The 60,948-nt window shown below is 38.1% G+C and overlaps 2 protein-coding genes and 2 long non-coding RNA genes across 4 annotated transcripts; 3 read left to right on the top strand and 1 right to left on the bottom strand.

The window, feature by feature from the left end:
- Positions 1-558: 558 nt before the first annotated feature.
- LOC139135163 (uncharacterized) lies at positions 559-9,404 on the top strand. The gene is made up of 3 exons (XR_011552938.1): positions 559-822; positions 5,523-5,624; positions 7,765-9,404. It is a non-coding gene; the product is annotated as an uncharacterized lncRNA (long non-coding RNA).
- Positions 9,405-13,652: 4,248 nt separating this feature from the next.
- Positions 13,653-22,558, bottom strand: LOC139134298 (uncharacterized). Its single transcript, XR_011552774.1, has 5 exons — positions 22,310-22,558; positions 18,347-18,378; positions 17,904-18,028; positions 14,378-14,532; positions 13,653-13,679 (listed from the first exon to the last, which is right to left on the bottom strand). It is a non-coding gene; the product is annotated as an uncharacterized lncRNA (long non-coding RNA).
- Positions 22,559-29,969: 7,411 nt separating this feature from the next.
- Positions 29,970-39,886, top strand: LOC139135164 (uncharacterized). The gene is made up of 6 exons (XM_070702424.1): positions 29,970-30,226; positions 33,694-33,736; positions 35,301-35,453; positions 38,176-38,305; positions 39,130-39,262; positions 39,776-39,886. Exons 1-4 carry the CDS (start codon positions 30,032-30,034, stop codon positions 38,289-38,291), a joined length of 507 nt encoding a protein of 168 aa, XP_070558525.1. The 5' UTR covers positions 29,970-30,031; the 3' UTR covers positions 38,292-38,305; positions 39,130-39,262; positions 39,776-39,886.
- Positions 39,887-43,233: 3,347 nt separating this feature from the next.
- Positions 43,234-60,620, top strand: LOC139134386 (uncharacterized). The gene is made up of 9 exons (XM_070701247.1): positions 43,234-43,458; positions 44,172-44,219; positions 48,285-48,345; positions 49,182-49,345; positions 49,519-49,540; positions 52,918-52,964; positions 53,300-53,396; positions 53,654-53,926; positions 55,524-60,620. Exons 1-9 carry the CDS (start codon positions 43,306-43,308, stop codon positions 56,087-56,089), a joined length of 1,431 nt encoding a protein of 476 aa, XP_070557348.1. The 5' UTR covers positions 43,234-43,305; the 3' UTR covers positions 56,090-60,620.
- The last annotated feature ends 328 nt before the right edge of the window (positions 60,621-60,948 follow it).

Raw genomic sequence — 60,948 nt, forward strand, 5'->3', positions numbered from 1 at the left:
AAACTTGTTCCTCTTTTGGGCATTTCAATATAAGTGGAGACCAAGGCGAAAGTGATGTCAGAGCCCTTATTTGACTGAGAATGGGGAAGTGGTGTTGCTGATCGAGCGCCGCTGTTTTCCAAGGACCGCATTCACTTTTGCGCCCTTCACTGGAACGACATTTATGATCGTCGTACACCCGGAAAAAGCATATTCAACATATTCTTGATACTTTTTGTTATAAAGAAATCACAATCGTTGCTTTGCATATAAAACGGTCAACGCTGGAGAGATTTGCTGCGTCTGCATCCTGGCACATTTCTTTCACTACGAGGACCAATCATTTGCGTGTACGACAACTAGGGTGCGTATTCATACGTTCTCTAGCAGATGGACGGCCTCTTGTAAACTCGCTCAATGGTGTCTTGTAATGCACCTGTATATTAATTCAGTAATTGCCAGCGACAGAACAGGAAAATTGTGTTCTGCTAACATATCTTGCTGGTGTTTTCACAAAACGTAATCGTTGTACGAGCCTGATGTAAGAACATTTTGAATTTCAAAATGGCTGTCGAAAGTTATCTGGCAGGCGGTAGAAGTTGCAACTGAAAAATGACCTGAGGGCAGCGCTGCCCTCAGGGCAGCTCCAACATCTGCACAACATTCAATGACGTCACAAATTATTTGAAAAATAGTCCCCGTCCGCGTAAGCGCGGCAAGTCATCGAAGTGCCGACGCACGCTGCAGAGAGCATACCTATAGTCGTACCTTACCCGGCACTGCACTGTGTCAGAACGATCTTTAGCTTGCTGGTGTGTTATTTCAAAAGGATGAAACGTTAAGGTAAGTCAAATTTCCCAAGACAAGTTGAAAATACATAATATATCAACACGTTTGCCATGATCACACGGTTAACTTGCAAAACGTAGTAATGCAAGGTGGTGTTACTCCGTCATACCTCAATGGTTGATGGTACGTACTCTGATCATGGATAGCTGCAATCATTGTTGCGGCGGTCGCTAGCAAGGCTTGATGACTTTGTACACGACTTTGTCCGCCTTTGTACGCGGAAGGGTCGCGTACGAAGTCATGCTGGCTAGCGACCGTCGATCTCTACATTAGCGGAGTGCCCTGATGCAAATGGCATACAAGGTGAGTGCAAACAAACAATTAAAACTTGTCCAAAATTGCATAATGTATATTCGCCTACGTCCGTAGTGAATATCTACCACTCTGCCCAGAGAGCAGCGATTTATCTGCTCTGCCCTCAGGGCAGACATACATTTTCTATCCTCATTGGATTGTGTAGTGTCTAGTATCTACCAATCTGCCCCAAGGGCAGTAATACTAATATATCAGAGCTGCCCTCAGGGCAGACATATTTCCTATCCTTACAGCATTGCATAATCTGCCCTGAGGGCACCAATATTTCAGAGCTGCCCTCAGGGCAAAATTATTTTTCCTATCATTACAGCATTGCATAGTCACTGTGTATATCTACCAATCTGCCTTGAGGGCAGCAATGTATCAGAGCTGCCCTTGGGGCAGACATATAGTTCTCTATCAACCTATCTGCCCTAAGGGCAGCAATATGTCAGAGCTGCCCTTGGAGCAGATCTATAAACATTCTCTATGCTATCTACCTATCTGCCCTGAGGGCAGAAATGTATCAGAGCTGCCCTTGGGGCAGACATATACATTCTCTATGCTATCTACCTATCTGCCCTAAGGGCAGCAATATATCAGAGCTGCCCTTGGGGCAGACAATACATTCTCTATGCTATCTACCAATCTGCCCTGAGGGCAGCAATATATCAGACCTGCCCTTTGGGCAGACTTATACATTCTCAATGCTATCTACCAATCTACCGTAAGGGCAACAGTTTATCAAAGCTGCCCTCAGGGTAGACGTGTACATTCCCTATGCTATCTGCCGATCTGCCCTGAGGGCAACAATTTAGCAGAGCTGCCCTAAGGGCAGACATACATTTCTTATCCTATCTGCCAATCTGCCCTGCAGGAAGCAATATATCAGAGCTGCCCTCAGGGCAAATATACATTTCCTAACCTTACAGCATTTGATATAAGTGTATATCTACCAATCTGCCCTGAGGACAGCAAATATCAGTGCTTCCCTTAGGGCAGACATATACATTCTCTATGCTATCTACCAATCTGCCCTAAGGGCAGCAATTTATCAGAGCTGCTCTTGGGGCAGACATGTATACATTTCCTATATATGCTATCTACAAATCTGCCCTTAGGGCAGCAATTTTTCAGAGCTGCCCTCAGGGCAGACTTACATTTCTTCTCCTATACCAATCTGCCCTAAGGGCAGCAATATATCAGAGCTGCCCTCAGGACAAACATACATTTCCTAACCTTACAGCAGTGGATAAGTGTATCTCTACCAATCTCAGATTGGTAGAGATACACTTATCCACTGCTGTAAGGTTAGGAAATGCTCTGAGGGCAGCAATATATCAGAGCTGCCCTCAAGGCAGACATATACTTTCTCTATGCTATCTACCAATTTGCCCTGAGGGCAGCATTATATCAGAGCTGCCCTTGGGGTACACATGTATACATATCCTATGCTATCTACCAATTTGCCCTGACAGTAACAATTTAGCAGAGCTGCCCAAAGGGCAGACATACATTTCTTATCCTATCTGCCAATCTGCCCTGCAGGCAGCAATATATCAGAGCTGCCCTCAGGGCAAACGTACATTTCCTAACCTTACAGCATTTGATATAAGTGTATATCTACCAATCTGCCCTGAGGACAGCAAATATCAGTGCTTCCCTTGGGGCAGACATATACATTCTCTATGCTATCTACCAATCTGCCCTAAGGGCAGCAAATTATCAGAGCTGCCCTTGGGGCAGACATGTATACATTCCCTATGCTATCTACAAATCTGCCCTTAGGGCAGCAATTTTTCAGAGCTGCCCTCAGGGCAGACTTACATTTCTTCTCCTATACCAATCTGCCCTAAGGGCAGCAATATATCAGAGCTGCCCTCAGGGCAAACATACATTTCCTAACCTTACAGCAGTGGATAACTGTATCTCTACCAATCTGCTCTGAGGGCAGCAATATATCAGAGCTGCCCTCAAGGCAGACATATACTTTCTCTATGCTATCTACCAATTTGCCCTGAGGGCAGCATTATATCAGAGCTGCCCTTGGGGTACACATGTATACATATCCTATGCTATCTACCAGTATACATATCCTATGCTATCTACCAATCTGCCCTGAGGGCAACAATTTAGCAGAGCTGCCCTAAGGGCAGACATACATTACTTATCCTATCTGCCAATCTGCCCTGCAGGCAGCAATATATCAGAGCTGCCCTCAGGGCAAACATACATTTCCTAACCTTACAGCATTTGATATAAGTGTATATCTACCAATCTGCCCTGAGGACAGCAAATATCAGTGCTTCCCTTGGGGCAGACATATACATTCTCTATGCTATCTACCAATCTGCCCTAAGGGCAGCAATTTATCAGAGCTGCCCTTGGGGCAGACATGTATACATTCCCTATGCTATCTACAAATCTGCCCTTAGGGCAGCAATTTTTCAGAGCTGCCCTCAGGGCAGACTTACATTTCTTCTCCTATACCAATCTGCCCTAAGGGCAGCAATATATCAGAGCTGCCCTCAGGGCAAACATACATTTCCTAACCTTACAGCAGTGGATAACTGTATCTCTACCAATCTGCTCTGAGGGCAGCAATATATCAGAGCTGCCCTCAAGGCAGACATATACTTTCTCTATGCTATCTACCAATTTGCCCTGAGGGCAGCATTATATCAGAGCTGCCCTTGGGGTACACATGTATACATATCCTATGCTATCTACCAGTATACATATCCTATGCTATCTACCAACTGCCCTGAGGGCAACAATTTAGCAGAGCTGCCCTAAGGGCAGACATACATTACTTATCCTATCTGCCAATCTGCCCTGCAGGCAGCAATATATCAGAGCTGCCCTCAGGGCAAACATACATTTCCTAACCTTACAGCATTGATATAAGTGTATATCTACCAATCTGCCCTGAGGACAGCAAATATCAGTGCTTCCCTTGGGGCAGACATATACATTCTCTATGCTATCTACCAATCTGCCCTAAGGGCAGCAATTTATCGGAGCTACCCTTGGGGCAGACATGTATACATTCCCTATGCTATCTACAAATCTGCCCTTAGGGCAGCAATTTTTCAGAGCTGCCCTCAGGGCAGACTTACATTTCTTCTCCTATACCAATCTGCTCTGAGGGCAGCATTATATCAGAGCTGCCCTTGGGGTACACATGTATACATTCCCTATGCTATCTACCAATCTGCCCTGAGGGCAGCATTTTATCACAGCTGCCCTCAGGGCAATCATACATTTCTTATCCTATCTACCAATCTGCCCTTAGGGTAGCAAAATATCAGAGCTGCCCTCAGGGCAGACATATATTTCTATTCTTACAGCATTGCACAGTGTATTCAAGTTACCAATTTGCCCTGAGGGCAGCATTATATCAGAGCTGCCCTTGGGGTACACATGTATACATATCCTATGCTATCTACCAGTATACATATCCTATGCTATCTACCAATCTGCCCTGAGGGCAACAATTTAGCAGAGCTGCCCTAAGGGCAGACATACATTACTTATCCTATCTGCCAATCTGCCCTGCAGGCAGCAATATATCAGAGCTGCCCTCAGGGCAAACATACATTTCCTAACCTTACAGCATTTGATATAAGTGTATATCTACCAATCTGCCCTGAGGACAGCAAATATCAGTGCTTCCCTTGGGGCAGACATATACATTCTCTATGCTATCTACCAATCTGCCCTAAGGGCAGCAATTTATCAGAGCTGCCCTTGGGGCAGACATGTATACATTCCCTATGCTATCTACAAATCTGCCCTTAGGGCAGCAATTTTTCAGAGCTGCCCTCAGGGCAGACTTACATTTCTTCTCCTATACCAATCTGCTCTGAGGGCAGCATTATATCAGAGCTGCCCTTGGGGTACACATGTATACATTCCCTATGCTATCTACCAATCTGCCCTGAGGGCAGCATTTTATCACAGCTGCCCTCAGGGCAATCATACATTTCTTATCCTATCTACCAATCTGCCCTTAGGGTAGCAAAATATCAGAGCTGCCCTCAGGGCAGACATATATTTCTATTCTTACAGCATTGCACAGTGTATTCAAGTTACCAATCTGCCATGAGGGCAGCAATATATCAGAGCTGCCCTTAGGGCAGACATACATTTCTCATCCTATCTACCAATCTGCCCTGAGGGCAGCAATATACCGTACATTTATGTTGTACTTCCAAGCATAAAATTCTCCCGAAGATCTTTGAGAAAATGACCTGAAGAAAGTTCAGGCTGTGTTTTTTATGACAGCAAGTCCAATTTTGCAAGTTTGATCAAAGTGAACATATTGTTTTCATGAACTTTCTATAATGTATATGCTTGAAGAAATGAATTGATATTTAAGTTGTTGCTTTGTTTTACAGATTTTTCCATTCCATGAAGTATCAGTTTTTGAAGGGAATTGCAAATAGGAGAATTGATGAGCTCTTGAAATTGATTTCTGCAAAAGTTAAAATCTACTATAGGTAAGCTCAATTGTTATATACATGGTAACTATTACCACAGACCATAGACAGTATAGTCTTCCCCCTCTACTGTCTATGCATGCACAGACCTTAACAAATTGACAAAGTTCTTGTTAAGTTACAGCTATTTGTTTCTCTGTTGTCTTCTTGATCTGTAAATTTTATTTAGAGGAATGAAATCAATATTTCTTAGGAGTGTGACACTTTCTCATCAATATTCTTCATTTTTTTCACCCAGTTCCAACTTTTTATCTATAGATCAAAACCCATTTTACATACAGCCATGTATCTTGTTATCTCGTTTAGCCAAACTTTTTAAGTTTAATACCCGGCTTAAGTCAAATGGAAATATAAGCCATGTTAGGTTCTTAATGGTAGTATTGTCCCACCACAGGTAACAGCCTGGTGGCACAAGTGGCCATGAACATTGGTCGTCACTTAGGTTAAGGGAAAGGTTACCCAGTGATCTGGTGTTCATCAATAAAATAATCTGAGGAAAAGTGGTGTGAAATCAGTCTTTTTTATTCCCTTGCAATTATCTATAGCGCAGCGGGCCCTTTTAGAATTCTGTGGTTATAGGTAGAAGTGACGTAAGGGCCTAGTAATTACAATAGTCAGCTGCTGGGGAAGCCCTATAAGCCTCAGTGCAGTGGGTATTACAAACTGAAGGCACTAGTATGTTACATCACTTCCACTTGTAATCAGGGTCTATTAAAAAGACACCATCGCATTATCACTATGTTAAAGTGAATAATAAAGACAGCTTTCGCTCCAGTTTTTCATAGATTTTGTCTTGATGAACACAGAATTGCTGGGCGTCCTTCCCCTTTGACACCTGTGAATTCCATAGGTTTTACATGTGCTCATAAATATGTGTAAGGTTTCCGTACTGTGTGACGTCACACGTACCACTTGTGAAATGTGTCTCAACTGGTTTTCTACACGTAAGCAAATTGAGTGTAATTTGAAGCCACCGTAATCAGGCATTGCAGGGATAAGTTTCCACAATTCTTGTTTGTTTGTATTCAGGGTTTGTGGTATTACAGTGTATATGACATGTTCAACAAAATTTTGATACTAAAAACGTTTATTTTTTCAGATGTGTGGAGACGCAAAATATTTTGCTCTCAACAGTATCTGTTTTCAGTCACTGTCTCTCTATCACTTGTCTGGAAACAGGTATTGTTAAAGGTGTCAATCACCTATACATTTTAAGTGTTATATGATTTGCTGTCACAATTATGCTCTCCTTTTCTTGCAATGTGGTGTTTCTTTGCATCAAAAATTGATGTAATTAAGTTCACAGTATACCATAGTTCCATTTTGAATCAAAATAATTCTAAATGTAGATTTCAAAATGTCTGCACTCAGGAAAATGTGTAATGTGTCTCTGTGAGATGCAAATAGGTTCTTAATAATATGCATGACTATTTGTCTCAACTTTCTGACACAAAAAGGTGTTCATCACTTGTTTGTCCATATGCTCTGTCACAAAGAAACCAGGCATGTTTCCAGACTGGTGGTAGAGAGACTGTGTTTCAATGCTGGATAATCTATGATTCATTGAACTGCATTGTCCTCATATCTGTCCCAGCTCTTATTTGTCACTGTACATTCACTGAAATTATATGCTTTAATCATGTCACAAACTTGTATTCCTTGAAAAATTTGCATATGTGCATATAATTCTTAAAAACACTGCCCCGCCCCATATTGTTTTCTCTCCGGCTAGGTTATTGTGCACTTGAACTTTGCTTGTATCGCAGTATCCATCCTGTCCTTTAGACACTAGAGGATACAGGACATCTTAGTAGCTACAAAGCAAAGGCTTGTTTGAATAGAAGAAATTATGCTGTTAGTTGATCATAGAATCATAGTGTTAATTCTTCATATAATACTTTAAAAAAAGATTCACCTGATGTGTAACTAATGTGTTTGTAGATGATAGTTTTACAGACAAGGCTAGTTATTCATTCCAGGCATGTTTCTATTTTTTGACATGAAACCAAATTGCTGAAATTTGCTGACATCATATTAGGTACCAGTGTAGTGTACACAAATCTTGTAAATGTACGAGAACAATGCATTCACCAAGAGAGTGGGGCCAAATATTCATCAATGTCTTTGCTTTATTTTTTAGTTACCTTGAGGGATTGCAGCTGGCTGGCAGACTATCTAAAGTTAATAAGAGCAGTGAGGATGTTGCACAAAGAATACTTGAATTGGGGTTTGACAAGCGTGTGAAGATGACCACAACAGATGGTATTTGGGAATGCCATCTGATGAAAAGTGTTAGTGTATACTAGCATTGGCCTGCATAAACATGTACAGTGAACCCATGTATTCTGCATGTACAGCTGATGAAGTGTGTCAACAACCACCAACATGTAGTGATGGGAAGCCGCTTCAGCTGACTTCAACAGATATGATCAGGGATTTGTTTGATTGGAGTTTGAGTGAGGATTTTGTGGATAGTCCTACATTGAACAGTTTGTTGGAAAAAGCTCACAATGAAGCTTTTTCAATATTTAAAGTGAAAAGTTAGGTTAAGCTCATAAAACTGCTACATCCATATAGGAAAAATATTAACAAGAATAACAGAAAGAGAAACTCAGCTGATCATAGCTATGACTTTTCTTGTGGAAATTCTAAAAGACCAGTCAGATGCGCATCTCAGGATGGAGACAGAGAATATGAAGTAAAGACAAATAAAAGACAAATTGATCTGTATTGAGATGCGAGAGGATGAAAATCAAACTTTTTATTAGCTCTGCTGTCAGCGATGCAGAGCTTGTCAAATAGGCTGATTGTCTGTCGTCTGTCAACAATTGCCTTCTCCTCTGAAACGGCAAGTCCGATTGCTTTGAAATTCAATTTGCAGTCCACTTGGGGTGACCTCACTTAATTTTGTTCAAATTGTGGTGAAATTTGCATATTTGTAATTTTTGTCATTTTGAGTCAAAAAATCTTTAAAAATCTTCCTCAAAAGTACTTGTCAGATTAGCTTTGATACTTGGTACATAGGTCCCAAGGGATGATCTACTTCAGGTTTGTTCAAATTGTGCAGAAATATGCAAATTTTTATTTTCAAGGCAATTTTGTCATTTTTGGTCAAAAAATTTGTTTCACAAAAACCACATATCTGACAGCTGTGATATTTGGTACACAGGTTCCTACAGATGAACTGAATGTGATATATTGAAATTATGATGAAATCTGCAACTATGTATTTTTTGTGCAATTTTTGTCATTTTTGGTCAAAAAATGTGTCTCTCGAAAATTGCTCATCTAATAGCTTTGGAATTTGTAGACAGGTTCCTACAGATGAACAACATTTGAAATATTAAAATCATGATGAAATCTAATTTTGTACTTTTTGGGGCAACTTTTGCCATTTAGGTCACAAAAATGCGTTTCTTATAAACTGCTCATTAATAGCTATGATAATTGCTATACAGGTTCCAAGGGGATATTTTAATGTGATATATTGAAATTATGATAAAATCTGCGATTTTGTATTGTTTTTGGCAATTTGTGCCATATTTGTTAAAACAATTTGATGCTCAAAGAACTGCTCGTCTGATAGCTTTGGTTGACATGTTCTTAGGGATGATCTTAATGTGATATGTTCAAATTATGATAAAATCTTCAATTGTGTATTTTTGCAGCTATTATTGCCAATCATGTCTGGCCACTGAATTGAACTATCAAAGATTCCAACCTTCTTTATCAACACTTGTGTCAAATATCGTTATTCTCTCAAGCTATATCGGCCTCTAGGTCGCTTATTTTCTTCGCCTTATTGCCAATTGTTGGCTTAGAAATGTACAAAATTAGCAGTGTTGGTATTAAAGTGTAAGTAGCTGTAACCTTTGATGAGTTGTTCAATATTTTTGCTCTGATTTTTGACAAGTCACTTCTTGTACTACCTAAAGAATGTTGAAATTCCAAGCGTTAAGCCTATCAACAGAACTAGTGTACATGTATGTGTAGCAAGCTACAGTTGAAAAGTGCATTTAGTCAGGACAGAAATTCATTTCTCATGGTAAATTGTTTAACGCAAAGAAACGACGTGGAGACAAAGGTCTGGCAGAAATCCAGGAGCGACGGCACATCCCAGCGTCATCACCACCTTTCCCTTAAGGCCACTCACAGATTTGAGTAGCCTCTGGGGAGGGTAGCATGTTACCCAGGGATGCACGTACTGCCATGATGTGGGAGTCGAGGCGTCATAGTGGCACAGCAATTACAGCTACTGTCACTTTAAGGATGAGATGCATGCTTAAAGGGATAAAGTCGGCCATTTTTCTGAATTTTGTTTGATGCAAGATACTACTTATACTGTTTGACATGTTGAAAGGTACTGACTGAATGGGTGACCACACATAGTTCGACCTCGGTTCTAGACAAATTAAATAAAACCATCGCAAAAATGAATTAATAGTCATGACCATTAATTCATTTTCGCGATGGTTTCATGTATCAGGTCTAAAACCGGGGTTGAATATATGCATGGTCACCCATTCATTATCTTTCAACATGTCAAACAATATAAGTAGTATCTCATATCAAATGAAATTCGTGAAAAATGGCCGACTTTGTCCCTTTACCGATACTTATGTTTCTATTTTGAATCCAGTATTTCTCAGTGTAAATGATGTTTTTGATCCAATTTTCTGTAAGCTCTATATCTGAAAATTATGGAAAATGTGTTTATTTTCTAAAATATATGAGCGTGTTTGTTTTTGTCAAAAACACATGTTTTTGACTTTTTTTACTTAAAAGTATAAGTATAAAGGGATCAGTTTGCCGATTGGTAATCTGTAAACTGCAGAGTATTCATTTTTATTTATTTATTTATTTATTTATTCAGCTTTGACATGAAGTCAGGATGAGTCGCACCGATAAAAAAGCAACCCTCCACAAAAGAGCAAATTTTACAAGTTACACATACAAATTGAAAACAGAAAAGACAATTGATATAAGATAAATCCAAAAATATAACAATAACAAAACTGTATGAAAAATTTCAAAAAAAACCCAGAGAAATCAACAGAGACAGCAACTTTTACAGTGGCACTTTCCCACCCCAGTGCAAGTGTTATCAGATAAAATTTATTGTTTAACAGACCCGTGTAATGTTTTAATAATATAGACTTGTATGACCTAACACTTGTTGAAGATTTGCCATGAAAGGGCATTACAGTACATGAGTAAAAAGCTCTATTAAAAAACGAATGACGAAAACATTTTGTTTTTGAAAGTGGCATCTTCATGGAAGTATCATCAGGGGATTTGAATATGACAAACTGGCTTAAATTTAAATCATACATACCAATAAAACATTTAGCTAAAAAGACACAGTCATTTAATTCTCTCCTGTAGCTCAACATGAGCAAATTCAATTTAATCATACGCTCTTTGTAATTCATCTCCTGGGGATATCCCAGAATATATTTTGTTGCTCTCTTTTGGACACCTTCAAGAAGTAGCAATGATTGCTTTGTCGTGACAGCCCATGACTGGGATGAATAATCAAGAATACTACAGGCTAGGGATAAATACAGTTTGGAGTTTCATTTTAGTGTAACCGGTGTGGCCACATGTACGTTTAATCAGTCCCAGCATGCGGTTTGCTTTTGTAATAGATATATTGATATGCTAGTCCCAAGACATATTGGAAGAAACTTCAACTCCAAGATCATGGATGCTGTCAACTTTTTCTAGGGAAACACCACACATTGAATAAATATAGGTAATGGGGTATCTTAGGGTATAAAACTGTGTCTAAGAATTTTTAAATTCCTTTTAGTTCTTGTACAGTGAATAATAATGCTAAAAATAAAAGTCATTTATTCTACAGGACAGAGTAGTCACTTTCACCCCTTTTTGTATAAAAAACTATGAGTTATTTAAAAATTCTGAGACACGGTTTTATCTGCAGGATTCCCTACTGCTGATTGCTGTTTATTTCACAAATCAGGACACTACCTCTGTACTTACACTTTATTTGGTCAAAAACATTAACTCCACTGAGAAATACTGGATTCAAAATAAGTATCATGAAATGTGCCCCTCATCCTACAGCACCCATTTACAACTGGATGTAATTTTGATTACTTCTTTTAAACATAGTTATCAGTTTCCCCAGTCCGGCTGGGCTGCCTGGCTGCCATTTTATTCCAATTTTTTATGTATTTGAATTAAAACCCAACCATCCCTGTACAGATTTTGTTCACTCTTAGAACAACAACAATGTATTATGGTATTCTAATGCACTTCAATTTATTTTATTATGATCCAACATGACCATGGGTATGTGGCACACTATTTTTGTCCTAAGTACACAAACATGGCCGCCACATGACCATTTTGATGTGATTTTCTCACATTTAACTAATTCACCCCTCTTACCTGTAATGAGGCTGCCAGACAGTAATTCAGACACTGAAATTGAAACACCTTAATCCAGCTGGACTGTGTCATCAGCAATGTTTTGTCTTCACCAAATTGACAATTGTTATGTTTTACAGTATAAAATAGTCTGCTAGTGTTTAATTTGAACTGTATACACTAAATCTTGATATTTTTTAATCATGAAAAAATTCTTAGTAGCTGCTTGGGCTTTAGAAGCCTGTTTTGTCAATAAACAGAATATTGTATTTTTTTATTTTGGTGAAGTGTGCTTTACGTGAGTGTTTAGGTATGTTTTCAATTTATGACTCTTGAAATTAACAGTGGTCATGGGTCAAATGACTGCCGCTTTTCTAATTTTGATCACAGTTTTGATTTTCTGTGGTCAATGTGAGACCACCTAGATTTTCAGTCATTTTGTATTTTGGTTGAATATCATCTTTGAATCAAACACCTGTTCAACACATTGCTTCATAAGTTAAAGCTTCTTGGTTTTGAAAATATTAAAGAAACACCTATAGAAAGTGTGATAACTAGGAGCATCCAACCATCTAGAAATTTAAAATATATATTTGCCTGTAACAAATTCTTGTTGTATACATAATAAAGCTAAAAGCAATGAGTGTTTATAAGATGTCACAGCTATATCAAGTAAATTTGTTCTTATAAATTGTTATTACACAGGGTACTGCAAAATGCTCAAATTGACATGAAGAGGTGTCTTTAGTATACAAATTTTGTTAGGTTTTTGTGCACAGATAACCAACAAGCAGATAACCAACTTACAGTTAAAACGTAAATTTCCTTTGTATTGTCAATAGAAAAAAATATCTTTTTGTTTGACTTAATAGGTGCTTCAATTATCAGTTTTACTTCCAACTCTTCTGTATTGCTTGAAAAATTTAAAAGGTTTGGATCGCCTCTCTCAATAATGCCTGCTTTTTAAAATAATCTGAAATGGTGATTGAATAGAAGTCTCTGTCAGTTTCCAAAATTTGTATCGGTAGTTTACAATATTGTCTACACATGTGAGCTACGCTTGGCTTGACTTGAAAATCTCTGATGGTACAAATCAGAATGAATCATGGGAAATTTGTAGTACTGTGGTGTGTTAAGGTAAGCTAATGGTTTAGCAGTGTGAATGTCTTTGTATACACAATATCTGAAGGAAGGTTGAACGGATTTCAACTAAATTACTAGAACTGATGTTTTCAATAGGTGTGGCTTGCATGTTAATAAAGTTATCAAAGTTTCAAACTCACATTTTTAATTGTAGCAATTATTTAGTTGGCTGTTCTAAACCAAACGAGTATATTCAGTTCTTATCTGTTCTAGTTTTCTATGTATTATGATTTTGAATTGAAAGTCCAATTTATGATTTATTTCTGAAGTTACATTTGGGTATATATCAAGAAATGATAATAAACCCAATGAATCATAATGAGAACACTCATATGTGGACATTACTTGGCATGACCACATCATTTAAAACAAATACACTGATATTTCAAGTCAATTTATTAACTGTTTTATTAGCATAACAGTACTAAAACACCTGTTGGAGAAGTCTACAAAGCCAGGCAAAATTTTATGATGATCTGGTCTGATGATGTCCTTCAGCCAGTTTTCTTTCTTGGAAGTCTAAAAAATGAAAAGTGTGGTGACAATTAGTCAGTTTTAACTGTAGTTTTATGTTATCAAAAATTGTATTGCTGTGACTATACCAAGCACTGATACACACTTGCTTATTTTCTGATACACAAAGGATATACAAGTGACATACAAATGCTTAAAATACATTATGTACTTTGTATTGGCATGGAACACATTGATCAGGGTGTCATCTGCCATAGAGGTGTAGCGTAATACAGCCTTTGATACCATTTGGCTGAAGTACATCATCCTCTCCATAGAAATGAGGGATGTATGACTCAATTTAATTAACCCTCAACCACTTGTACTGATACTATCTGCTTTTAGCTCTAGGCAAGAACAATTGTTTGATTTTAGATAGCCAAACGGTGTTGTGCCATCTTTTGATTTACAGAGGTGGATACAGAGCATACAGGGCCAACTACAGACCAATAAGTAAATGAGTGTAGAGATGAGTGGCATTTACTGTGGAATACCGTATTTTCACTGGAGTCACGTGACATGGCGGCCATTTTGAATTTTGTAACATTGTAAACATATTGCATATCTCGGAAACCACTGGGCCAATCACATTCTGATTCGATGTATAGGAAGCAGTACTCATGCTAAGTACAGGAATTTACACAAAGCAAAACAAACTATTGTACTTATTGTTATAAATACATCATATGTGAACTAACACTTACCAGGACATCGAGACACGCCCTCCTTTCACAATCTGCAACTTTGGACAATAATTTTGAGACTGTGTCAATCATTGGAGTGGTCATTCCATGTGTGACCAAATCTACCTCATGGCATGCTCCCTTTAACCTTGAAGATAGCTCAGCTGCGGGTCTCCCTGTTAAAAATCAAATTTGCTTATTACAAATGGATGATCACAAGGATGGATAGGGTCTCGACTCCTGGCAATTCTGAAGCTACAAGGCAAATGTATGGTATTCCCCTCCAAACTTTTACCCACTCATATTGTATATTCAAAAAATTTGAAGTATAGAAGTACAGAAACTATCTTTGGAGCTGCTGCTTACAGTGGCACAAATACTGTCTGATATACCGGTATGCTTATTATCAAATTGTCGTTGAACTCTGAGCTACATGTAAATTTTTCTAACTTGATTAATTCATTAGTTTCCTTTGAAACTTCCTATTGCAGTAATAAACTTCCTCAAAGGTCATTGACAATACCAACCACAAAATTATACACATGGAGATACAAAGTATCTTTCTGCTACAATTTGATGGTGACATGATGAAAATTTAAAGTTATTCAGATGAAAGTTTATGCTAAGTAATGATTTGTAAAAAGAGCTATAAATTGTAAAATTTGGCTGTATTTATAGTTATTTTGCAAGCACCAGACCACCACCAAAGGTCAAGTTTGTAAGTCCATGACAACGTTTGAGTTCCCGCGTAAACACCTAATGGTTTTGCTGTCCATGGAGTGTTGAAAATTGGTTACTGTAAATTACTCTAGTTGCAGGCGTCTGCATTCTATTTATTGTGCACTTCCAGTACTATATATGCAGGGTTCTCAAAAACTTTTGAAGTAGGCGGAAAATTCAGAAAAGTAGGCGGTTAGCTTCTGTGTGCAACCAGGTTCCCTGGGCGGGGGGGGGGGGGGGGGGGGGGGGGGGGGGGGGAGACAGTTCTGAGCGATTTCATGCATTCTTATACAGTGTATAAAAGGCTATTCCAACATACACACAGGAGGGAGGGTTTCAGGGAGGGGGTCCCCTCCCTGTGTGCAAGAAATTTTTAAAATTTGAAGACATTTTGGAGTAATTTCATGCATTATTGATTGTATGAAAGACCATTTCAGCATGAGAGTGTTAAGGATTATATTTAAATTTGAGACATTTCTGAGCAATTTCATGCATTCTTATACAGTGTATAAAAGGTTATTTCAACACACACAAGGGGGAGGGTTTCAGGGACGGGGTGGGCAAGAACTTTTTAAATTTTGAAGACATTTTGGAGTAATTTTATGCATTCTTGTACAGTATTAAAGACCATTTCAGTATACAGAATAATCATTATCATTGCCAATTACAACATGTTTTCAAGGGATAAAGTTTAAAAAAAGTCAGAAAAATTAATTGATATCACTCAGGCCTGTCAACTGCATTCAGTTGACAAGGATAATAGCAAAATTTCACCAGACTGTTGTGTAGAATTATGTTTAGCTCATGACTTGAACAAACATTTTGAAATACATCATAGAACGTGGGGCCTAGGGTTTTCACAATCCAGATAATGATCCGCTAGAATCCTGACCAGCCTGGCCGTACAAAGTGTTTTACTGATTTAAATAAACGTGATTGACGATACAGTAAAATCAAAGAGTTTATTCAATTCAATGAATTATAGGAACACAATTTTCAGTGAATTTAATTCACTGTACTAATTTCACAATAAAACGAATCCGCGAGCTGATTATTGATTTTTTGCTGATGTTGAATATAATTGAAAAGAGAGCTAAATTTCAGTGTTCATGTTTGATAAAACCTCAAACTAACGACACTGAACGCCAGCCTGTACTACGCCGTGTGTGTACAAAGTACCGGTAGTCAATTGTAACACAGTGACAGTACACACAACGCGATATCGGTCGACCTGAAATTTGACACTGTGATCGACGTAGCGTTTCAATAGTACGAAAAGTGAGACCAAGTAATTTTTTGTTTGTTTAGATTTGATCTAAACCTCCCAAAACCAACAGACAAAGTCAGAAAATCAAAGTTTTCAAGCGTCGACTTTCTCTTCCGGGATGCACACAACCACGGCCCCTCCACAAACGCGATGTCGATCGACTGAGTTGAATATTGACATCGTGATCGACCATGGATTAGATTGACTGGCGTTTCGAAAGTATGAAAAATGAGACTCAGTAACTTGTGCATGTGGTCGCTTTAGATTTGATCAAAAACCTACCAAACCCATCAGACTAGGCCCTACTCTACGCAGAAAACCAAAGCTCTCAAGCGTCGACTTTTCTCTTCCGCGTTTGAGCGAAACAAAAATCGGCTTCATTCGGAAATGGTCGGCTATTGCGGGATAACGTAATTGTATGTTAGTCCAATTTTCGGCTATACCCGATGTGAACGTCGGAATAATTCGGGCTGTGATCGGGCGAGCGAGGTTGACCTCGGCGATTCCCAGTGTATAGTACACCACGTTCGCTGATCGCGGTACTACAGTGATAGCAACAAGTTCACCGCGTAAATTGCTAGACTACATATAGCCACATCGGCACTTCTGAAATATTATCTGCGGCTTGCAAGACCACCAGTACAAAAAAATCTAATTATTGTTATCAAAACCAGAATTTCCGGGCCAGAGAGCGAAACAGTGCTGAAAAGTAGCCGGCCAATATACGAAAGTAGCCGGTCAATTTGGCCGGCACCGGCTAAAAATGAACACGCTGATATGGCATGCAAATAATTGTATCATTTTATGTAAAAGAGGATGAATTGGAAGGCATGACTGCAATGAATTAGTCATTTTAGTGTCACAAGACATTGTTAAATATTTCATAAGATAAATGTGCCAAAATTTTAACTTCCGAGGACAGGTGGCATTTCATTGGTATTCAGAATATGCAAGTGATGATCAAATCAACCACAGTTGTGGTTGGGGGTGGAGGTGTGGAGCACCAACAGGAACTGTGCCTCAATCTATAAGACAATGTTCTATTAAAATAATGACACAATGCACATTTTTTAAAGCAAAAAACTACAATTAATCTACTAGCATTGGCAAAGATTCATCCAGAGTGAGATCTAAGCTAGACCATAATACCTTTCATCAAATCATTCATTAGAATAATATAATTTTTTGTAAAATTTGAATACACTTTATATGGCTGTGTGTGTGATTTCTAGTTTGCTTTTTAACATTTGACATGTCAAACAGTTGTACTAGGAATTTTACAAGGCAATGGCAGTCAAAACAATGCCAGTATTTATACATTTTTTATCAGAATAACGCATCATGATCCACAAGGAAATAAGTAATTCATATAATGTGGATGTACAATTAGGTGATTATTTGGAACATTGCCATGTCAATCATTATGTCTTTTATTTGTTGTGATGTGCCACAAACATTTGAGCACATGCAGAAACACGCAGTGATGCTACAGGTACAACTGTACAACAAATCATGCCAATAAATAGAGACAATACTTTAATTACTAACAACAAAACTTACATTATCTTCCAACCATTTATCAGGTTTGATACTTTTTATCGTCCCAACAGTAATATTATGGGGTCCAATACTTCCAAGGATATTTTCATCACCTCCCTCACATCCCAAGAGGCGCTGCACAGTTTCTAACATACAAAGAACATTGGTATTTTTTCTGAACAGTAAATGACAGTGTGTATGAGGAAGTGACAAGTGTGAGGTAGATTACTAACATACAGAAGATTAAACAATAATAATTTAATATCAGTAACAGAAGATATGCACACTTCATCACAGCTAATCTGAATTATATATAGGAATGTGTAAAATTTATATCAAAGCAACTGAACAACAGCTTTTTTTTCAAAAAGCTTTCACTGCAAGAAATTTTGATATTAAGATATATGTCTGTGTCACAGTTCAGCTAAGGGAGTGGAATATTCATCAGGCTGAGAAAAACTTACCTTTCAGGGTCATTTTGCTGTATATAGTTGATCTGGAAAAGATTTACAAACATATCATTCTTAAAAAATGTATGCAATGTGATAAATGTAATGACAAACAACAACTCACATTACAAACAACTTTATTCTTGTCACCAGAACTTGAAGATTAACATATACTTGTGATCAGTTTAATTAATGGGTACAAGTGGACAACCATGTCTAATTCACAAGATAAACAAAACAGTGATTCTGGTCTATCCACAATACAAATGTACACATTCTAAAAGGAAAATATGACAGGCATTTTCCATGAGCGGTAAAAATTTTGTTGCCCTGTTGCCTCCCACCGTTTTAAGTTTTGTTAATGTAGCCCAAGGACTCAATAATGTAACAGTATTGTGTATCTGCAAATCTTGGCTCCTAAGAGATATTGCTTCCCTCAGGGCAGATTGGTAGAAATACACTATGCAATGCTGTAAGGATAGGAAATGTATGTCTGCCCTGAGAACTGCCCTCAGGGTAGATGGTACATATACACTATGCAATGCTGTAAGGATAGGAAATATATGGCTGCCCTCAGGGCAGATTGGTAAATAGCATAGAAATGTATGTCTGCCCTGAGGGCAGCTCTGATATATTGCTGCCCTCAGGGCAGATTAGTGCAATATACACATGTCCAATGCTGAAAAGATACGAAATGTATGTCTGCCCTGAGGGCAGCTCTGATATATCGCTGCCCTCAGGGCAGATTGGTAGATAGGATACGAAATGTATTTCTACCCATAGGTCAGCTCTAATTACACTGTGCAATGCTGTAAGGTCAGGAAATGTATATCTGCCCTGAGGGCAGCTCACACATAATGCTGCCCTCAGGGCAGATATACATTTCCTGACCTTACCTCATTGCACAGTGTATATCTACCAAACTGCCCTGAGGTCAGCTTACACATATTGCTGCCCTCAGGGCAGTTTGGTACATATACACTATGCAATGCTATAAGGATAATAAATGTATGTCTGCCCTGAGGACAGCTCTGAAATATTGTTGCCCTCAGGGCAGATTGGTAGAGATACACTAAACAATGCTGTCAGGATAGAAATACATGTCTGCCCTGAGAGCAGCTATGATATATTGCTGCCCTTGGGGCAGATTGGTAGATAGCATAGGGAATGTATATGTCTGCCCTGAGGGCAGCTCTGATTATTGCTGCTCTCAGGGCAGATTGGTAGATAGCATAGGGAATGTATGTCTGCCCTGAGGGCAGCTCTGATTATTGCTGCTCTCAGGGCAGATTGGTAGATATACACTTATCAAATGCTGTAAGGATACTGTGCAATGCTGCAAGGATAATAAATATATGTCTACCCTGAGGGCAGCTCTGATATATTGCTGCCCTCAGAGCAGATTGAAAGATAGACACTATGCAATGCTGTAAGGATAGGAAATGTATGTTTGCCCTGAGGGCAGCTCTGAAATATTGCTGCCCTCAGGGCAGATTGATGGATAGCACTGGAAATGTATGTCTGCCCTAAGGACAGCTCTGAAATATTGCTGCCCTCAGGGCAGATTGCTAGATATGTACTATGCAATGCTGCAAGGATAGGAAAATATATGTCTGCCCTGAGGGCAGCTATTATTATATTGCTGCCTTGGGCAGATTGGTAGATAACATAGGAAATGTATATGTCTGTCCTGAGGGCAGCTCTGATATATTGCTGCCCTCAGGGCAGATTGATAGATAGCATAGGAAATGTATGTCTGCCCTAAGGGCAGTTCTGAAATATTGCTGCCCTTGGAGCAGATTGGTAGATACTATATAATGCTGTAAGGATAGGAAATGTTGTCTGCCCTGAGGGCAGCTCTGAAATATTGTTGCCCTCAGGGCACTGTGGTAGATATACACTTATCCAATGCTGTAAGGATACTGTGCGATGCTGTAAGGATAGGAAATTTATGTTTGCCCTGAGGGCAGCTCTGAAGTATTGCTGCCCTCAGGGCATATTGATAGATAGCATAGGAAATGTATGTCTGCCCTACGGGCAGCTCTGAAATATTGCTGCCCGCATGGCAGATTGCTAGATATATACTATGCAATGCTGCAAGGATAGGAAATATATGTCTGCCCTGAGGGCAGCTATGATATATTGCTGCCCTCAGGGCAGATTGATAGATAGCATAGGAAATGTATGTCTGCCCTAAGGGCAGTTCTGAAATATTGCTGCCCTTAGAGCAGATTGGTAGATACTATGCAATGCTGTAAGGATAGAAATGTTGTCTGCGCTGAGGGCAGCTCTGAAATATTGTTGCCCTCAGGGCACATTGGTAGATATACACTTATCCAATGCTGTAAGGATACTGTGCGATGCTGTAAGGATAGGAAATTTATGTTTGCCCTGAGGGCAGCTCTGAAGTATTGCTGCCCTCAGGGCATATTGATAGATAGCATAGGAAATGTATGTCTGCCCTACGGGCAGCTCTGAAATATTGCTGCCCGCAGGGCAGATTGCTAGATATATACTATGCAATGCTGCAAGGATAGGAATCATATGTCTGCCCTGAGGGCAGCTATGATTATATTGCTGCCCTTGGGGCAGATTGGTAGATAGCATAGGGAATGTATATGTCTGCCCTGAGGGCAGCTCTGATTATTGCTGCTCTCAGGGCAGATTGGTAGATAGCATAGGGAATGTATATGTCTGCCCTGAGGGCAGCTCTGATTATTGCTGCTCTCAGGGCAGATTGGTAGATATACACTTATCAAATGCTGTAAGGATACTGTGCAATGCTGCAAGGATAATAAATATATGTCTACCCTGAGGGCAACTCTGATATATTGCTGCCCTTAGAGCAGATTGAAAGATAGACACTATGCAATGCTGTAAGGATAGGAAATGTATGTTTGCCCTAAGGGCAGCTCTGAAATGTTGCTGCCCTCAGGGCAGATTGATGGATAGCATTGGAAATGTATGTCTGCCCTAAGGACAGCTCTGAAATATTGCTGCCCTCAGGGCAGATTGCTAGATATGTACTATGCAATGCTGCAAGGATAGGAAATGTATGTTTGCCATGAGGGCAGCTCTGAAATATTGCTGCCCTCAGGGCAGATTGATAGATAGCATAGGAAATGTATGTCTGCCCTACGGGCAGTTCTGAAATATTGCTGCCCTCGGAGCAGATTGGTAGATACTATGCAATGCTGTAAGGATAGGAAATGTTTGTCTGCCCTGAGGGCAGCTCTGAAATATTGTTGCCCTCAGGGCACATTGGTAGATATACACTTATCCAATGCTGTAAGGATACTGTGCGATGCTGTAAGAATAGGAAATATATGTCTGCCCTGAAGGCAGCTCTGATATATTGCTACCCTCAGGGCAGATTGGTAGATAGCATATCAAATGTACATGTCTGCCCTGGGGGCAGCTCTGATGATATTGCTGCCCTCAGGGCAGATTGGTAGATAGACACTATGCAATGCTATAAGGATAGAAAATGTATGTCTGCCCTGAGGGCAGCACAGATATATTGCTGCTCTTGGGGCATATTGGTAGATATTCACTATGGAGGTAAAAGAATATGCAATTTCTGAAATGTGAAAAGTTTTAATTGTTTGTCTGCACTCACTGGGAGGCGCTTGATTATGATGCTATTTCCATCAGGGCACTCGGCGACTAAGCTGCAATGATTAGGCAAATGTAGCGGCGGTCGCTAGCCAGCATGACTTCGTACGCGACCCTACTGCGTACAAAGCGTACAAAGTCGTGTACAAAGTCATCAAGCCTTGCTAGCGACCGCCGCTGAGGATTGCTAGTTATCCGCGATCAGGTTATGCACCATGCTGACCATAGACCATCGACCATGGATGTATTGCGAAGTAATACTACCATGCAATATCAACTACGTTGTGCAAGTTGACCGTGTGATCATGGCAAACTTGTTGATATATTATGTATTTTCAACTTGTCTCGGGAAATTTGACTTACCTTCACACTTCAGTCATTTCAAATAACACCAGCACGCTATTTGCAAGATGGTTCTGTCACAGTGCAGGGTGGGTTCGGATACGGGTATGCTCTCTGCAGCGTGCTTGGGTTCTTGCCGCGCTTACGCGGATGGGTACAATTTTCAAATAATTTGTGACGTCATTGAATGTTGTGCACATGTTTACTCGGCTTTGAGCTGCCCTGAGGGCAGCGCTGCCCTCAGGTCATTTTTCAGTTGCAACTTCTACCGCCTGCAGTAAGACTGTGGTCCAATTGTACTGTATTCACAACTACTATGATTAATTAATCAATCAATATACAAGTATGTATAATACTTATACAAATGGATACATACACACATATATAGATTTAAGATAGATAGATAGATAGATAGATATAGATAGATCGATAGATAGATATAGATAGATAGATAGATATAGATAGATAGATATAGATAGATATAGATAGATATAGATAGATAGATAGATAGATAGATAGGTAGCAGGGCTCGAAATTAGCGGTAGTCCCGCGTCCACAGACTACCAACTTTTTCCTGGGGCTACCAAAGTCCGTAGGCCACACAGACTACTAAATGCAGTCGAACCCAGCTGGACATAGTAAGGCCAGACCGTGACTTTGTTTTACAAATTACAAAGACGACCTTGCGATGGAACTTTGCAAGAGAGTTTCAATATCTCAACTGATGTACTTGGATGACAGGCATAGATAATGATAGCCAATGAAAATGATATTCTCATTGCATTTTGATCAAAAGGTATCAATCGGAAACTCGTCCCTACAATTATACCAGTTTCCTTTGGGTAACAAAGGTGTGCAAGTATTCACATCAAATGTGTAATAAATTCACTTCTTGGGCAGAATCTTGAAAAAATGCTTTTCCTCGTCTTGGTAATAAAAAACAATAACCCTAAATTAAAATATGCATGGGCTACCAGCCATTGTTACCGGGCTACCGATTTCAGAAAATGGTAGCCCAAGTGGACTACCAGGGAAAAAGTTAATTTCGAGCCCAGGATAGATAGATAGATAGATAGATAGATAGATAGATAGATAGATAGATAGATAGATAGATAGATAGATAGATAGATAGATAGATAGATACTTCGAATTGCCTCAATTACTGATCATTAGTTTGCCGCCAAGAGACTAAGTTTATGTGTGACAAGAAAGTACAGACCTTAAATTTGAAGAACTTTTTTGTAACAGAGAAAGTAGGACGCTTTACCGCTTCGTGAAAACAAACTCGACAAACCTATTAATAAGTGGGGAGGCTTTTCACAAGCTCTGGCGAGAGAAGTTTAGAAAAATCTTGTGGTTTTCAGGTTTTTCTAAAATGTAAATGTATATTATTCTCGACTTCAATAAAAAAGTAAAAACAGGTTCCTTGTGTGTAGTGCATAGCTGATGATCTTCCAAGTTGATGTTTAATTTCATCTCACCGATCATATTGTGGCGGTATCTCTAAAGGATGTATTTCTTGCAAGTCTATTCATTGTAACTCTGTATATGAACATTTTGCTGGCTGTAACAATCCTCTGGACATGGTTTTGTACTTTAAGTGTATTTCGTAATCGCGCAAGGGGAGACAATAAATTTAATGTTGGGTGTTAATGTCGTTTCATTTACCAAAATAAAACCCAAAGAAAGTGTCCCACATTTTAAAGTTTCTCATGAAGGGAATCGTGCGTGATTAAAATGCGCGCACAGTAGGCCTAAACGAAACTCGGTGTGTTTGTCCCGAAAGGCCCACCCGGCCCTCCCCTAAGTGAAATTTGACTTGAACTTCCGTCAGTGCCTTCGCCAATCACTGTCTACAGAGGGCGAAGGGCATACTGTGATGGCCAGGTGCATTATTGCAGGTATACATTGTGTGCAATAACTTTTAAATACAGGTGCCGCCAAAAACGAGCGGCAACGAACACAGGCGGCGTATACTCAAGTGTCTTGGTACAATAGGGGATAATTTTATTCAAGAAACTTATACTACCAAAAACCTAAAAGTTACAACACACAGTGAGGGACCAAGTTCTCCCATTGTAATGCAAATGCGTAATGAATATGCAAAATAAACGGCTTGATTCAGGGAGAACGCTGGAACCCTTCTAACCTACACACTAAAACTATACAATAAATGACTAACTAAAAAACTATCCCCTGAAAACACTACTTATAAAACTATTAAATCACAGCAAACAAAGAAATACAAAAGTTAAGAAGGATTAAATCCTGCAAAGTTAAAAATTGCAAAGCCAGAACCACACTTTGAAAAACCAGCAAAAGGGTGGGTGGGTGAGGAAAACAGGCTGTTTGCACACTGGCCAGCAGCAGCACACTAAAATATTTTGTAAAAACTCCCACAAGAAACTTCTGTTCCCATTATGCAAAAATGCAGCGTGACCAAAGCATATCACATCTGTTGCATACCCATGATCTCTGACATTGAAACCAGCTGCCCTGCATTTAAAATCAGTTAAACAAATTTAACTTTACCTTAAATACAGGTGCCGCCCAAAAAAACGAGCGGTCAACGAACACAGGCGGCGTATACTCAAGTGTCTTGGTACAATAGGGGATAATTTTATTCAAGAAAACTTAAACTACAAAAACCTAAAAGTTACAACACACAGTGAGGGACCAAGTTCTCCCATTGTAATGCAAATGCGTAATGAATATGCAAAATAAACGGCTTGATTCAGGGAGAACGCTGGAACCCTTCTAACCTACACACTAAAACTATACAATAAATGACTAACTAAAATCCCCCAAACCCCAAGACACTTGATCGTAAGAAGTAGGGATCAAACAGAGGGTAGACGAGTTGCAAAATGCTGAATTGAACTTAGCCGTAAGGGAAGGGAGGGGTGCAGATATTTTCTAAAGGAATCGCTTTTCCAATCTCCCAATAACTTAATTAATTCCGAAGGAATGCACATTGCAGGGCCCATGATGCCCCGCCTCGACGAAAACTATGAGTGGAAATAAAACTTAAAATTAGGAACCAAAGGTTGCAAAAAAAGACGCCAGTCGCTTGCTGAAAGCCCCCGCGAGAAGAGGGCGAGGTGAAGGAAAGGACGGGAGCACAAAGGCAGGACCGTCACAAGAAGAGGGACAGGAGACAAAAGCCGCAAAAGTAGCAGCCACGGGACACAGGGGATGGCCTCTGAGATAGGGGAGCGGAAGTAGTAACTCCCGGTCCTGACACTGGATGGTCTTTGACCATCTGATAATAATCGCTAAACCCCATGGAAACTTCAGGAAATCCCGACGTGTTAAATGACGAGAGGAATCAAAATCTTTGACAGATAAGGGAAGGACATTTGACCTCCGCAATAGGCAAAAAAATAGGACCAGACAAACCGCCCAGAAAACAATATCGACGGGCTTAGACAGGTCTAGTTGTGAATGTAAACCAAGCAGAAGCTCTGGGGTGATGGGAAGCTTGCGATTAACTGCAGTGCCTTTAACTCTAGCGACACCTTTCAACAAGGAACTAAGAGAGAAATTATCTACTAGGGGGTTTGAAAATCCCCCCTCAAGATGAAGGAGGCGGATAATATTAAGATACTGACGTACTGATGAAGTCGACAATCGCCTAGCCAGATAAGCTGCATACCGACATACTACCCCGGGTTCAATGGGTACCGGGTTGTACCCGTACTGATTGCAGAATTGTAAATAGGCTTTACGGTGTACTTTGTATGTTGATTTGTCAATGTGGAAAAGGCATTACTCCTATAGAAAGCGATTTCGAAGTCGAGTTCTCTCTCCAGTTCCTGAAGTTTGGGATCTGAGTGATAAGCAAGGAAAAGGCAGCATGAGACATATGAAACCAGAAAGAATTAAGAAAACTAGCATGTGTAGTTTGTGACGAAAGCATAGCATGTAAACGCTGAAATTGACCTGGTTGATGCAAGCGAGAAATAGCATCTGGAATGTGATTATCCTTTCCCGGGATATAGATAGCCTTGATGTGAAAGTTATGACAGACTGAAATCCAGAAAAGCTCACGCAAGGCAGACATAACTATTCTATTACGAGATGTCCCTTTGTTTATGTTTGCCATGGCAACCTGACTATCTGTATAAATGTGAACAGTTGAATTTTTCCACTTTGGACCCCAGCGCCTTGCCGCTAAAACAACTGATAAAACCTCCTTATGGTTAATATGCAACGGGTGACTGCTGGCCAATCCCTTTCCCATAACGTGTATTGCCAGTCATTCTATGGAAAATTCCTGATGCTTGCGATGATGCATCTACATGTACATCCGTAATTGGACGGGGGTCGACAAATTTGTGAGTACCATTGAAATGTGCAAGATAATCTAGCCACCATTTTATATCAAGCATAAAATCAGAAGAAAGCAGCAATTTAGAGTACCTCGACGCAGCAAATTGAGGTTATCTAATATTCTACGGAGGAAACTTCTACCCCTCTGATAACGCGGCAGGCCCATGATAGCTTCCCTGCAAGGGACTCAAGCTGGCGGCGAGTAGCACGTTTTTTGCCAACAAAAGTAAGCAGTAGCTGGCGCAACTCATTAAGTTAGGCAGCGGCAATTGAAGAGTTAGCTCCACAGTATTGATTTCGATCCCCAAAAAGGTCAATTTTTGGGTGGGACCCACCACCTTATTCCAAGCAATGCTGAAGCCAAGATTGCGAAGCAGCTGAAGAAGAGTGTTTAGGGCGGCAAGACAAGACTGATAATCATCTGCAACGATTAGAAAATCGTCCAAATACACAACAATTGCATTGTAACCCTTGCGTGCCATAATACGGCGAACAGACTGTGTTAGTCGGTGAAAAATTCCCGGGGCTTTAGTTGCTCCAAAAGGCAGGCGAGTATCGAAAAACCAAGTAGGCTGATTTTGGCCAGAAAAGGTCCATTCAAGCCCTGTCGCTTGATAATTAGAGGGGTGTATTTTGACTGACCTATACGCTGATTTAAGGTCAACCTTGGCGAGGTAACTACCCTTGGAAATGAGCTTTGTTGCATCGTCAATAGTCTGATATGTAAAATGCTCATGAGTGGCATAATCATTAACGGCACTTCCCTCAGGTTGGCTACAGTCATGAATTAAACGAACTTCACTAGAATCAGGCTTTGGGATAGCGCCAAGGGCACTAACAATAGTTGGCTTATTCTCTGTGATAACATAATGACCTTCAGCAATTTCAGCTAAAATCTGTTTTTCAACTTTGGCTCTAGAGTGGACAGTGGCCGACTTATAATTTTTCATATGAGCTGGGCGATAATTAGTACCCTTGTTAGTTATATTAAAACCCTCTTTGATGCCTGCCAAGAGGAAATCTTTATCACAATCATTTTGAAGTTCAGTGGCCCAGATATGATAATTTAAACCCGACGAGTAAGGATTGAAAAAGGGGGTATATTTAAACATGGTTCTGGCTGCCTAAGTTTTTGAATGCTCAAACTTTGGGTGAGGCTTACGACAATTGTTTTCCATGCAGACGTGCGCATAAGTACATCTTGTTCCCCATTTACAGTCGCCCTTGTTAAACCCGATACAAATGGGCCGGCCAGAGTTGTTGTCAATCGGCGCTGGTGGCCTATTTGATGGTTTTGTATGAAATTGACTAGTAGACTTAAATGGTTGCTGACCATGTGATTTTTCACGGAGAGCAATAGTAGTAAGATGAGGAATGTCACTGCCCCACGCAAAATTATGAATGGCCTGAAGTTGCCTGTATTGCTGGTCATACAAGACTACTGACACCCATGTATACCTGTCTGAAAGTTGAGAAATTTTATCCGTATAAGACAAGTAATTAAGCAGACAATTTCCATTCAGAGAACCCTGACGTATTAACTCGTACATGATACGTGCATTAGCACCAATCCACTGTGTGGGAGTTACATTTTCAATGCGAGGTTTTCTTGATGCCGATTCTAAAATTAACTCCCCGTTCTCACTGGTACTAATAATCTGCTTTTCTCTAACATAAGAATTAATAGTTTTCGGTAAAAAATCTACAATGTCCAAGTATTTCTCACCTTTACTATTATTACGAGTTTGTATATATACTAATGGTTCTAGGTCTGCCCTTGGTTGAACTCGAGACGAAAGGTTCGAAGAATTTTGATTGGGAAGTCCGTTGACTTGTTTATTCAATAACTGGTGAAGTGGCGTTGGTTCAGTTTTCCCTGGAACACTTGGGTCCATCGATGCCATGAGTTGTTGGACGAAGTCTATATCTGGTAGCGATGCCGTAGGCTTTGGGTTGGTATGAGGCGCTGAGACGAAGTTTATGTTATTATCACCGGTGAGAGTGTTTTGCTTTGTTGTAGTCGAAATTCCGCATGTGTCGAGCTGAAGATTTGCTATTGCTGCCTGTAGAAGACGGCGTTGGGCCAGAGGTTCAACCTTCATTTGAGCAATGTCGCTTTCTTGTATAAGTTTTACTGCTGGTAAGCACGTAAAACCAGAATTCGCCAGTAGAGTCAAAGTAGAGGATGATACATAATTCTTCGTTGCCCATTGTTGCAGCTCTGCGTCAACCATACACGTAAGACTATCATCATTTGGTCCGCTATTTGAAATTGGCGCAGCCGGAGTTGTAAGAAATAACGCTGAAGGAGTCCCTGAACTTTTTGGCGTGTTCATGGCTTTCCACGAAGAAAAGGTGCTGGTTAAACAGGGGAGAAAAAAAGAGTCAAAACTGCCAATGTCCGAGGTATGACTCACCCTTAACAACAGGTTTTCGTGCACTCTGTACTGTTGGCTAAACAGGAACCGTACGTAGTAATACACACTATTCGGCTGGTTAGTGGTCAGAGGCCGCTGATAGCGGAGCTCTCCTCGGGCATACAGGCGCTTTCTCCTGGAGCAAAAAACAGGCTGTTTGCACACTGGCCAGCAGCAGCACACTAAAATATTTTGTAAAAACTCCCCACAAGAAACTTCTGTTCCCATTATGCAAAAATGCAGCGTGACCAAAAGGCATATCACATCTGTTGCATACCTATGATCTCTGACATTGAAACCAGCTGCCCTGCATTTAAAATCAGTTAAAAAAATTTAACTTTACCATTATTAGTTTATTAATAGCATACTATAATGACAGAAATAATACCTTTCTTCATTAACGATGTTTATATTCATAAATTTATTCATTACATAAAGAACTTTCACTTTTGTTGTGATAAATTACGCGTTCTCATTTGTGACCCAATGTGATAGGACCAATATTGTATTTCTCCAATTCTTCTCCACTGAACTCAATCTAGTAGGCTACTAGTTTCTCCCGGAAGTAAGTGTTTTGGGGCTAGTATGGTGAGTGCGGGTTGTTCTGAAAATCCGTTCAAAAACATTTCTGGTGTCACGCACCGACGCTCTTAGGCCTAATATTCCTGAGTCAGTTTTGTTGTGGAAAATTGTTATATGATAGCATACATGATCATATAGGGCCTACCCTGGATCTCGTTCCGGGGTGTATATCCAAAATCGCATCCAACACTAAGGGTGGGCCGGGTGGCATCTACGATATAAATATAATCATGCGAAACCAGTGAGCATACGGTGTGCTGAGAATCAGTTTCGCCGCTTCAGCGACGCTCGGTACGAATACTTCAGTTGACAGGATAATTCCACGAAACCGGCGCCCTTCTGCCTGTTTACCAAGTAGGACTAATCGACAGAAGTACAGTGTACGCAGCGCCGATAACACCAATTACGCGCAATGGCCCATGGGATGTCCACTCCGCTGTCCAACAGACCTGTACGCATGATGCATGTAAATAGCTGCTGCCGAAGAACGGGACTCATGGCGGTTGTCAACATGCAGCACCTTCGCTTCGTGTACGCGCTCTTCGCCATTATTTTGACGGGATCAGGTGCCAATGGAGATGGATGCCAGTTGAACTGCACAGTGCCGGTAGGTCTTCCATTCAACTTCAATGTTTCCGTAATTTCCCGACACTTGTCACGTCGATCTGTACTGGGAAATTACCCGGGCCTATTTTTAACATTTTTACTTCCTTGTAGGCCTGTACACTACGATCAATATTTAAAGTATAGTGTTAGTGGTAGTACCTGTTTGACATTATTGAAATGTAGACTCGTTTTAACGTGTGCTTGTCCATAAACTCGCTTAGAATTAAGTTGGGTATAATTTATAAGTAAAACCCTCATCGGAAAGCGTTAAAAGTGTTCAAACTCGACTCGACTGCTTTGCCGTAAAAATGGTACTGTACATAGGCATTGCACGCTTGTATGATTGCTGCTAAGACCTCGAACTTAGTTCAGGACGGGAATGTTTCTCTGCCTGTCCCAGCAATAGTGATTAAATCATGCTCCCGATGCACTGTTATTCACCCTATACACTTGGACGACAAACAACTAAAGTCGAAAGACAAAATTTTGGATATCAGGAAATCGACCTGTGGATTTACGAAGTGGTCAGCTCCATTCGCTTAATACAGTGCTGACCTACAAGTGTTGATGCGTAAAAACGGTACATGTATTTATTTCTTGTAGAAAATCACCTCCATGACTCAACCAACCTGTATTAACTTTAGAAGGGCTAGTAATGCTAACTTTTGGTAATTTTCCCACCATTTTTGTGTTGAGTGCCAACCATAATTCCTTGTTCTACTGCCCAAGGCATGTTGATATACACAGTATTCAGCTTGTCAAACTCAGCCCATGCATGTATAGAAACTGCATTGTAATTGTTGAAAAGAAAAGTGAATTCTGGTCCAGACTAGAATTAAAATGTAAACAATAACAATGCATTTCCCACATATAGACACAAAGTCGACAAGCTAAATAGTGGGTGTTTCAATATTCTGTTGGGAGTAGAATAAGTTGTAGTTGACAAACAAAAATAATGAAAAATTCATCAAAAGTTAGCATTTATACAGGCCTTTCAAGCTGACAAGTGACATACTTCAAGGAAACACTGAACTTGACGAGGTGACAGTTGACACCATCTTGCTGCTGTTCGTTGTGTTCCATCAGTTTTCAATATATGTCCCACCACTTTTAAAATGTTCTACTTTTGTATGGCATTGAGGTAGGAGCGAGATGCACAGTTTGTTTCCATTAAAATTTTAAAATGGCCCCATGCCCATGCACAATTCAACATGAGAAACGGTGGACTGTCACGTGTTAGAGAAAGAACATCAGAAAATGTGTTGGCTTTCGGGGTCCGTGCAAAACTCGCTTTAATAGCCACAGTAGGTATGGTGTGGGAATCATGTTTTGTAGTCTGAGCATGTCTGAAACAAATGTTTGCAACAATAGCACTATACAGACACTATGAGAGTTGCTGGTAAGCATGTTTACAAGTTTTGCTCAAACTTTCTTCAACAAAACTTTTAAAGAATTCCCTTTCAAAATCATGAATAAAACAGTGAAATTTGGGCTGACCACAACTTACCTAAAATTTACCAATATTTGAAATATTCCCACTATCCTCAATACAAGTTCACTATGGTTTGAATCACAACATATAATGGTGAAAACCTATTTTCTCAACATACGTCAGAATGAGTTTGAACAAGCAGCAAACTGTGAAGTATTTTCACAAATTTGAGAGTCAAAATATCTACCCCAAATGTCAATTATACCTTACATGTAATGAGGAGAGACTTGAAAATTGCCCAGTTCCATATCTGTAAAGAGTATACATTGCAAGATAAAGTCAGTTTCTGTTATTGTAGACTGATGTACGTTGAACTGTAAAAAGACGCGTGGTAAATATTAGCCTCTGTCACAGGCAATTCATGACACTTATAATATCTTTTTCCCACCACCACAATGTATTGGCATCTCCTTAGATAGCAGATACTACACACTCTGTTTTATAAAAATTTACATCCTTCTTTCATGTTTAATGGAACGAAACTAGTTTTGCTGAGGGAACGTAAGAACTCTTGCCTGAAATACTGGTCCACCAGGTCTACATTTTGCGCCATCTTTGTGGCATGCTTCCGGTTCACATCCTTTGTGTGACATACCCCTGTGACTGCATTGTATGATTATGAGAAACCGCCATTTATATCTTGAGTGATATATTTCTTTCAGTGGTATATGCATAGTGTGTGTATATTTGTACTTCATATTTTACTGTTCACTCATGCAGCTGTCAACTTTCAGTACATTGACAAAATTTACCTTGGTAGTATACTGATCAAAAACACCACAACTAAAATACCACCTCCACAAAGTACAGCAGTTTTGACCTTTGAGACGGACTGGTTAGTTAATGTAAGTTATTTTTGGAAAACTTCAATTACATGACACGGTAATGGTCCCAGCACTGACCTGAGGGATAGTAAATGTCAGGCTTATAAAATCAAATTACCAAATCTTGATTTGAGTGTACTTGTGTTGAGCAATTTTTACCATGTTTTGAGGAAAAGCAACGGTTGTCAACGTCGTAAGTACAGTCAAGTATCGGGAACATTGACCCTTTGAGTGTCAAAGTCTATTTTTGTCGCGTTTAGAATATACACTAGCTCCAGTCAATTTTTTTCAAATTTTTGTCAAAATTTTGATAACAAACTGTAGCCGATTAAATATAGTGTCCATTTGGTCCAAAATTATCAAAACATTTCAGAAAATTCTTAAAAATTGGCAAAATGTGGCAGTAAAATTTTGGTTGGAAAAATTACAGCACTCAAAGGGCTAACACATTCAGATTGCCATAAAATGTTGTTGCTTAGCTGCCATGAAACTTGTCTTAAGCCTATTTAGCCAGAATAAGCATGATAATCTATGTCATGGAATTTCGTATGTTTGAAGCAACCATTTTTTTTGGGGGGGAGGGTGTTGCATTTACAATTTGTCATACTCTGGTATGTAAAATTACTATGGTCTGAGACAAACATTCCTACACATATTGAGAAATTACATTGTTACCGATTTCCAACAGAGTATTATATTGTATCAAAAACCATGTACATGTATCAACGTATGTTACAGTAAAGCAAGTAAAACACACTTCCATGTAATGTCAGACATTATTAGGCATTAAAATGAATTTCACTTAAGTTATATTCAACAATTTATTTATAATTCAGATCAGAGTATATTTATTTTGTTACAATGAACAAACTCAGTTTCAGTGATGAAGTTTTCTAACATCAGATTTTTGCCTCCCTTAACTAAATTTCCTTTTTTCGCTTTTATAAGGTATGTAAGATTATTTAAAGTTTCAATTTGTGAGGTTTATTTCACAGCTTTCCTCAATGCCTACAAGAAATGAGACATTTATAAACAAGACTTTGATTTGAAGACTTGTCTTGCACAGATGCTTACAAGTCATTTCACACAAGCACATTTTCCTAGCTTGAAAACAGCTTTCTCACAATTACTTATTTGTTTTCCAATCTACAGCGTGATCCAGAGGGCAACATCAAATTTGAAAGTCTTACGAGAGGTAAGTTTTGATAAATACTGAACTGTTCCTTTACAAATTCTTGATTCAGTGCCTTTCCTTTCATGTTCAATCATCAAAGACCACTGAACAGTTGACCTCTGACACTAAATTTGCATATGTATAAGGGTGTGGTATTCACCCAGCATGTTGGTAGGTGATCACATGACCAATTCTAAGAATTTCTGTCGGTGTGAATAAAAATAATTCCTGAACGAGGAAGTAGATGCTGCCTCTGGCCCCCTCTACAACCCCTAAAAACAAAGGAGAATAGAAGTGCAGGTCCTATGAGAGTGTATTAATTTGACATAAAGCCTGAAACACAACCCGTATTAATTTGAATATTTGCAGAAAAATGATCAATGTAGTCCAACGCATAGAGTCAGACTCTGTGATGACATGTGATGTTGAAAGTTACAGTTTTTATGAACCGGTGAAACTGAAAAAAATGGGAGTTTTGAATGATTGTTATGTGGCCATAAAAGAGTTTAATATTTGCAGCACAAAGCAATATAATACATTGTTTTGCAATTACCTGCTGATCTGTTTTGCTGATAGCATGCATTAAAAGAGTTGTCAGTATCACTCATGCAGATGTGTTAAAAGGGAAAGTAACTTAACTGGTGATGATTTGAATTATTTTTCTTCTATAAAAACAAATACATTTTTCTTATAATTCTCTTTCCTGATATACATTGACAAACAAAGTACTAGGCTTTGCCGACACCATTATATTTTGTACAGTATGCAGCGCTGTGATTCACAAATTCGAAATCCAGCCAAAACTTCAGCTTGTAAACAATAGCATTAAGAATTACACTCATCTAGGCTGTATGTGTTGATGTCTCAGTTGAACCCACGACAACTGGACGTGACTAAGGGAGTAGAAGAAGAACCTCTGTTCTTAAAAACATATAACAAACAGATTGAAAAGCACACTATGTTACAGCCTAAAGAAACTTAAATGTTGGTCATGAGGAAGTAATTTAGTGATATTACTTGAAGTAAATCACTCCATTTATGTTTCGATGATGCTTTTCAGTATAATTTACATTTCTAATATAGCTTGTACAAAGACTCATACAAGACTGCATGTCTTTTCTTTCTTTTTTCATGGATATACACTCATATGGTAATTAGGTATATTTTGAATGCCATAGCCAATCAGAGGAGTCATGGGATGATAATCTTCCATTAAAATAGTACAGCTATGCTCTGAAATGTTATTGTCTCTCATTGCCATTTGATTTAACCACTGTTGTAAACTACCTAGAAATGTCTACATTTAAGATCATCCCTCAAGCGTAAGATAATTATTTTAAATAAGGTGTGTTATCCTTTTACGCAGCAAACAGTTTGCACCAGGTAAAGACTGCAACTTCAGAGTCTACTCCAGATTCCATAACGTGTCTCAAAGGTTTTTCATTTTTGATGTTAAGGCGGCATGCCAAAGAGAGGTTTACCCTCAAATAAATCTATATACACCTAGCAATGGTCTATATGGTAGTACACTGTACTTATCACTCTGTGCAATGATAGAATATTCACTCTTTTTTTTATCCATCAGGATGTCTTCCATTTCCATTTGGAGACAATCCAATAATCCATCACTGGCAAGTTGCTCCTCCAAGACGTCTCCAAGTGGAGGAAAGAAACTACATGAATCCTTGTGGAGATGGGCTCCTTCTTGGCTTAGTGATAAAATGGCTACCACCTGAATGTAAGTGTGTTGAACTCTTACACCCACAGATATGTTACCTTCCCTGATATCCAATATAGATAGAGTGGCATAAGATAGTACACATCGTAAGTGAATGACTTAAAGTTTTGCTCAAACTTTCCTCACTCAAACTTTCAAGCATTCTTTCACCAAATCAGTGATAAAAATTAGGGGTCACCATCCAAAGTTTTGTCACAAGAGAAACAAATTCAGTAACTTTGACTGGTATTTGAAAGTTAAATGGCCGGCATCCCTGTTTTAACTCTACTGAGGAACCAAATTTTTGATTTTTGAAAAACTAAAAATGGAAATTTTTGTTACTCCACGATCTTTAAAATAGTCCCCACAAGTGGTAAATCAGAAACAAATTGTAAAAATTTGAGAATTCAAATATCTATCCATGAGGTGCATTGTCTTAAGAGTGATAATTTGTGCCCTCCAGGTTCAAAGAAAGTTTTACTGATAATATTTGTGGTATAGAGCTGACACAGAAGAAGTTTCCAGAAATTCTTGACCCATTCAAAGAGTTCAAAAAATTTGTGTGTGAGAGGGACTGGGTGTCAGAAAATGAAAGATTTTCATATGCGACACATGAAAAATACAGTACTCACTAGATACATTAGGGGTCCAGTGTCATCTGTAAGTCTGTGTGTGTCAGTCTGTCTGTCCGTCTGTCTGTAGACCAAATTATGGATCCCATAACTCAAAAAGTATTGTACCACATGTGACCAGCTTTGGTTTGAGAAACTTTTTGGTGATTGTCTAGATTGGAGTGGAATGGGAAAGATGTGGCTTGCCGACTTAAGAAAAAAATTATATAATTATTTTTCTTTTTCAAAATTGCCATTAATAACTGTTATTACTTTGATATTTGGTACTAATGTTGGTGGGCGCAGTGCATTTAATATTGTTTTTTAGCTCACATTTGGTATACCAATGTGAGGTTATCGTATAAGCTGAATCAGTTCATTTGCATCTGATTTGCATGTCTGTATGTCTGTATATTTGTGGGTATGTGCGGATGTATGTCCGTCACACACGAAGGCTCCCATACCGCCAAAGCTACCGTCTCAGTATTTGGTGTACAGGTAGATGTAGGGGGTTGAGATGTGAATTTGTTCAAATGAACACATCAGTGTCAAAAATGTGCAAATGAGGTAAGAAAAAGGGAAACTGCAAATGTGCAGGAGTGGTGGCATGTCAGTTTAGACAGGCTAACTCCACTGACTTGAGTCATTTCCTGTCATTGTTTATGAACTGTTACATATTAACAGACCTGCTGAAACCATAGACAGTAGAGGGGAGGAAGACCATCAGTAGAGGGGAGGAAGACCGTCTATGGTCAAACTAAGAGGGGCTAGCTGCCTTTCTGCTATGCATGTTGCTAAAGTTGACCTCCAGTACCTAAAGTTTCAGACCTTAATTACTTTTGTCATTCTTGTTTTTCTGGTTTAAATATTTCTTGTTGTTTTTCTGGTTGTACTGTGCAGAAATCATTGTCATAACATCAACGTAGAATTTTCCTGCACTGAACAGATAGAAACAACATTTATTGTTGATCTTTGGTACTCATACTGGTATATACCAATTCTGATCAAATTTGAGCGACACCGTATAATTGCGGTATTTTCAAATTAGCATAAAATTTGCACATTTTTATTCTTGATAATTTTGTTTTTATTTTTAGTCAAAAGTAGAAACCCATCAGGAATCACTTGTCGGATAGGTCTCGACTATGGTTTTTAGTTTCTTTTTTATGACTTTATAATCATATGTCCAAATGATTAAATTTGAATATGTAAATTTTTGAGCCCTATTTTGTTATTTTTATATATTTTTAAAATTAATAATGTTATAGCTTTCAAAACTAATTCAAAGATTCAGGGGGTGGAAGTTGATTCAAATTTGACTTGTGGATATCATGAAATTTGCGAGTGTAAATTTTTTTAGGTTTCTCATTTTGGTCAAAATATCATATCTTTCATACACTTTTCAATTTTAGTTCACAGTTGCATAGGGCTGACTACTTTTCACTTTCTGCAAATGGTGATGAAATTTGCACAATACTGTTTATAATAAGAAATCAAAACATACATGTACTCATAACGAGGACTTGTTAAGTTCCAGAAAAAATCTTGATTATATTCTATAGCCATATAACAAGGGGGCCATGAAAGTCCTACTGTGATATTTTACCAAGAGAATATTGAAATAAGGTTGATGCAGTTAGTCTAGATTGATGAATAGAGAGTGAGAAACAACATTTTTCCCTTTGTATGCCAATGAGAAAGATCTAGACGGGTTTCTAGACTGTATCTGAGTCATTCTGTGCATGTTTATGTAGTGCTGGCATTCTGTCAACAAACAAGGCATGTTGTCAGCTGAAGGGGATTTCCCCCACCATGTCCCCTGGACTTTCACAGAGTAAGTTATTCTGAGTAATCCGCCAACAAGTATTATCAATAAATGTATGTATGTAAGTAAAACAAACATTGCCTTATGGTTTCTTTTTAATTTATTCAAGCAAAACATTGATTTCTTTTTAATTTATTCAAGCAAAACATCGATTTGTAAAGGAAAAACCTAGTAGTACATGTACCTTGAAATGGCATGAGATAATGACTATGCTGCATAAATTATCAAATGTGTTGATGAGCCGAGTCAATTTGAAACTCTGAATGCATGTAAGTAAAGTGACTGATTAATTATTGTTTAATGACAGATTCCATCGATAAACTGAGAGGGTTCCAGGTCCGAGTAACACCTCTGAGTGCCGTGAAGTTGGAAATTTGCCACTCATGTGCCAAGATATCCTTCTCTCAAACAACATCAAATTAGATGAAAAAGACAGCGTAAGCATTTCATCCACTTTTTCAGCTTTCATTTTAAGCTCCACTGTTAGTGAGGTGGCGCTTATGGTGGAGCTTATCAAATGGGCTGATTTTCCATCGTTATAGTTGTCTGTTGTCTGTCAACAATTGCCTTCCCCTCTGAAACAGCAATTCCAATTGCTTTGAAATTTGATATGCAGTTTACTTGTTCAAATCGTGGTAACATTTGCATATGTTTGTATTTTTAAGGCAATTTTTGTCATGTTTGGTCAAAAATCTTCTTCTAGAAATCTACAAGTCAGATAGCTTTGATATTTGGGATATAGCTGTCAAAGATTTCCGCCTTCTTCATCAACACATGTGTCACAAATACATGTAGATATTCTTTATATAACACAGTGGAGCTGTATCGGCTGTTAGTCACTTGTTTTTATTATCATTCTGAAAATCGTTATTGGAGACAAACGTTGCACACAAGACACATGTGTATATATATATATATATATATATATATATATATATATATATATATTATTCAATTATATGCAATTTATATGCATATATTCAAATACCTGTGTGTATATATATATATATATTATATATATATATATATATCCTTGTATATATATATGTATATATATATATAAATTTATATATGTATATATATATTCAATTTTATGCATATATATTCAATTTATATGCATATATATTCAATTTATATGCATATATATTCAAATACCTGCAATAAGAGAATTACAACTCTATTGACCCTCACATTTTCTTGTGATTCATTCAACCTTGCAATCTATCGTTCATTCTTTTCTTTTACCTTTATCAACTTTCAGGGTTACACATTCAGTGTGGACTGCTTAAAACATATCCATCCAGGACATCAGTATAACATTGCGGTGCAGAGTTTACCCAAGCAACTGCCCAAAACATTGGACAATACAGTTGCAATTAACTACACTGCCAAAGGTATGGCCAAATTCAAACAGGAATAATTTTAACAGTAAAGCCTTTCTAGACATTTTCATGACGAGGCTTCAAAGCGTGAAGGGGACAGCAAGAGATACAATGCGTAATGGTTTTGTAGAATTTCATTGTAGCAGTGCAAGGTGTGAGGTGTGTGTGGTTGCTACAGTGGGTGTGGGATATCTGTGTGTTATGTAAGATTTAGTGTAGGTTGTCTGTGTGGTTGGTGTGTGGGATATGCCTGCAGCTGTGTATAGGTGTAAGAGTGGATGTAAGATGTCTTCTGTGTTTTGTATGATGAGTCTACATGTAGGATATTCATGAGGTTGTAGGATTGAATGTATGATGACTGTTTACATTTTATTAAGTCCGTGTGGTGACAATTTTTTTTCTATCATGAATGTGAAGTGTTATTATCTACTCATACATACATGAAAGGCATAAAATTTCCTCAGACTGGTTTTCTTTTACTGGGAATAACATGTATCTGTTCTTTATGTCATTTCTCTCGGTCAGATTGTACAGAGCATCCCTCAGTTATTGAATGTCCACAAGGAAGAAAAGTAAGCAGATTGACTAAGATACTTACATGTAGGCCAGGAAAATATATTGCTCCTTAGATTATTTTGGGTGTACGTACAGATTTTTTGTGTTTTTAGCTTCACTGTCAACAACACAAAGCTTATCTAAAGGTAGGTGGATGTGTGGTGGCATCAGGCATCCGTCATTCAACTCCGTCAGCTTTTTACATTCCAAGCTTCTTCAAAATGGTCAGTCCGATTTCTTTAATATTTGGAGTACAGTTCACCAGGAATGACTTACATAATAATCAGATTTGTTCAAATTGTATGATAAAAGGTACAAATTTGTATTTCTGAGGTTGATTTTGCTATTTTTGTGCAACAATCTTCTTCTCCTTAATGGCTTGTCAAACAGCTGTAATATTTTGTATATAGGTCCCTAGGGATGACTACAGTTAAAATTGAGCAATTTTTCTCTTTTGGTCAAAAAATCTTAAAAATCTTCTTCAAAGCTGCAGGTTAGACAGTATTTTGGATATAGGTCTCTAGGGATGACGTATTTCAGATTTGTTCAAATTATGCAGAAATATGCAAATTTGTATTTTTAGGCAATATTTGTCATATTTGATCAAAAATTTATTCAACCAAAATTACTTGTCTGAAAGCTTTGATGTTTGGTATAAAGGTTCATAGGGATGATCAAAATGCAATATATTTAAATTATGATGAAATCTAATATTTAAAGAGGCACTTCCACTTGGTAACATTTTTAAAGCACATTTTTTTAATGCCAATGGTCGATATTTGACGTGGCGACTGCGCGCGGATCGCGAGAAATCAATAAAAACATGTCATTTCCCGAGCGTATTTTTCATATCCCGAATTTTTTACGATCGTTTCTGATTTTGACCTGAAATCCCCCGAAGGTTTGTTGTGTGCTGATTGACGATATTCTAGGGAGTCTACAATAAGTTTGAACAATGCAATTAATTTACTTCCCACTGCAAAGACTTTATATACAGCATTATGCCATTACCTCAAGTAAGTTTTGTAAAACTATTCCTTAGTTTTTGTCGTTTTCATTATTCTAAATCAGTTGTACTATATTTTTAACCAATACTACATAAACATCAGTTTTTACGTGTCAAATATTAGCCGCCTCTGATGACTACATTTTGTCGTCTGCCACACAGTACGCCGCCCAACCGGAATGCGTCTATGCATACTACTCGGCGGCCGTTATGTATCAACCGCACGTAACTGTGCTAGTCACCTATGCGAATTCTGGTGGAATCAAACTTTGTTTTCCGTTTTTTCTCAGAGTCAGTAAGACTCGGCTTTCCCCCAGGGGGCATGACTGATCACCGACGCGAGTGGTACTGTGGCATACAGCAGCGTAAGCGTAGACTCGTACTCCATAGCTTAGTTGACAATGGCCCCAGTGCCGAACGTTCGATGTTCGGAAGCTGAATTTAGGAGGGCCACCGGAATTCAAACTTTTACTTTTTTGAGGACATGTTTTTATCGATATCTCGTGATCCGCGCGCAGTCGCCACATCAAATATCGCCAGTGTCAAACACATTAGTGCTGATCGCAATTTCAGGTTTGTTACTAAATATAGCTGCACGCACGTGGCATCGGACAAACTTTGGACAAATTTTATGTTGCATGTGTAGCTGTTGTTGCAGCTTGAAGTCTGAGTTATGAATTAGTGTGACCTATAGTATCCATTGTAACACTATAAGCACTGGTTTATTACATGATTTGAATAGGAACATACGGGAAGTTAACGGGCAGTGAAGGATGTACGACGGTTTTCCATGGTTACCCGATCCAGTGAAGCCCTTCGCTGTTTTCCACGTCAAAGTAGACGCTTAACCCTAGATGTAAAATATCCATACACTCACTGCTATTTTGACTTTCGTTAAATCTGTTTAATACTGGTCGATAATGGTAAAATTGTTTGAAAATGCCCTGCACGTAACTATATGTCATATAGTATTAGCTGTGAGGAGGCATGTAATAAAAATATTATTGCCTGAATACATGGGTATTATTGCCTGAATATATGTGCCCTCACAGCAGGAGACAATTTGCCCTCCTGGCGTCGGGCAAATTGTCACCTGCTTTTGGCACATGAACCATGTACACAAACAACTTTCCCCTATGGCCGTATAACTTTTCGCCGAGGCTGCTGGTTAAATTTAGTGCTCGTGCGCACATGGCTTACGACCTGACTTGACCCCACAATATCCAGTGAATTTCAAAATCGATATGTAAACAATGGCTAGCGACGGCAAAACATTTCGCGTTGTCCCATTGATAAAGGCAACTAAGAGAACAAACGGAAAGCCTAAACAAAAAAACTGCAGCAGTCGGATAACTACTTCCCAGCAGAGGGTCATCGAATCGTGCAGCGTCAAACTGTTTTCAGAGGTAATTTTGTGGTCGTATGCCGACGATTTGCCGTACGCATATGCACATACTGCCATGGGGGTGTCGGAAAGGAAAGGCCTGGATGGACGTAATCAACATTGTGGTGGCACTGGCACACCTTCATGAGTTCATTGGCATATAAGTTGACATTTGTAGGCTTTTTTAGGTCTTGTGTGCCACACACACGGCATAGACGTGTCAGCATGGAGATATGCTTCTCCTCAGAGGGTCTATCACTGCTCACCTCCTCCATTTTCTTGGTCAAACAAGCCAATCCTATTCGTCAAAAGACCGGAAATAGGCTATGCATAAAAACCCGTTCCATACATTTACAGTCGCGTTCCCGACTTGGTTGTGGGTGGAAATGTTAGGTGATGTATTCAGGTCACTGGGAAAATTAGCGGTTTCCACATGAAAAATCTCATTCATCTTCTCCAGGTCCTCTAAAAAGGACAGAAAAAATGTCCAGAAAACTTCGGAAAATCACAAATTTTTGAGAGCGATTTTCAAATATGTAACTTACGAAAGAAATGACAGAATTCCACCGGGTTTTCACTGTTTACAAGGTTGTCTTTCTGTCTTGCGATTTGCGCATGTGCAGAATGTTTTCAGCCAGTTGTTGATTCAGAATCGAGCGTGATTCCAAGACAAGCAAAACCTGTCCGTATGAGCCGATGGCGGCGCTCTTCAAAAAATGACGTCATTGCTCATTAACCTCCCCCTATAGAAAGTTATACGGCTATAGGAAAGTTGTTTGTGATGTATTCAGACAAATATATATTTTGTTGTCATTCTTGCAGAAAATGCCAACAAATATTTATTTTTGCATATTAATTAAAGGAAAATGACATCATTTGCAATCAGCACTATTCAAGATTAGTCTGCACAAGCAGCAGAACAGAGAAGTGTCATTGAAAATATGTATATGCTTGTTGTCCCTGTGGTGCATTCTACCTAACAGTAATTTGAAAGTCAGTCACAAAATTGATTGCACTACAGGAAAGTGATTCTTTTTTCCTAGATAACAGCTCATTTGTTTGTTTATTTTTTTTCATGTTTTTAATATAGTACCACTCAGAGACTACGTTATGCCACTACGACCATTAGGGCAAGTTCTGCAGGTTTCGAATGTCACGATCACATTTGAAAAATACCCTGACTTCTACAATGTGACATCCTACACAGTTAAATTGTGCAAGGTTCGCAGAGAATGTCTTAAGCAAAATCGAGATGTCAAGACTGTAAGTAAATTTTTGTTATATGTGTTAGACCCAGTAATGCTAACTTTTGATGATGTTTGCACCATTTTTGTTTTCAACGTAAACTATAATTTCTTGTTCTACTCCCTTCTGTATGTTGATACATACAGTATTCAGCTTGTCAACTCAGCCTGTACATGTGTACACTGCCTGTTATTGTTGATATTTGAATTCTGTTCTTGGCTAGAATTCAAATGTTAACAATAACAGTGCTTTTTACAGATATAGATGCTACGTTGGCAAGCAAAATAATGGGTGTTTCAACATTCTTTCGGGGGAAGAGTAGGTAGGAACTTGCAATTGACATATTAGATAAGAATAATGAAAATATCCTCAAAAGTTTGCATCACCAGCCCTTTAAATAATATTACTTGATTATGAGTTTGTACCAATCATCTGGCCAGTAATACAATGTACATTACATTTCTTGAAATGTTTATCAGTGTCCCTGCTTTTGAAGGTATTACTAGTAAACCAGCTTAGTCAGCAATGCATGGTGCATGTGGCTTTGTAGAATTATGGGACCCAATGATGATGTAACAGACTTGCCAGTCCACAAATCAGTGACTTTTTCAAACTATGTGGTAATAAAACCGAAGTCACATGTCAGCATACCAACATATATAGATGCTCAGATTCGCATCTTCTGTTGCTATTACATTAACATATGTATACTGTTGTATTTTCTTCTTCAGTTTCACACAACATTTCAAAACGTTGAACCAGGAGTATATGAAGGCAGGGTGAGTATTGTCTCTTTCTTAGGCACAAACATTGTCAAAACCAGCATATGCTTGCAGAGTTGATGAACTTGACTTAAATTCATTCTTGCAAACTTTGCCAAGAGAAAGGCCAAGGACCAGTTCTGTTTCATGTCAAAAGAGTGGGACAGCTGGCAGATTCTTTACTAGTAATTTGAGCAAGTACGTGCGGGTAATTTAGTCATAAAATTTGAAGTAGCCTCCTTTCTGGCTCTGCGTTTGTTCCAAAGGGAAATATGGGTTTCATGATTTCTTGAAGGGGAGAAGTGACGCTCATGTTTTGTTTCACTTTCAAAAAATATCTCCTTCCAAGCATTGCAAATGAAATTTAGGATGGAAAGGAAACCAAAAATATGGAAAAGTATGGAAACAAACTAATCTCAGTACATTGTATAAAAAAAAAGTTTTACACAAAGCCAATTCTATAGTCAGGAATAATCACCACCCACTTTACAAGGAATTCAATATTTTACCATCTCGCCGGCGTTATAGGGTTCCAATAACTAGAACAAATAGATCAAAACATTCGTTCATTCCCACTGCAATTTCTGTACTGAATCACAACAGAAACGACTAGTCATCTCTGCTTTAATGTGTTTTAACGTCACTGACCTTTTTAGCTCCGCTGTCAGCGACGCGGAGCTTATCAAATAGGTGATTTTCCGTCGTCGTCCGTCATCCGTCGTCCGTCAACAATGCCTCTCCTCTGAAACCGCAAGTCCAATTGCTTTGAAATTTTATATGCAGTTCACTTGGGATGACCTCACTTAAGTTTCTTCAAATCATGGTGAAATTTGCATATTTGTATTTTTGGGGCATTTTTTGCTGTTTTTGGTAAAAAAATCTTCTTCTCTGAAACCGCTTGTCCGATTGCTTTAAAATTTGATATGCAGTTTACTTAGGGTGACTTCAGTCAGATTTGTTTAAATCGTGGTGAAATTTGCATATTTGTATTTTTAAGGCAATTTTTGTCATTTTTGGTAAAAAAATCTTTAAAAATCTTCTTCTTCAAAATTAACAGTCAGATAGCTTTGATATTTGGTACATATGTCCCTAGGGATGACTTATTACAGATTTGTTCAAATTGTGCAGAAATATTGAAAATTGCATTTTTAAGGCAATTTTTGCCATTTTTGGTCAAAAATGTATTTCTCAAAAAGTACTCAACTGATAGTTTTGAAATTTGGTATACAGGTTTGTATTGGTGAACTAAGTAATACTATTGAATTTCTGATGAATCTGTAATTTTTGTATTTTTGGGGCAATTTTTGCCATTTTTGGTCAAAAAATGTGTATTTCCAAAACTACTCATCTGATAGCTTTGCAATTTGGTATACAGGTTTCCTACAGATCATCTTAATGATATTTATTGATATTATGATGTAATCTGCAATTTTGTATTTTTGGGGCAATTTTTGCCAATTTTGGTCAAAAAATGTGTATTTCCAAAACTACTCATCTGATAGCTTTGCAATTTGGTATACAGGTTCCTACAGATCATCTTAATGATATTTATTGAAATTATGATGAAAATTGCAATTTTGTAATTTTGGGGCGATTTTTGCAATTTTTGGTCAAAAAATGTGTTTCTCAAAAAGTACTGGTCTGATAGCTTTGAAAATTGGTATAAAGGTTTCTACAGATGAGCTAAGTAATATAATTTCTGATGAAATCTGTAATTTTGTATTTTTGGGGCAATTTTTGCCATTTTTGGTCAAAAATATGTATTTCCAAACTACTCATCAGATAGCTTTGAAATTTGGTATACAGGTTTCTATAGATAAACTAAGTGATATTTGTTGAAATTATGATGAAATCTGCAATTTTGTATTTTTGGGGCAATTTTTTTCCATTTTTGGTCAAAAAATGTGATTCTCAAAAAGTACTGGTCTAACAGCTTTTAAATTTGGTATACAGGTCTCTATAGATGAACTGAATTTGATCTTTTGAAATTATGATGAAGTCTGCGATTTTTATTTTTGGGGCAATCGTTGCATTTGTGGTCAGAAATTTTATTCTCAAAAAACTACTCATCAGATAGCTTTGGTTGACATGTTCTTAGGGATTGTCCGATGTGATATATTCAAAGTATGATGAAATCTTCAATTGTGTATTTTGCAGCTATTTTAGCCACTTTTTTCTGGCCACTGCATTGAGCTATCAAAAATTTCCACCTTCTACATCAACATACCAAAAATAGTATTCTCTACATAAACACAGCGGAGCTATATCGGCCACTAGGTCGCTTGTTTAAATATTTTATACATGTCTTATCTGTGTAACTTTTTGACTTGTCCGCTGTCATACAAAGAATTGCCCATGTTTTGGGATAATAAAGAGCTATTGTATTGTATTGTATTGTATTGACAGACACCCTTGAATGTAGATACGTTCTATGCAAAGAAGGAACAAATTTTCTACAGACATCGAAATGATGTCATCCATAAACCTTATTCTGCTTTCGAACAAAGCAAGATCAGTCATGCCATAAAATCTATTGGATAAACTAAGACTGACCTTTTTTTAGCTCCGCTGTCAGCGACGCGGAGCTTATCAAATAGGTTGATTTTCCGTCGTCGTCGTCCGTCAACAATTGCCTTCTCCTCTGAAACCGCAAGTCCAATTGCTTTGAAATTTTATATGCAGTTCACTTGGGATGACCTGACTTAAGTTTCTTCAAATCGTGGTGAAATTTGCATTTTGTATTTTTGGGGCATTTTTTGGTATTTTTGGTAAAAAATCTTCTTCTCTGAAACGGCTCTTCCGATTGCTTTGAAATTTAATATGCAGTTTACTTAGGGTGACTTCAGTCAGAATTGTTCAAATCGTGGTGAAATTTGCATATTTGTATTTTTAAGGCAATTTTTGTCATTTTGGTAAAAAAATCTTTAAAAATCTTCTACTTCAAAACTGCCAGTCAGATAGCTTTGATATTTGGTACATATGTCCCTAGGGATGATCTATTTCAGATTTGTACAAATTGTGCAGAAATATGCAAATTTGCATTTTTAAGGTAATTTTGCTATTTTTGGTCAAAAAATGTATTTCTCAAAAAGTACTGGTCTGATAGTTTTGAAATTCAGTATACAGGTTTCTATAGGTGAACTAAGTAATATATATTGAATTTCTGATGAAATCTGTAATTTTGTATTTTTGGGGCAATTTTTTCCATTTTTGGTCAAAAAATGTGTATTTCCAAAACTACTCATCTGATAGCTTTGCAATTTTGTATACACGTTCCTACAGATCACCTTAATGATATTTATTGAAATTATGATGAAATCTGCAATTTTGTAATTTTGGGCAATTTTTGCCATTTTTGGTCAAAAAAATGTGTTTCTCAAAAAGTGGTCTGAAAGCTTTGAAATTTAGTAAACAGGTTTCTACTGATGAGCTAAGTAATATATATTGAATTTCTGATGAAATCTGTAATTTTGTATTTTTGGGGCAATTTTAGCCATTTTTGGTCAAAAATGTGTTTCTCATTAAGTACTCATCTGATAGCTTTGAAATTTGGTATACAGGTTTCTATAGATGAACTAAATGATATTTATTGAAATTATGATGAAATCTGCAATTTTGATTTTTTGGGGCAATTTAAGCCATATTTGGTCAAAACATATGTTTCTCAAAAGTACTGGTCTAACAGCTTTGAAATTTGGTATACAGGTTTCTATAGATGAACTAAATTTGATCTTTTGAAATTATGATGAAATCTGAAATTTTTATTTTTGGGGGCAATTGTTGCCATTTTTGGTCAGAAAATTTTATTCTCAAAAAACTACTCATCAGATAGCTTTGGTTGACATGTTCTTAGGGATGATCCGCTGTGATATATTCAAAGTATGATGAAATCTTCAATTGTGTATTTTTTGCAGCTATTTTTGCCACTTTTTTCTGGCCACTGCATTAAGCTATCAAAGATTTCCACCTCCTTCATCAACATGTGTCAAAAATAGTTATTCTCTATAAAACACAGCGGAGCTATATCGGCCGCTAGGTCGCTTGTAGAACCTTTGCCATATTTTGTTTCTGTTTTGTATTTAGGTAGCTCCGAGTGGCTGTCTTGAGTGTATATGGCGGGCAACGCAGCCTATCAATGTGAGAGGTAAGTTTTCATATGCAGAGTTTGTGGAGACCCAATAAGTAAATCAGTGCACAAATACACTGAAGTGACTGATCTTCTAGTCCAATTGAAAGCATATTAATTATGCTTACAATATGTGATTTTCGAAATGGCCAATTTTCGTCACATCACAGCAAAAAGTAGTAAGAAAACATAATTAATTGTGACAAAACAACATTCTGGAAACTTACTTTACTATACCATGTTCATGGCCATGTACATGTAGGCCATAGGTAAGCACTGAATTGCAACATTTTAGACACAATTTCACGAGATGTATTCTGTGTTCAGCTAAGGTAATGATACACTCTAGTCAGTGTTACACCCTGCTCTTCAAAAATGTCCTACGACATTCATGTACAGTATGGATCATGCTAAAATGTCATTGTTTGTGAAAATAAGATGTATGTATTTGTTGGCCTTGTAAATGTACTGTATGTAGATGAATGTAGACTATTTCAGTATTTAATATTCCCAAATCTTGCTTGTATGATAAAGAGATCATTGCTGTGACATACATATTATCATTATAACAACTATTGCAATCAGAATTTCTAGATGCTTACATAAGCTTGACCAACTGCGTTAAAAATACTGATATGTGCAGCAAATGGCTCAAAAGTGCCGTCTTAGCTAAGTGCAACTGTACAGTGACACACCTTAATTATCAACGGTAAACAGAAAACACAAATGTACACAGATGGTGATCAGATGCAGGCAGAACACGTTGACATTCAAACACAGTAGCTTTGCGCATAGCAGCATATTAAGGTCCATAGTTCAAAGTATTAAAGCTAACGCTAATGCTTTCTTCATAGAGTGGAAGCCATCTTTCGTAAATGTGGAAGTGACTGCAGAAGATACTGTGAGTGTGTATTTTGATACGACAGATGAAGGATCCGCTGGAATGGAGATTCAGAAATACACCGTTGAGCTGATAAACCTCGTAACCAATGAAACAAGATCACTAGAAGTTACTAAGGTATTAATGCCCAAAATTTATTTGAAGATAGGGTAATCCTTAATATGGTACATTCTCTATTTTCTGATAATTTATATCATAACTTTTTTCCTGGAAATAGATATGTATCATATAAGCATGTCCATTTCATCATCCAATCCATCAGCATTAGAGTTTTTTACCTCCGCTGTCAGCAACACAGAGCTTATATGATAGGTGGGTATGCCGTGTCGTCCGTTGTCTTTCGTCTGTCGTCCGGTGTTCGTCAACTTATTACACTCCAAGCTTCTTCTTCGAACAGCCTGTCTGATTCCTTAATATTTGGAGTACAGGTCCCGAGGGATGACCTTAATCAGATTAGTTCAATTTGTGAAGAAATATGCAAATTTGTATTTTTGAGGCTAATTTTGCTATTTTGAGGCAAAAATCTTCTTCTCATTAACAGCTGGGCTGACAGCTTTAATATTTGGTATACAGGTCCCTAAGGGTTACTTCTGTCAGATTTGTTCAAATTGTGATGAAATATGCAAATTTGTATTTTTAAGGCAATTTTTGTCATTTTTGGTCAAAAATCTTTAAAAATCTTCTTCTTCAAAACTGCTGGTCATACAGCTTTGATATTAGAGATACAGGTCCCCAGGATGGACATGTTTCAGATTTTTAAAAAATTGTGCAGAAATTGCAAATTTGTATTTTTAAGACAGTTTTTTTTCATTTTTGGTCAACATGTTTTTTACAAAACCGCTCATCCGATAGCTTTGATGTTTGGTATGCAGGTTCATAGGAATGATTAAAGTATGAGTCCTGCCACATTTTGAGACTTTTCGTTTGACTTAGGGCATATACTATAGTTCTGGTTGTCAATGAAATTGGTATTTATAAAACAAACATTTACACACAAACTGAAGCTTATTTGAGCGGTTTTTAGACGGTTGTATTATGTTATTTCGACGAAAACATGGGAAAAGTTGCACTTTTCGATTTCCATCATGGCGACATTTTCCGGAAATTGCCGAGCTCGCCCCGTTTTGGCGCAAGTAGCTGTGACGTCACTAATAGAATGGGTGATGGTGACTTCGTGCATTGACTATGGAGATAGTGATAATTTCATGAGTGAAAGCAGTGCAACTGAGAATATCATCGTCACAGAAGATATGACAAAGCTCTCCAGAATTTACAGGCCTGCAATTTTAACAGTCGGAACCTTAACCTAAACGAGAACAAGAGCGGAACTCTTGTTGACCGTCGCGTCAGTGACAAGCCCACCGTGACCACAGTCAAACACACCAGTGCACTACCGTACACACAACCCAAGCTAACAAAATGTAAATATAAATCTGGAGTTGCCATCCCACCTTATTATTACTTCTCAACACAAATTGCCTCGTTCAAAATCTGTATATAAAAATTTGAATTACACCATGACGTTTGTAGATAAATGTAGTAGAGATCAAGTTGAAAATTGTCCACCGTTCATAACACACATCTTTCCTATCAACAGCTGGAAGTGGAACAGGCTGAGGGTCATGTTAGCATAAACACCAAAGGTAGTATTCTCGCCGCAAAATCTTCAGTTTGGCGTTATAAAACCTCACATGAACATTGGCACTTTTAAAAATATGTGACCGTAAAGACATGTCTAGCCAAATTCTCGGGAAGAGATAAATTAAAATTGACATGATGTAAATATCGGGCACACTGGCACCCGAGGCCGGGCGGCTCAGCCGGCCATTTCTGTGACGGAGTGATCAGCTACGCTTCCGCAGTTTTTTTTCTTGATTAAGTGTCAGCGATATAAAGCACAGTGTTCGTTGTTTCATGACTGCGAAATTCTCAAAGAAGCTAAAATATTTTAGGGGAGACTTAGTCGAGCAGAAGGGAACAGATGACGACAACGCGACTGCTTCGTCAACAGTATAAACTTCTTTGCATGCTACACGTTGTGTCACTGTTACTGGCAGCGCCGTGCTGTATTATACACAACCTATCGTTCAGTCTCGCAAAGAGTCAGTCAATCACTAGGTAAACGTTTTAGGAATATAAAATTAGATATCTCCTAACATTACTAATTATAGAGTCACACATGCATGGGATCTAGTACTTGTATTCATTTATTATTTACAATCACTTTCGTAAAGCATCTGAATCGGCGATCAGTCTTGGGGGATGTAAACACGGCCATACTTCTCCGCGGCCCCGCATCCTTGACATGTTTTGGGCAACCTGTCGCAGTCTTGCTGCTGTTCTCGCTCTTGTCCACAGTTGATGATGATACACGCGAAGCTTTCTGGTGACAATGGTCGTACTGGTACGGCATTGCGATTACATAATCGATGTAGTAACTCCAGGAATTAAAGTCTACATGTATCTTACCGTACATCTGGCTTCCGAACCGTGTTTATTGTAAGTCACGGCACTCAAAAATGTGCACCGCAGAAAACGCTTGTCTGAATGCCTCTTTTCCGCACCTTTCTTGTAATTTTGTCAAATGCGGCTAATACGTCATCCTACAATGCAATAAACTGACAATGGCTGCAGTTACTTCAGCCACCAAAGGCGTAACTTCTCACCATGTTGAAGCCACAGCGGTAAGCATTCGCTATGGCGAGGTGAACACACTCACTCTTAGATTCTATTAGTTACGTCATTTCCGGTGGCAATGCCCGCGAATTCCGAAACGACCCGAATGGCAGCTAACTTCAAAGTCGCACAACATATTGCATTTTAATAATATTTAACCGCGTCGTTTCATTGGGGTGATGCATTTATTTGATAAAGTAGGGGTGGCAAAATCATATAGCATGGCTCATTTTAAGCAAAATTAACTTTGAATTTATGCGAGACATACACTTTAAAATATCACATTATGGTGAAATCTAGAATTTTGTATTTTAGGGCAATTTTTGCCATTTTTGGTCAAAAAATTAGTTTCTTAAAAACTACTCATCTGATAGCTTTGATATTTAGTATGCAGGTTCTTATGGATTTACTGAGTATAATATATTGAAATTATGATGAAATTGAAATCTGAAAATTTTTGTATTTTTGGGGCATTTTTGCCATTTTAGGTCAAAAAATTTGTTTGTCAAAACTACTCATCTGATAGGTTTGATATTTGGTAGAAATGTTCTCAGGGATGATCCTAATGTGACATTGTGTATTTCTGCAGCTATTTTTGCCGTGTTTGGTCAGGCCATCCTGCAATGAGTTATCAAAGATTTCCACCTTCATCAACACATTTGTCACAAAATAGTAATGCGTTACATAACACAGCAGAGCTCCATGGACCATTTGGTCACTCGTGATAGTAGATGTCAAGATGTGCATGCCAAATATCATCACAAGCTAATTTTCCCATGCCAGATTTTCAGCTGACAAAGTGACACTTTCTGCTGTTTGCATGGAATATTGTTCACATCAAAATTTTCAAGGGTTTCGCTGAGACATATGTTTGGTTGCTGAATACACTTGTTGCGTTAGTATGTTGCCTCTCATGAAGCCCTCTTAAATACTAATCTATTTATTCAACAAACTTAGCATTTAAAGATAAATTTTATTATGACCATTTAATTGTTATTACTATCATCTTTCAGAATCCTGCACGTTTTCAAATTTGGCCATTGGAACTTACAAAGCCAAGGTAAGTGTTCCAATTTGATTGAGTACAAATCTTGAAAAAAAGAAAGCTTTTCCTTTCAGTTGTTTTCAGTTGTTATGGTTTAAGACGCTGAGACACGTTCTCCCTCTAAACATGTAACACCCACTTCACATTCTGGAATACAATAATCTGGCAACTGACATGAGAAAAGGTGTGAACTAATCAAAAAAATGTACACCATTGAAATGACTATGCCACAGTGTTTGTGATTATAGCTTGAAGCTTGATGCTGGGTAAATTTTATCCTACTTTGAGTAAGATCGCATTGCTGTTGGTTGCATCTGCACTGCAATAACCACACCACGATTTTGTCACAGGCCAAAGCTGCCAGATGTACAATAGGCTGTCCATGGGCCGTGTCTAAAAGTGTCCAGGTACCGGTAAAAGTCGAAATACCACATCCACATACAACAGGTATGGAAATCCCTTTCGGTATGAAAAAAGACAATCAGGTTTTGTTTCTTTATCCTTGATGCTGTAGCTTACTCAACATGAAATTCTTACAGGAGCTAGAAAAAGACGATTACGTCAATAATTAATCCAGGGATTCTATAAACAAAGCCAGCCCAGAGTGCTAGAACTCATGACTTGTGTCAGTGTTTGTGTGTCTGTCAATAGGGTCCTGAAACATCTGTGGTACCTGTTGAATAGCTGTATTTTCCATATTCCAGATTCATCATCAAGTGTATCAAGTACAACTGTGATCGGAACACAACGACACGATCCCTCAACCTTACAGAAGGTGACAACACAACCAAAGGATGTGACGAGACTTGCCCTTGGCGTGGCCGGTGGGGTGATTGGAGGCTTACTCCTTGTACTCGTCTTGTACTGTGTAAGGAGAAAGAGGAAGTCCAAATCAGCCAACTACTTGTCCAACTCCCCGTCTACCTCCACATTTGGGATCATCGAAGATACAAGAGGCAGTTTAGATGACCCTACATGTAAGTACATTATGAAACACTGGATTTAGATAGACAGCAATATGGGCAAATCTGTGCATAGAAGAGCATAGTATATTCCCACACACGTATGTGCACCACACTGCACTTTCAAGTGTTTTGTGGTATGCATTCTAATTGATTGAGTCTTGAAAAAAGACTTCCCTTCAGTTGTTATTGTTTAAGACACTGAGAGACGTCTTCTTCCTCTTTTGTTTTTAACCTTGTGTCAGTGGAACACAATGGTATCCATGCAGTGTACTATGTCATTTTATCCCAGAAAAGGCTTTTTTCACAGATTCTTTGTGAAATGAATCTTTCAGTCAGAGAATTTAGTCGGAGAAAGTCATGGAGGAGACAGTGAGATGTACGTCACTAATTAAGAAATAAACTACACCCAGTGACATTATACCACAAGATTTTGACCAGTTCATGACATACGTGCACAAGAGATAGCGAGTGTGTGTAAAAAAATAAACTGGTCAAAATCAAGTGGTATACCAGTTGCTGGGGTGATTTAATGCTATTATATCATAATATTAAATTGAAATTCTGGCCTGAAATATCAAAATGGGAATATTTCTCTAGCTGAGAGCTCGTGCATGTTCTTACTCTGCTATATGTGAATAGTATGGTTATTTTCATGTCTCGACCAATCAGATCACAGTATTTGTGCAATCAATATACTGGTGTGATACAAAGCTTTATACCGGTACTCTTGCTTCAGTAAAATTTATTTTCAAACACAATGGTGTTTTGAACCAATAGGAGGTTCATGAAATGCTATCTTCGGATAATAAGTTTCATTGAGCTAGCTTTGCATAAGTGTCTTTAGAAGTAAAGATCTGATGCATTTATTTCACTTTCACAATCATTAAACTCCAAATTCTTATACAGTGGAACAGTTTTACTTTCGGTTTGAACAAAACAAGAACTCACTGAGCAACAATTTCTGTTTTGGTGAATTTGTTGACTAATACATCGGTCAATGTGAAAAGTACGACACAAACTGATAATTGCAAAGACAAGTACTGTTATGAAGAATGCAAGAAAGTGAAATGCCGTAGTTTTTAATTTGTGCCCTCGTATTTATTCAGTGCTGTACAAGTTGGTAAGCTGTGCTGCATGGTTGATATACAGTGCTGTTGGTGCAGCACTCCATACAAACAGAATACTCTGTGCTTTAAGGTTGAATGCACCCTTGGATGGATATTTGAACTCTAAAATTTCTAAAACTCTTTTCTGATCTACCACTTGTTTGGGATCATTTTAAAGCTCTTGGAGCAAGAACAATTATCACTGTCTTTAATCTTTCGAAAATTGAAAATTTTATTTTTTCTCATAGAGTTAAACACGGGGATGGCAGCCATTTTGAAATTCAAACATTATTATACGTTAAGTAATTTGTGTCTCTTGTACAAAAAATTGTACTTTGACCCCTGATTTTAAATCTTCATTTGGTGAGAGAATGGTTTAAAGTTTCATTGAGGAAAGTTTGAACAAAAGTTTAAGTCTTTCACTTTCGAGATGCATACTACCTTAAGATGATTCACTGTACTATGCTGTAACCATGGTACAATATGCTGTTACTCTTATTCAGGTAATGAAGATGATACGGAAGCCCTCATCAGTCTCACTACCCCTCAACCCCAACCTCCTCCACCACCAGAAGGAGGGGAGGAGATACCACCATACAGATACTACAAGCCACCTGCACATGATCAGATGTCTGGAACAGATGGAATGAGCAGCATTATCCAAAAGCTTAATATGAGTCCTGACAACCAGGAGGTGATATTTGACCAGTACAGGAGGAAGGAGGCCGAAGGAGAAGAGGTGAGGCCCGTTCTATCTGCAGATGAGGAATTGACCCAGAATTGGTATGGTGGCCCTGAGTACCATCCAGAAATGTACAATGGCAGCACCATTCCTGGCAGTTTTAGGCCCCCGTATGTGTACGTTCGGGAAATCTCTTTGGAAAGAAAAAGTGATGAGGCAGGCGGAGACAGGTTCGATTCTGGCTTTCAGGAAATGGAGCAGCTTGAACGTATGAGGGACTTTGATCAGCTGGAGCATATGAGGACATTGGTCGTGGAAGGCATGAAGGCTCACACCTCCACCGTGTCTGCCGACATACACAACGACAGCCGCAGCATCAACATATGATGAAAATCAGCAAGTCCTCTTGGGGGACCAGCAGAGAGCATTGTGCGGTGCTGGTGATGAGTACTTAAAAAAACCTCATGTGACTTCTAATCATCGTGGTATATCTTTGGATAATCCCATTTAAATGCCAATCCTTTGGTAGATCTCCAGTTGTACAAGATGACTTATCCGATTATGTGGCTTAATAAATCACACTAATCCATCCAAGCAATATAGAGCAGGGTAATTATGAGCAGGGGTGCAAAGAGGTGAAAAAGAGGTTGTAATCAATTTATGCAGAAACTTTTACTAAGGAAAACAAGCAATAAATTATTAATAATAATAATGATGATAATAATAATGATAATAATAGTAATAATAATAATGATGATGATGATTATGAGTAATTTACAGTTTAATCTCTCAGATATTGTATTTTTGTATGTATATGCCGAATAAGGGATGAGAGCCAAATTCAAAAAGGTGTCCTTTGGTCTGTAAAAATTTATTCCTTTTTTTGTATAAATTTTACCGTGATACACCAGAATTACCTGTAACCATAAACCCTAGAGTGAAAGGGTCTATGCTGTAATCATTGTAATATACCGTACATTCAAAGAAACTTTGAGTGCCATAAGAAAGCAATATCTTTGAAAATTAAACTTGAGATGCATTCCAGATCAGATGTACATATTGTATAAATAGAGTGAATATTTCACTGAACAATTCTTCAGGGAAGTAAGAGAAAGACAGTTTCTGCAACTGGAATGCTGTGCAAGTGATATTGATTGCCATTCCTTTGCCTTTAACCCTTTCACCACAATGGTTTAGCCCAAACCCATTCTTACCAATGGTAATTGTGGACATGTTTACAGGGAATTAGGGGTGAACAGGTTAATCATCAAATGTTGGCACTACTGTTTTGATTCATACAGAGAAGTTGGACCTGCAGAAATATATTCTAGGGATGGAAGGGTTCTCTATGTGAAACATTGTGATTATGAGCCCACATCCGTAGTTCAAAGGTATACTGCCCTCACAGGTGAGCGGTGGTTCGCACCATAGACAGTGGAGGGGGTCTTCCCCCCTCCACTGTCTATGTTCGCACAGACATTATGAATAAACATAAATCTCATTGCACAATTAGTGACTTTTTACCTCTGTCATTGAGGTGGCCATGTGAACAGAAATCCCAGAACGAGTCAGCATCTATATCTGTAAATCAATGATGTGAATTAGCTCTGCTGACCCAAAATGTGGCAGTACAGGGTCCATGGTGACGCCTGTAAGTTAGGATTGAAACACTGTATAAGTGTATAGGTGTATCCTCGATCACTTTTACAGAGGGGTTTGTCAATAATGCCAGATAGAACCAGCTGTAAGAATTGACAGGGTCCTTATGCCACAGGAAAGCCCTTGAAAATCTGCGAATTTTAAAGTGTTCTTCAAAGTCCTGGAACATTGATAAGCCACCCATGATTTTCCAACATTATGAAATGATTGGTTATGACATTGTAAAAATGATATATTAAAATGACATTTTTTTAAAATTGGAACTTGAAACTGGTATTTTGGACCTCACAGGGTCCTTGAAAATTGCTAAAAAACTCCTTGGAAGTCGGTGAGTTTTAAGTGAGTATTAGTGTATGGACCATGGTTGAGGTTTAATCATCTCATGGAATAAACATCAGTAGTCCAAGACATCCTGGTCAGTCTTACTAATCCAAGAGTCTCTGATTGGATGCAAAGTCAGACGAATCAATTTTTAAGTTTATTGATAAATGATTTTCCTTCATAAGTATGTACAACAGAACTATGCAAAAAATTAACATATGTGATTTTGCAGTATTAAAGAACTATTATTTTTTAGTGCTTCTTTTGAAAATATAAGTTGCAATGCCTTCATGCAGATCACCTACCAAAGGTTTTAATTTGGTTATTATCTGGTTATTAGCCTTGCCTAGTTATCCATTTGGAATATTTTAACATTTACATTGCTTTCATATTTGAAAATTGCAGCACAACAGTATACTTTGATAAAAAAATTATGCCCATATTATATGTACTATTTATCAATTTTAAAAAGATTTCATAATTGTAGTACATTTTTAATAATCAAATACATCATATTCCACAAAACTGCCATGTTAGAACGTATCTTGTTTTGCTGATTACAGTGGTTTTGTGTTGAACCGGTGGGAGTATGGGAACTAGACGGACGGCGTTCTTTGAAGAGTTGACAACACTGTCAGGCATAGTTTTCCACAAAGCGGTAATATCGGTCAATAAACATCGGCCCTTCAAAAGTTGAAACATTGTCTGGAAGAGGGTCATGTGTAGTCAAAATAACACCACACATCCACACACACACGCCACTACAAACTGTCAAGAACGCATCATTGTTGTCAAAATAGTGTATTATACTTTTAAAAAAGTATACTTTTAAAGAAAGGCTTTATGTAAAGGTTGTACAAGTGCCATTTAAAAACTTGTCACACAAAAAGTCCTTGTTGAAAAGTTTTATTTATCCAGTGGCAGACAACAAGTGAATGCACTCAGGGTAGCAGGCATGGTGTGTAAAGATCAGATACTGTTGCTTTGTCTGTGTGAGACCTCCTTCCAGACAATGTCAGCTTTCACAGAGTTGATGTGTCTGTAATCAGCTGATAATACCACTTTTAGCATATAGTTACACCAGATAGCATTGGCAACTCCTCAGCAGTTTTACGCCGGAATAAAAGGTGCACAGTGTTCTATAGACTCAGTACGCCCAAGATATCATGCGATGGTGGTACAAACTAATATAGAAATACACGTACTTGTACGGACGTTTGTGCATGTGACTTTGTTGGTACTGTGGTCCATTTGAATTCCGGGTTTGACCCATTTGACAGTTTGTCTAGTTCCAGTTCTACCTCTGTTTCAATGCAAACCATTGTCAGTGGGCAGGAGCAGTGCTATTAATCTTAAAAGGATGAAGTGTTTATATTTGTCACTTTTGTATAATTTCATGAGTCACTTTAGTGCTTTGTTGTCTGACACTTTGTGTTGCAGTAGTTGATACAAAACTTCAACCCTGCCAGTTGACTGTTGGTTGATCACTCTGGAACTGTGGATAAATAATGCATCGGCATAACCAATGAAAGACATTTGGCATTAACCTCTAAAAGCGCAAAGTTTTGAGGTTTGGACATTTGACTATGAAATTATGAATTGAATTTTCCCAACAGGATACATTAATAATTATGTTTGAAGATTATACTGCGGAAGAATTTTTTTGGACAGCAAACAAGTTCAAAGCAAAACCTCTGTGGTGAGTTCCCAACATGGTTTCAATGAGGTAACCATGACATTTTGTTAGTGCAGCTTTGTGCAGGATCAGGGCTCCCCCCCCCCCCAAAAAAAAAGGGAGATGACTTTGTCTTGTGCTTCTTTTATTTATCCACTGCCCCTCGGAAAACCGTGCCATGAATCTTGGTATCTTTTTTTTTTGAGAGAGAGAGAGAGATCCAGTCAAATGATCTGACAGGAACTCTAACAAACCACAGACTTAAACACTGTATATTTATGCTATAGTTGGTGCTTGCAATAATGCATTGAGTCACACAGTGTCTTTTGTTCATGGGTTAATTTTCTAAGTATTAGCTATCCCATTGTTTCTTACATGTAGCAGGAACTCCATGGTGAAAACAGTGACATTGTTAACATGGGTTAGAAAGATTAACTACAAGATTTTTCAGTATGTTTGTTCAGAAGTTACCCTGCACAGAGGTGCAAGTTCAAAGGTACATTTCATAGATCCATACAACATGTGTATTCCACTTTTTGTTCAAGTATGCAGTGCACTTGCACTGATCATAGTTTTTAAGGTGAAGTTTTTAAGGTTTATGTCAAATATGATCGTTGACTGCAAAGGATTTCAAAATTCAATAGTTTAAGTAGTTTACATGTATTGTAACTTGACAACTTTTTCTCGAACTACAAGACTGCCGACTAGAGCAAAAACTTACTTCAATTTTCACTCATGTACTTTTGTTTAATCAGAGAATGTGTATATTTCATTTTGTTTTAGGCAGGGGATATGTATATTTCATTTTGATTCAAGCATGCGGTTTGTATAGAGTTTGTTTTAAGCAAAGCATATCTGTATATTATTGCATCTATGAGAACCTGAATGCCAGACTGAAATCTATTTACATAGTTTCATAACATTTCATGTATGATTTCTCTCTTACTGTGATTTGTGAAGGCTATTTTAAAGAGAGTTGGCAGAAATGAGTTTTCGTTTACATTGCCAGGTCAAAATGTTTTATCTTAACAATATCAAACCTGATGACTTGATTGCTTTAGCTTCAATATATGCAATGAAAAACATCCTCTCCTTTCCTTGTAAAATGCTTGTTATTATGTTACCGTTTTAGCTCTTTGAAATTAATGATGTACATTCTGTAGAAAGCCTATGACTCTAATATTGCCGAAAGATTAGTGTACTGTTTAATTCACTGTTTTTACATGTACTGTTTTGAAATAAAAAAAAAACAGGTACAGAGGACTCAGTATTTTGTTCCTATTTTGTATGCTGAATGCACAACTCATAGAGCCTACATTTAAATTTCATGTTGTGTGAGTGTCATTGAAATGCTGTGTTTTCAATCCTAATCCATGGTTTAATGTCTTGAATTTCTTAGTTTTAGCTTTTTTCCAAGAGAATATGCAGATAGAACTCACATGTCCGATAGCCTCTGTCAATCATTGACAGTAATCAATACATATCGGTTAAGTCACAGTCCCTCTAACACGATTGGAACTAATTTAGGATAATTGGGTCTTCATATTTTTCACATTTCTCAAAAATGTTAGGTGCCATATAGCTGAATGTT

Source organism: Ptychodera flava, chromosome 6 (genome assembly GCF_041260155.1).
Source record: "Ptychodera flava strain L36383 chromosome 6, AS_Pfla_20210202, whole genome shotgun sequence".
In the NCBI taxonomy this organism is placed as follows: domain Eukaryota; kingdom Metazoa; phylum Hemichordata; class Enteropneusta; family Ptychoderidae; genus Ptychodera; species Ptychodera flava.

Bases quoted from the DNA above. Each gene is read 5' to 3' on its own strand.
- LOC139135164 (XM_070702424.1), top strand. From the start codon at position 30,032: ATGGCCCATGGGATGTCCACTCCGCTGTCCAACAGACCTGTACGCATG. The intron at 33,737-35,300 runs GTAAGTTTTGAT...TTTATCCATCAG, and splicing joins ATTTGAAAGTCTTACGAGAG to GATGTCTTCCATTTCCATTT. The intron at 35,454-38,175 runs GTAAGTGTGTTG...GTTTAATGACAG, and splicing joins AAAATGGCTACCACCTGAAT to ATTCCATCGATAAACTGAGA.
- LOC139134386 (XM_070701247.1), top strand. From the start codon at position 43,306: ATGCCACTACGACCATTAGGGCAAGTTCTGCAGGTTTCGAATGTCACG. The intron at 49,346-49,518 runs GTATTAATGCCC...CTCCGCTGTCAG, and splicing joins GATCACTAGAAGTTACTAAG to CAACACAGAGCTTATATGAT. The intron at 53,397-53,653 runs GTATGGAAATCC...TCCATATTCCAG, and splicing joins ACCACATCCACATACAACAG to ATTCATCATCAAGTGTATCA.